Source organism: Psammomys obesus, unplaced genomic scaffold, assembly GCF_907164565.1.
Source record: "Psammomys obesus unplaced genomic scaffold, mPsaObe1.curated_primary_1811, whole genome shotgun sequence".
NCBI classification, from domain to species: Eukaryota; Metazoa; Chordata; class Mammalia; order Rodentia; family Muridae; genus Psammomys; species Psammomys obesus.
In genome coordinates this window covers 12,300,936-12,371,233 of record NW_026596039.1, presented here as the reverse complement: position 1 = coordinate 12,371,233, position 70,298 = coordinate 12,300,936, and the positions used below count along the sequence as shown (strand labels likewise).

Here is a 70,298-nt window from a genome sequence, read left to right as displayed (position 1 = left end):
TTTGCAACATGTACCAGTATGTCAGGTGGCAGAATCAGTGGTCAATAATACCTGGAATTGGAAAACTAAAGAGAGGCTGGAGATGGCTCAGTGGGTAAAGGCACTAGCTTTATCACTACCTGATAGCCTGAGTATGATGTAGAGGAATTTTAATTCAGAACATGTCTGCCCTGGCTAGAGATCATATCCGAAGACCTTGTAGGTCTGTGTGATCCACCTGGAATACAAACACCCCTTTAATCCAGGAGACAGAGGCAAACAGATCTGAGTTCAAGGCCAGCCTGGTATAGAGCAAGTCTTAGGAAAGTTTAGACCCAGGTGTGGTAGTACATACCTTTAATCCCAAACAATGAAGGTAGAGTTAGTTTGTAGAAGGAAGTACCCATGTTTGAAAGTGATGTCTAACTGAGTGGCAGAAACAGTGATGAATCAGAGAAAGACTTAATAGGATAGGCCCAACTCTCATGATGAGAGAGAGGAAAGGAAAGCTACTTAAGGGGCAATGAGAGGAAGGAGAGGAGGAGGGAGGGGGAGAAGTTTTACCAGGACAGTGTAGAAAGACAGGTTGCAGAGAGTGTTAAAGTCTCCTAGGGTCCAATTGCCGATGTCTGTCTGCTTTGGCAAGTTCCGGGGTCCAGGTTAGGATCTGGCACAAGATAAAGAATCCCCCGTTTGCTTTATCTCTTAGGTCACCAAGCTGATGGCTCAGGCAGCTGATCAGCAACTGATCATGAAAGATGATTGAAAGAAAAAGAAATAGGAGAGGGAGCTCAGGATTTCTTCTGTAGGTCTAGGAACTGGCTACACTGCTACTAAGGAGGAAATTTTTAAACTGATCACATTTTTCCCTGCAGCCAGGACTGTAAAAAGTGGCTTCTAGCCAAAATTACAAAGTGTTGTAAAAGGGGGCTTTTTGATCTGAGATTAGCTTTTTGCAGGGGCAGGCCACTGTAGAGGCTAAAGTAAACTTTTTACTGCTTATCTTAGGCTGGTAGAGCCTGAATCTGCTAACTTGTTTGTAGATCGCTAAGAAAAAGGAAAGAGGGAAATAAGCAAAGACCATTCATTCACACATGCTCAAGGGAAAAGGTGGATGAAATTAAGAAGTTTAACTTCAACGAATCCCCACAAGCTTACATATGACAATGATGTTGATTTCTGCTACCGTCCCGTCTGCAGAAACTGCAGCAAGTTTGGGCTGCCAGTTCCAAAGTATCAGCCCATACGTACACATAGACAAACAGACATATAGACCTGTACATATTTATACATACATTCAATGGATGATACAAAAGGAGCGCCTTACACACAGTTGACATACACTCATGTAACGTATAAAAACCAGACAGATATATATATTTACATGTAAACATATCTGTATACATATTTACAACTCAGCAGATTCCATTGGGCTTCTATTCAATGGGCTTCCACCACTGGGCTTCTGCCAACGGGGTGTATATGTCCTGCTGTCTTTTTTTGTATAGACTTTAAACCTCTGAGACAAAGCTCCCAGAAAAGGAGTTACTTCATAGTCAAAAAGGCAATTAAGCATAAAAACAGATGAATTCTAAAATACAACAGGTTACATGTTTTAAAATTAAACATGTCTTATCTATGTATCCATTATGTAAGTTCATAGTTCTGAGTGACAAAGGTTGACAAGGCCTAAAGGTTAACAGGGTCTAAAAGTTATAAGAATATATGTCTTTTCAATTAGGACTGACTTGGCTACACATTTTTCAGCTATCTTTGGGGCGATAATCTTATTTGTCTTTCATTCCAAGAAACAAAGCAAATTTAAAATAACAGTATATAACACAAGGTAACAAGGTATAAGGACAGAACAGTTTTTATATAATGACATCAAGGTTTGTACTTAATTAGACATTACTTGGTAGCCCCATTATAATTTGGGTTCATGGGAAGTTTAAACCAACTTGCTTATATATATGTGGTTTACCAGGATTTGTAATGAAGGCTTATCTTCACAAATCTATCTCAAGCCTGTGTCCTAATGAGGCAAGGTCCACAAAGGTATTTATTGCAGCCATAAACTTTCTAAAGTTGTTTTAGAAATTCTGAAACAATTTAACTTTTCAAATTGTTTGATCAAATCAGAAATTCCATAATTGGGAATTAATTCATCTGAACAGCAGTACATCTTCGTTAAGATCCCATAGGAAGTTTGTCCTATCAGGGTGTGTAAATATCCAGAAAGTGGTGATTCACACCATCCCAGATTATAGAAAGATGAAGCAGTGCACAAAGAATGAGTGTCAGAGACTGGAAGCGATTCTGGGCTGTATCATGGTGCAGACTTTGCAAAATACAGGATCCCCTTCCAGAAGGTCCACCTGCCTAATGAGCTCCTTTAACAGAATGGCTCCTGACAAAAGAGAGAACTCAAGAACTCACTATATGTCCATTGGTGGGCAGAATTTCTTCAAATTACATACTTATCTTCAGAATTTATTTGTTGAGGAAAAGGTTTGAGAAGAGTTAGGTTCAACTAGTCATAAGTCTGAGTTCCATATCCCACTGAGTATGGCTGCCAGCTCACATGATTCTCAGTGACTGAACAGTCCATGAGCTCACGTTTCTTGAGGGGAGTCGGCTTATTCCTCTCAGGATAAGAGTAGACTTCCCTGTTCAGACTGGGAGGGAGGACTGCTCATTCACAAGTCAGATTTGGCATGAAACGGGCAAGTATTTCGTTTGGCACCTTCCACTGTTCAGCTGACACCAGCTGCTCATGGCTCTGTGTGTAGGGAACCTCAGATCAGAAGATGCCATGTCTCAGATTACTGAATTGTTAAGTCTTAGGAGGGAAAGCTGGATTTAGAGAAGTTCAATTTAGGGAGTTCTCCTTTGTGGATGGGTTAAAATATGATAGATTCCAAACAGATTTACTCTTCAACTGCATTTCACTTGTGCAGAAATGAGTTGTCCAAATATAAGACTAAAGTAATAAAGTGATTTCCCACCATGGGAATTGTTAATGAGAGAGTATACCCCAAAGAAGCAAAATTTGCCAAAGAATGAGGAGTCAGGAGATTAGAGCAGATTGCTTGAGTTAGTTTGAGGCCAAGCAGAGCAATCCAGAGGCCAAGAAAAAAGCCAGATTGCCTAAGTTAGCTGGGAGAGGAGTTTGAGCCAGAACAGCTGAGTTGAGCCAGCCAGCTCAGAGCTCAGAACAAGAAAGGGTAAGCTTAGTAAGCAGTAAATCTTAGAGGCTGAAAACATTCTAGGCCTGGGTTAGATTGTACAGAGGTTAGAAGCTCCCAGGACTAGGCCTAGGTTAGCAGAAGTACGCAGTAAGCCTCAGAGACGACAATTGTAACAGGTGAATAAAAGTTCATTTTACAGTTTGATCCCAGGGATTCATTTGGTGGAAAGATGACTCCCATTGTCCTATGACCTCCGCAGCTGTGCTGTGACGCCCCCCGCCCCCCAAAAAAAATTAATTAAAAAGACAGAGGTGGATGAGAAAGCTCTGCAGTTGAGGGTATTTAACTGCCAAGCATGACAAGCTGAACTGAGCTCTAGGACCCACAGGATGGAGGAAGAAATGACTCACTATATGCAATAATAATAACGAGCTAAGAAGGCAGAGTTCAAGCACTGTGGTAGAGAGCCTGCCAGCTGCCTGTGTCATGTTAAGTGGTGGCCTTCTGTGGCCAGATTCAAAGTGAGCCAGCACTGGCCTCATGGTTTGTAAGTCTTCATACTTGGTGGTGACCAATTGGAAGACCCAATGGCAGAGTCTTCAAAATTGTAACTACAAAGCTAAAAGCAAACTGGTAACAGTAAGTGTAAGGAGTGATGCCTTCCTGGTGCAAAGGTGAAAGGGGAACTGGCAGCAGAGATGCTTCAGTGATCCCTTCCTAGCCACAGAGCTAAAGGGTAAGTGAAATGGTAAGCAGTAATGATGCTGTAGGCACATCCGGAGTTCTAGCTACCCGGAGTGACTGACCCTTAACTGACTGCAAGGTGAACCAAAGAAAGAATCTTAAACACCTGTTCTGTATGTGTTTGGATACTAGGACGACACACTCCTGTGACAGTCAGAAGGCATCCTGCAGGAGTCAGCTTTTTTCACAATGTGAGTTTTGAGGACCCAACTGAGGTCATCAGCTCAGCACTGAGCACCTTACCTGCTGGGCCATCTTGCTGTCCCTAAACTTTGTTTTTGTTTTTGCAAATGTTTTTTTTTTTTAATTGAAAATAGATTCTTCACTCATACAATACATCCCAACCACAATTTCCCCTCGTTTTACTCCTCCTAGCTTCCTTCCACCTCCTCTCTTCTCCAGATCCACTCCTCCTCCCTTTCCTCTTAGAAAAGAGCAGGCCTCCAAGAGAGGTCAGCTAGAAAGGAGAAAACAAGATACAGTAAGACAAGACGAAAGCCCATGGAAACTGAGACAAGGCAACCCAGTAGGAAAAGTCTGAGGCGCACCTGCTCTGACATTAGGAGACTCACAAAAACACCAAGCTAACAGCTATAACATATATGCAGAGGACCTGGTGCAGTTATTTCTTGTTATTTTGTGTATGTGAGTTTTCCCTGCATGTGTACACACACACACACACACACACACACACACACACACACACACACACGGCTGCAATCCCTGCACTCAAGAGACAGAGGCAGGAGGACCAAAAAAAGAGTTTGAGGTCAACCTGGGCTGCACAGTTGAGTTCAAAGCCAGCCTGAACTGTGTAGCAAGACCCACCTCAAAACAGAAATCTCAAAAAGCAAAATTAGGGGATAGAAATGTGGTTCAGTGGGTAAGACCACTTGCTGTTAAAGTAAGAGGACCTGAGTTCAAATCCCCAGCCTCCATGCAAATGCTAGGCATGGCAGTACATACCAGTAACCACAGCACTGAGGGCAGGGATCCTATGAGCTCACTGGGCAGCTAGCCTAGCCAAAATGTAAGTCTAATTTAGTGAGAGACCCTGTCTCAAAAACTGTGGAGAGAAACAAAGAAAAAGATCCAGCATCCTCCCCTGGTCTCTCCATGTGCACAACCATACTCCCCCTCACCCCCAGACACAGAACAGAAGATAAACCTGAGCAAATTCCACAAGTATAGAGGTTAAGGACAAAGATGAAAAACTATGTTCACCACAAGACAAAGGTACATATCCAAGACCTTTCATCACCTCATTATTTATGATAGAAAATAGATCCAAGCTCGAGATACGCAAAAGGACCAGGTGAATGAATAACGAAACATCCACACACACTAGGTAGTTGCCTTTGGCTGCCAAGTAGGCCCACTCGCCTACTCTGCAAGAATAGCACTAGTGCAGAAAAGTGCATGTAAGGGCTGTCTGGAGGCAGACAGATGCAGATGGGAGCAACCATACAGGGATATCATCTAAGACTCGGGCTCTTCGGTGCTTGCCCTCTTCAGCACCTTAACTTGTGCTCATGGTAGTAATGGGGGCACAGTGAGAGAAACAGTGCTCTGAGAGTTGGTAGAGATGTCCGAGAAAATGGAAGAGGAGGCAGAAAGTCACACTTTTAATAGAGTAAAAAGTACAAGCTATATTTTGTAGATTATATCTACCCTGATGAACACACCACAAAAAGAGAACTGGCACCCAAGGGCCTTTGTTCCTTGTAATTGTTGCTGAAGGACACAACACATGTCCCAGAGTGACATGTGTCTCCAGCATGAAAGCAACATTCCACCCATCCAAGCCAACCATGGAAGAAATCCATCCTAATATTACTTGGGAGGCTGGATGGCCCATTGTTTAAGAACATTTGCTCCTCTTCCAGAGGACCACTAACAGCACTTACAATAAATTTGTGTGTGTGTGTGTGTGTGTGTGTGTGTGTGTGTGTGAGAGAGAGAGAGAGAGAGAGAGAGAGAGAGAGAGAGAGAGAAATCTGGTGCCCTCTTCTGGCCCCCATCGGCACTGCAGTTAAGGTGCTGAAGAGTGTGCCTACTTGGCAGCCAAAGGCAACTACCTAGTGTGTGTGGATGTTTCGTTATTCATTCACCTGGTCCTTTTGCATATCTCGAGCTTGGATCTGTTTTCTATCATAAATAATGAGGTGATGAAAGGTCTTGGATATGTACCTTTGTCTTGTGGTGAACATAGTTTTTCATCTTTGTCCTTAACCTCTATACTTGTGGAATTTGCTCAGGTTTATCTTCTGTTCTGTGTCTGGGGGTGAGGGGGAGTATGGTTGTGCACATGGAGAGACCAGGGGAGGATGCTGGATCTTTTTCTTTGTTTCTCTCCACAGTTTTTGAGACAGGGTCTCTCACTAAATTAGACTTACATTTTGGCTAGGCTAGCTGCCCAGTGAGCTCATAGGATCCCTGCCCTCAGTGCTGTGGTTACTGGTATGTACTGCCATGCCTAGCATTTGCATGGAGGCTGGGGATTTGAACTCAGGTCCTCTTACTTTAACAGCAAGTGGTCTTACCCACTGAACCACATTTCTATCCCCTAATTTTGCTTTTTGAGATTTCTGTTTTGAGGTGGGTCTTGCTACACAGTTCAGGCTGGCTTTTAACTCAACTGTGCAGCCCAGGCTGACCTCAAACTCTTTTTTTGGTCCTCCTGCCTCTGTCTCTTGAGTGCAGGGATTGCAGCTGTGTGCCAGCATACTCACTTTTGGACCTTATTGTGTGCTTTTCTTCCTCTCCTTGTGTCACAGCTACTTTACCTTTTATCTTAGCTTATTTTTTTCTGTTTGTGACTGAGTTCATGTCTTCAGATGTGCTTTACACACACACACACACACACACACACACACACACACACACACACACCGCTTAAGAGGCAGCATTAGCAGGGTGTGGTGGCACATGCCTGTAATCCCAGCAGTTGGGAGACAGAGACAAGAATCTCTGAGTTTGAGACCAACCTGAGCTACTGAGCTACATAGTGAGATACTCCCCCCCCCCCTCCTATCTCAACAAAACACGAAAAAGATGAAACAGAGGAGGAGAAAGCTTTTCCCTGGATGTCTTTGTAATTTTAGCACCATTCAAAGTGAAAATGGATTCTTCTGGCATTAGGTGTTATACTGTGTCTCAGGAAATAAACATCTTAAGTAGAGAAGAGAGTCAGTAGAGCCTGTGAAGCTTAAGAAAACATGAGCCACAGGCAGAGTGAGAGCTGCCTAATGTGAACACAGCTTCAACTTTGGGCCATTTCCACTGACACTGGGAATCCCCACATGTGTTGCTCAATTTGGCAGCTGCAGATGATGAGCACAGGCAAAGCTGGCACTGAGCAAGCTGCAGCTAGGGTGCCCAGGAGCTGCTGCATTCTGTTGGAACTTTACTCTTTGTGCTGAAAAGCAGTATGAATGGCTGGGAATGTTGTAATAGCCAACTCTAAAGCAAAATGGTAAAAGGCTCTTTGGTGCTTGTCCTCTTTAGCATCTTAACGTGTTCATGGTAGTAATGGGAGTACAGAACGAATTCACTCCAAGTCACCTCCAAGTCAGAATTAAATCCATTTCAAAACCTCTTCCCAAAAGAATGTAAAGGGGAATTATTAGAATGACTTACAGGCTCTATGGTATAGCTCATCAAACAATGACTGTCTATGAACATAAAGTTCAAGAATCCAGAAGTTGTATAGTCCACAAGGCTAGGTGTCTCTGCTGGTCTTCAGTAGACTCTGGAATCCTGAAAAAGTAGGCTATAATGCTAAAGAAGGCATGTGAGGGCAAGCAGGCAAAGAGCAAAAGTGTCCCTCTTCCATGTCCTCATATAGGCTTCCAGCAGAAGGTGTGGCCCAGATTAAAGGTCCAATTTAAAGATACATGTCTTCCCGCCTCAAGATCCATATCCCACCTCAAAGGTAGGAGGAAGTGGATTCACCCACTTCAAACTAAGCAAAAAATTTCTCACAGCTGTGCCCTCCATTTCTGGATTGCAGGTTTATTCCGTATGTAATCAAGTCGACAACGAAGGTTATCATCAGAGAGTTTGAGGTCAGCCTGGGATTATAGGAGACCCTGCCTCAACACACACACACACACACACACACACACACACACACACACACACACAAACACACACACACACAGAGAGAGAGAGAGAGAGAGAGAGAGAGAGAGAGAGAACAGTTCTTACCTGGAGTTCCTGCTCCGACTTCCCTAATTAAGCTTATGAGCTGTAATTGTGAACAAGTACCAGCCCCACCCCCATTGTTTTTGTTGGAGTGTTGCATCACAGCAAGAGAATAAAACTAGAACACAGTAAAATTAGGATGAGCTATGGATAATACATAATCAAGAACTCTTTGGGGGATTACTTATGATTCATCTTAGGAATGTGTGTAATGGGTTATGTATTCTTGGACAACGAAATGAGCCACTTCAAGCCAAATTAAAATATATAAAGGCTAGGGCTGGAGAGGTGGCTCAGTGATTAAGAGCACTGGCTGCTCTTCCAGAGATTCTGAGTTCAATTCTCAGAACGCACATGGTGGCTCACAAGCATCTAAGGGATTCAATGCCATCTTCTGGTCTGTAGATGTGCATGCAAACAAACCACTGATAATACATAAAATAAATAAATATTAAGAAACAATTTGAGCCGGGCACAGTGGTACACACCTGTAATCCCAGCACTCTGGGAGGCAGAGGCAGGTGGCTCTTTGTGAGTTTGAGGCCAGCCTAAGTCTACAAAGTGAGTCCAAGACAGCCAAGGCTACACAGAGAAACCCTGTCTCAAAAAACATATATGCAGGTTTAATGGGGGCACCTCTTAGGTGGGTTCACTGATCTCACAGGAGGGGAAACAGAAAAGTAGGGGCAGAGAAACAAAAAGAGGGAGAAAGAGAGAGAGAGAGTCAGGGGAGCCAAAATGCCTATATAATATAGTGAAGAAGAGCCTCTAGGGGAGAGGAAGCCCAGGCCCTGGGATGAAGTTTAGAGGATGGAGTATACCAGCCGTGCCCTGCAATAGGTAGGGACTGAGATGCTGGGAGAACCTGGAGGCCAGGTCTGCTTTGGTTAAATAGGCATCTTGGCTGTTTGTGTGAATCCCAACACTGAATATGTTTTTCATTTATTTCTATTTGAGTGACTGGAGGGCCCATATTTGTGTGGTAGTCAGAGGACAACTTGCGGGACTCCGTTCTCTCCTTCCATAATGTGGTTCCTGGGGATGGGGCTCAGCCTGTTAGGCCTGGTAGCAAGTGCTTTTACCTGCTGAGGCCTCGCTCATGACCAAAGTTTTTTTGCCTTTAACTTTTTTCCTTTATTTTTATTTTATGTGTATGGGTGTTTTGGCTGTATATCTGTGCACCACATGTATGCAGGGTCCAGGGAGACTAGAATAGGATGTCAGATCCCCTGGAACTGGAGCTGCCATGTGGGTGCTGGGTATTGACCCCAGGTCCTGTGGAAGAGCAGCCAGGGTTCTTAACTGCTGAGCCATCTCTCCAGCCCCAAGATTTTGTTTTTAATTGTATTTCCCCAACACACATGCAGGCTATAAGCCAAAAGAACAACAGCTGTGAAAAAAAAAGAACAATTGATATGTTTGAGTCTTTCAGGGGCCCTGACTTGTGATTCATTCCCTTGTTTTTACCAGAGAACTTCGTCTTTTTCATGCCCTCACTTTATCCCACTTTCTTAAATCACCCCTTTCTTTCATGCAGTTAAATGGTGGCTTCCTAAATAATATAAAATTATGACCTTCATGCAGACATAAAATGAATACATAATTGAGCTGGGCATGGTGGGCACTTGGCTGTCATGCTAGAATTTGGGAAGACTGAGGTAGGAGGATCAGAGGTTCAAAATTTGGTAAACGAGATGGCTCAGCAGCTAGAAGTGCTTGCTGCCAAGCCTGATGACCTGAGTTCACCTCCAGGATCTACATGGTGGAAAGAGAGAAAACTTACTCTTCAAAGCTGTCCTCTGACCTCCACATATACGAGTCATGGTGAGCATGCAATCCTAATCACATGTGTATGAACACACATACACACACATACAAACATACTACTACTACTAAAAGGCTTAGTGACTACTTAGAAGAGTGCGGAAACTCCACTGTGTCTTACACTTAACCTTCAGGCTGTTTTTGCTTCCTTAAGCAACTTGTGCACACCTCCCTGAGATTAGACTGCCCTTGGAGACCGACTTGGGGACTTGGTTTGTGGCCATCTGTGCAGTAAATGACACGTTGCCTGGCATATAACAAGGCATTTAATATGGGCATGCTTAATCCCTTACCTAGGTTCACCTTTCTGTGTCAAGGTACCAAGAGAGAAGGGTGGCGCCTTTGCAGTTACTTACTGGAAGTCTTGGGGTGTGTAGTGTTATCAAGGTGGAAGAGGCATGCCGACCAGGCAGGGCCAGCGTGTCGGCTTCGCACAGCACATTCAGCCTGCCCCGGTGACCTCACCACTCTTGGGTCAGAAGGTATTCATAGTCTGTTTTCCATAGTAAATCTTTAACCACACAAGATTCTGAGGCTACCAGCCACTGATAAACGACAAGGCAAAGCCTAAGTGACAGATACTGCCCTCTGCCCCTCAGCACAGACGGTCTAGGCTATTGACTAGGGTCCTCAAGACTTCAGAGCTTTGCAGGGTTGCAGAGTTTTATGTTATGTTGATTGATTGTGTGGGTGTGTTTGCACACATGCTCATTTACAAGGCATAACAAGTAAGTGGAGGTCAGAGCATGACTTGCAGGAGTTTGTGGTGGAGGTTTTGGAGTCTTTAAAAACTCAGTTATGTTATGCACACAAGTTTTTGTTTTAATCCCGGGGGTGGGATATGGGACTGCTTTAGACTGTCCACAGCAGCAGACTATTTGCTTCTCTTGGGCTGGGAGAGGAGCATGACCTTTGCTAGCTACAGATAGTTTAATTCTGAGGACTCTGAGAGGAAATAAATGTCAAAACTAGGAGAGAAAGGGGGTGGGGTCTGCTCTGAGAAAGAAGGCGGCGCTGCTTCCTCCCTGCTGCTCCTGGTTGCTGTTGTTGCCATTTGATGAGAAGTTGGAGATACCCTGAAACGAAGAGTGGAGCCTGACACCCCTAACCAGCAGGAAGTAACTAGGAGACCTACATTTCTTTACCCCACTAACCTTTTTCTCCTACCTAGCATTGGGGGGTTGGAAGGTATTAGGGTGGACAAGGGTTGGAAGGGAGGTAGAGGTATAAGAACCCCATTGAAATAGTTAAAATAAAGATGCCTAAGCAGGGCGCAGTGGCACACACCTGTAATCCCAGCACTCGGGGAGGCAGAGGCAGGCAGATCTCTGTGAGTTCGAGGCCAGGATGGTCTACAAAGCAAGTCCAGGACAGCCAAGGCTACACAGAGAAACCCTGTCGGGGTGGGGGAATGCCTACAGGAGTTGGTTCTTTGCCTCCCACACCTGGGTTCTGGGGATCAAACTCAGGTCACCAGGTCCTATAGCAAACTGTCATGTTGCCAGCTCCCTGGTTTTTCTTTTCTCTTCAGAAAAAGGTCTCACCTATCCCAGGTTAGATCTGTACTTGTTGAGTGGTGAAGGATGAATGTAAACCTCTGATCATCCCTCACCTCTCCTGTCCCATTTCGCTTCATACTGTCTCAACAGTCCAGCCATAGAACATTAAAGGACCTAAATGATGTGTAATTTGCAACCGGTGATGGGGAGTTACAGGTTTCACAGACTCGGCCGCCTCCTGAAAAAGCAAGTCTGGGGCAGAGGTGGGAAAGGATCCAATGAAAGCTTTCCTGTTGAGTTCTAGGGATGAGAGACTGGGACTCTGCCAGCGAAGCTGGGAGGGACCAGGGTGCCTCTCTCAATCACCGCTAATGGCCTCAGCAACCTGCACAAATAAGGAGGGAGGCAAAATGGATACTGGAGCCGTGATCAAGAATGTCAGCCGTGCAGGTAGAGACAGCCAAACTGAAAGGACTGTAGGGACAGGAGTGAGAGTCTCCTAAGTAACCAGCCAGAGACCAAAAGAGAGTTGTAGAGGGCTCAGCAGATGTCACTGAGTGGTGGTAACAACAGAGGGCTGAGCTCCCTACCCATCCCATCCCTGATTCCTTGGTATTACCCCATGGAACTCAGATATGACTCTAGACAAAGAGGGGCACCCTGAAAAATCTAAAATCTAGTTCCTACTACTTTCAGAATGCTGAGAATATGGAGAAGAAATTGAAATGTAGAAAATGTGTTGTTCCTTCCGCCCCCAGTGCATGAGTTACTAATCTGCTGTGTCATTTAGCTCTCTGGCCTACACAGAACACCTTTCAAAGAGTCGCGTGTTTACAAGCTGTGAAGAAAGAGGCCCTCCACATGCATCTCTTAAAATCTTTGTTTTCGAGACTTTACATGACATGTTTGCAGTGAAAAGTCCCCCAGCAGTGGGCCTTCTCTCCTGTCCTTTTTTTATTTTTAGTTTTGTTTTTTTGAGACAGGGTTTCTCTGTATAGCCCTGGCTGTCCTGGACTTGCTCTGTAGATCAGGATGACCTTGAACTCACAGAGATCTGCCCGCCTCTGCCTCCCTGGGATTACAGGTGTTTGCCACCACACCTGGCCTATACTTTGTTTTTATTGTGTGAATTTTTAGAAGACTTAAGATTTTTTTCCCCTGATATATATTTTAAATTTAAATTAATTTTAATTTAATTTTGTAGCCCTGACTGTCCTGGAACTCTCTCTGTGTAGACCAGACTGGCCTTGAACTCACAGAGAATATTGTTTAACTTTTAATTTATTATTATTTTTTAGCCAGACTTGCCTCAAACTTGCTACAATAGTCAAGGATGACCTTGAATTTCCAGTCCTCTTGCTTTTACTCCTGGGATTACAGGAGCATAAAATGGTTCATTTTATGAAGTGCTGGGCATTCAGCGCGGCAGTGTGTGCATATTTCCGGCACTCCACCAATGCAGTTACAGCCTAATAATGTAGTCATGCTTCAATTTTTCACAGTGAAACAAAATTAAAATGGCTAAAATAGCATAATGTGGTCAGAGAGATGGCCACATTCAACAGGTAAAGGGGCTTGCCATGCAAGCCTATAATCTGAATTTGATTCCTGGAACCTGGAACCTGGAACCTAAAACCCACACAAAGATGGAAGCGTAGAACTGTCTCCACACACTCACTGTGATATGTGCCTGCCACCATCATATGCACAATAGTAGTAGTTTTTAACTTGAGTCCTCTGGGAGAATAGCAAGTGCTCTTCATCACTGAGCTATCTCTCCACCCCTCAAGTGCTATCTTAAAAATTATAATGTAATTATTATCAGACTTCAATAACATGTTGAGGCTATTATTGCTATTTGTTTCAATGCCACAAATGTAGGTTTGTTTTGGTTCATGTGTTGAAAACTTGGTCCACAGGACAACTGTGTTGAGGTGGTGAGATGTTTAAGAGATGGGAGAGGGTTAGGCCATGAGACGCCCTGGCACCCAAAAGATCTATTGTCTCTCTCAAGAATGAGCTGCTACAAGGTGAGGCTCATCCACGTGAAATTCACATGTGGCCAGTTTCTTTCCTTTTGTTTTCTATGTTGTGATACATTCAGGGCCGTTCTCCAGGGAGTAAAAAATTGGGCTAAACACACGAGACAAATAAACTTGCTTGCTTTATAAATTATGCACCCCCACTAAGGCTCATGCCTTCTAATCATCTTTCTGGAACACAAAAACCTTAATGCCTAACATTGATGTAAGGGTGTAACAGTGAACATTACAGATTTATCCCCATTTTCATCCTTTTTTTTCAAGATGAGTTTGAAAGCATCTTTCTCCTTTTGGCAAGCTAGAAAGTGCCCTTTGTACAGTGAAGATTCAAATTGCATCTTATTGTGTCCTGGAACACGTTTTTGAAAGAATATGAGATCACTTTCTGTATCATCAATATTTTCAGGTGGATTTATTTCCTGTGGAGAAAACACACAAAACACAATTCTTAGGAATATAAACAATTGGAACCTGGCTCAGTGGTTAGTGTGCTAGCTGCTCTGGTCTCTCAGAGATCTAGAACTTAGCTCCTAGTGGCAGCTCATAATGCCTCAACTCCAGCACCAGGGGATCCGACTCCCCCTCCTGGCCTCCAAAGAAACACACATACACACAGAACCATGCACAGGAAATGAAATATATTTTTTAAAAAGGATATTACCAATTTGAATATGTGCAGTTTATTTAGAAGTATATTACTAAGCAGACCTAAGGTAGTTTTACTTTTTTCAAAAGTTAAGGAAAAAAAAAAACAACAAAACCCTTTGTATGACTGACTGCCTCCCTTTAATCCCTAACTTGTTTTCCTATCCATTCTGATGTTTTCTGCCATGAGATGCTCCTCACTATGGAGGCCTCCTGGTTCCCTTATGCCCCGAGAGCTTCCTTCTGTTCTCTTCCACCACCATGTGGAGTCTGTGTCCTACTATTGATGAAGTAAAGTTCTAGCAAACCCAGCCATTTCGCTGGACTAATTTCAGTTCTCGTCTTGTCAGTCATCCATAGCTAAACACACAGACGACCTCCTCCCTTGCGCTCAGTAGCCCTAGTTTCTGAATCAGCCATGTGAGATGCAGGAGGGGTCGAGAATCTCAGCTTCCTCCTTCCGTGGATCCTGAAACTAAGCTGTAGTGTGATTAGACCCAACACTTCTCTGCTGAGACCTGTGTTTCCTGATAGCTAGCCCGGCTGTACTGACTCAGCCCGTGGCCTCTGAATGCTGCCTTGCAGCCAAGTGTGACGCTGCTCAGTAGTCTCGCCTTTCTGTCCTGAGTTTACTCTTTGGCTGGGTCGTGCCCAGAAAGGCCAAGTACTCATTCCTGTATCTTGTGGAGATGCCAGGGTGCTATCAGGATTAGGTGTCTGGAAGCTGCAGTTCCTCCCACTGAGCATGGATCTGCTAGGAGTGCCTGGCTTTTCCTGTTCTCCAATTCTGTCTACCTTTCAGGGTGGGTTAGGAAATATAGGTGCTGCCTAAGATTCTTCCAAGGCCATGAGAGAGCTGATGTTTTGGAGTTAGTTTTGACCCAATGGTAGGAAAGGGCCTCATCAAAATTAAAAGTGAAAAAAGCATCCTACCCTCCTAAGACGCACAGAAGACTCTGAGGGGCTTTCCACCGAACCAGTTACAGAGCTGACAGCCACTGTCTTTCAGCCACAAGTACAGCCATGAGTTGACAGTGATGTGAATTACTCTCTCATTAGCATCTGCTTCCGAAGCTGTGCCTAGTAAACACAGCTTAGGGAGAGACTTTAAGGAGATGATCTAGGATCAAGTTGAAGCTGAAAGTCTAACTGAGAGGTAGTTCTTAGCTACAAAGCCCTAGCGATATGGCAGGGAGATGAAGTTGGGTCTTATCCAAATCCGGTCTCCACAGTGGCTGAGATCTGTATTAGTGGGAGACCCAGACTGTGAGACTGGGCACAGTGACAGACACCTATAATCCTAGCACCTGGGAGTGGGGATGGTTTAAAGTTCAAGGTCACCCTCAACTGAGTTTGAGGTCAGTCTAGAATAGAGGAAACCCTGTCTGAAAGAAATCATTCAGCTGCCCCTTCCTCTCCGACAGGCTCAGAGACAAAATTAGACAAATGAGTATCATCACACTAGGCCAAAGGGCTTGACAATCCCCACAAACCGTCCATTTCAGTGCTTGTCTCCGCTCTCTGGGCTCCAGATAAAATGTTGGTATGAGGATATCTGGCTTTTGTAAATTTGTCCATTAATATGACTAGAACCAAAATGAAGCTGAATCTTACCTCAAAGGAAATGATTTTGTTCTTACAGGACAGGGTAGCCATTGTTGTATCCTTCACAGAGAGGGTCACAGCCAGCCCCCTTGCTTCAGTATCCTTATACATATATATTATTAGTCTGGTCTGGGGTCCATTAGCTGAAATTAATATTAATAATGAGATCATTAATTAGAGTATTTTTCTCCAGATCAGATCCCCTTTAGTATATTAGTCACTACCCTGCCCTCAGGTTGGCCAGACAGTTGACAGACATGATGCCGACCTAGCCAGACACCCCTTGAAACACACTTAAGGCGTGTTAATAAAACACAGGTGGGCAACATGAGTGTGTTAAAAAAATATTCTGAGTGGGGCTGAGGAGATGGCTCAGTGGTTAAGAGCACTGACTGCTCTTCCAGAAGACCTGAGTTCAATTCTCAGCACCCACATGGGGGTTCATAAGCATCTATAACTCCAAGATATGACCCCCTCACACAGGCATGCATGCAGGCAAAACACCAATGCACATTAAAAAGTGTTCCGAGTGTGTTAAAGATATTCTGATAGGTATATTTTTTGAGCATGTTAAAAATGACACGAACCTCGCCGGGCATGGATGTGCATATCTCGGGAGGTAGAGGCAGGTGATTTGGGGCCAGTCTGGTCTACACAGTGAGTTCCAAGCCTGCAAGGGCTGCACAGTGAGACACTGTCTCGAAACAAAAACCCAAACTAACCCCAAACAACATTATTCTGAATCTAGAGACCATGTTTAACCGTTGAATGTTCAACAGAATATTAAAAACGTTTGTTGAGGTAAAAATCTTAGGATAGGATTCTTTTTTCAAGAATATGCATTCAGCCAGGCCCCAAACTGTGCTATTTGGAACTTTAATCTCGAGAGGCAACAGTGAGCTTGCTCATCAGAGATGCTCTCTCGTGTTCTGGTGGAAGATGGGTTCATTTGAAATGCTTCTGTTTTACTTTTCATTTTGAGTGTTGATGATGTCAGCAGTATGTTGAGCTCTAACAGTGGGGAGGAAGGACCCAACATGACATGGCTCTTCTACAGAGGGTACCATTGAAATAAGGAAGCTGATAGTACGCATGCAGGCTCAGAGCGCCATGGCCTCTATCAGTGTCTTTTATTGGATTTGGATCCAACTCCTCACTCCATCTAAAAATATGCCCTCTAAGGTGAAATTATATTTGCTGCTGTGAATTCCCGTCTGAGGAAAGGGTCTGACATTTGAAAATGTAAGCAGTAAAATGGAGAGGGAAGAAGTGGGTGGCCATCTCCGTGTTTGTAAAAAAAGTAGGAAAAATGTACCCTCTTGTTCCGCATCAGTCATGTCCTCAAACACTGGCTGTTTTCCTCTGTCAACGAAGAGAACTTGCTCATTTATGTTTTGTATCACCGTGGCTGTAGAGCTAAGTCTGCCAAAGCTGTCTGATTCCAGGTCTCCTATAACACACATTGAATCATCAGCGGTAAGCTGTTTTTTCAGATCAACAAGTGAGTCAGTCCAACCCTCCGGTTCTGGAAGCAGCAGTGAGCAGCGAGCTGAGTATATTTCATCTGCTTCTAAGAGCACACCAAGTTTACTGTTTGTGCTCAGAGCTACTTTTCCTCCAATGATTCGTATATGTTACCTTCTGATCAGTGTCCTGCCCTTTTTGTTTTCTCACACTTTTGTTCATGCTGTCTATGTCTGAGACCTCACGATGCCCTCCCATGTCCTGCCTCTGGAAACTCTTCCCTATCCAATCTCCTTCCTACCCTTCCCTTCTTAGCTGCACCATGTACTTCATTATAGCATCTTGTTAGTACTTAGATCCTTAACCCATTTATGCAGACGTGAGAACTGTGCACCGCAGGCTCAGTGCTGGTCAGCGTTTTGCTTTCCAGTTGGGCCTGTTTCTCATAGGCCACAACTGTAGTTTCAAGTCTTGTTCCTTTCAGGATCTTTATCCCATCATCTCATATCTACCTTCCCTCTCCTCTCTCTCTCTCTCTCTCTCTCTCTCTGTCTTTCCTTTCCTCTCCTCTCCTCCTCTCTCCATTCCCCCCCCCCTCTTTTATTGAGACAGGTTTCTTTTCATAGTCTTGGCTGTCCTGGAACTTGTACTTTAGACTAAGCTGGCCTCAAACTCAGAGATCTGCCTGCCTCTGCCTCCCATGCTTGGCTAGGGAATTATCTCTTGCTAATACACTTATAAACTCAATGGTGAGACCAGTTATTTTTCTCTACCAAAGAAAAATACAGAAAAATTGTCCCAGTGTCTAAGACAGAGCCAAACTGTGCTCTGTGTGTAATGGATTGAAGCTTTGATTTGCCAACTGTTCCTTTTCTTCTGTCAACCTGGCATTTCCACTTCCTAGATTTTATCTTGAACACTCTAACACATTCTGCTAACACTATTGTATAAGAATGCTTCTGGGTATGCTGCCACACACTTGTGATCCTAGCACTTGGGATGCTAAGGCAGGAGGATCACAAGTTTGAGGCCAGTCCAGGTTATATAGTGAGTTCTGCGTCAGTCTAGGCTGTATAGTAAGAACCAGTGTCAAACCAGACAAACAACAGAGATCTCCAAGAATCCTGTCAGGGTGCTGTAAACAAGAGTAGTAAGATAGACACAACTTCTAAGTCTACCAGCTGAGGAATTAAGCTTTTATCATGATTTCACCAAATGATTTTAATCTAATTGTAATTAGTAACTGCCAGGGAAACAGCCCTATGGTTAGAATCTCCCAGATGACAATGATGTGTCTCAAGTACCATCTAATTTGAAGAAAAATAAAAGATAAATTTATACTTTACCATTATCTTCAGCTAAAGGGAGGAAAAGAGAAACAGGACATGTTAGATTGTATACTTCAGCTCAACATGCCCCCTCCTCTGCCCTTTTGCAACTCTGTTCTTCCTTCCACTCCCTTCCCCCAACTCTCTCGAGACCAAGTCTTACTATATAGCTCTGGCTGTCCTGAAACTCACTTTATACACTAGACTGGCCTCAAACTCACAGAGATCCACCTGTCTCTGCCTCCTAAAGTGCTGGGATTGAAGGCATGTGCCACCATGCCTGGCCCCACTCCTCACTCCTTAACCTCTGTATAATGGTGATGGGTTCTGTGGGCCTCCATTAGGAATATCACGTGACAAGCATTCAGGAGCCCAGGCATTAAGCTTATTAGGGTTCATGTGTGCTAACATAGCTAAACATGTTAGGCATAAAACTTAAACCCAGAGCTGAAGAGATGGCTCAGTGGTGAAGGGCACTGTTTGCTGTTCCAGAGGACCCATGTTTGATGCTCAGCATGAATCTGGTGGCTCCCATCATCTGTGACTCCAGTGTTAGGGGCTCTAGCGTCCCCTTCTGGCCTCTGTGGGCATTACATGCATATGGTGCACAGACACACATGTAGGAGAAACACCCATATACATAAAACAATGATAATTAAAAGCGTTAAATCCAGGATTGGTAAATTTCAGTTCATAGCTAAAATATTTTTTAATAAACTGGCAAACATTTCTTTTAAATTTATTGTTTAGATGTGAAAACATCTAAGGACTTTTCAAGAAGCCTCCAAAGAAAGCTGAACTTTCAGTGAAGTCAAATCGCCCATGAAACTTAATCAGAAGAATCTCTCGTTTTCTCTCTCATCAAGTATATTCACCTGAATGGTGTGACTATTCACAGAACTCTAGGCCTAGAATATCATGACTTGCATTTCTTTTGGGAAGCATGTTTTCTCAATGGCACATTTTCATGATGGGTACCAGGTACCATCTTGCTGAACTACTGCCAGAGTGCCACCCCCTGAGGTGGGGAAGGGCACTGGGGCCTTGGTGATCTTACAGTTATTTTTAGAAAGGGGAGTCATTAACATTATAGTAGAATTTGATGACAAACAGGAGCCTAAGCTCACTTCATGATTTCTAGTTGAATATGCGTATCTGAGCCCTGCATTTTTTAAAGCTGGTTTAGACTTACGTATAAAGTAAAGTGTGTTGTCAATAAACATTATTTCCTTGAAGTTGATGCAAGAGCCTTCTTCTGGTATGGCAGCCATCATTATTCCTAATAAAATCAAAGAGTCACCAATGAAGAGGCAAAGACTGCAATTTCTACACATAATATGAACGGACCGCTTACCTTTTTTGAATTTATTTTTTTGTTTTATGTATTTGGTATTTTGCTTTTGTTTGTCTGTGTATCAGATGCAGTTCTTATAGAGGCCAGAAGAGGGTGCTGGATCCCCTTGAACTGGAGTTACAGATGGTTGTAAGCTACCATGTGGGTGCTGGAAACTAAATCCCAGACCTCTGGAAGAGGTCAGAGCTCCTAACTGCTGAGCCATCTCTCCAGATCCTTAATGCAGTCTTCTAAACCTCCAAATTTGAAAGTCAGTTATCATCCAGGATGCTGATGAATACTGCAGATGCTTAATAAATGTGAAGCATCAGTCTGTGACACTGGTGCCCATATTCTGTAAAAGATCATTACCTATTTGGAATCAGGAGAGTGCTGTTTCATTTAAAAAACACTTTAAAGGGCAACTGAATGGCTCACTATTGAGTTATTAGTTTTTTTGTTCACTGAGGATGCTAGAGATATACCCTCAACTGGGAACCAGTTCTATCTGAACTTGAAACCCAGTGGCCAGGTGCTGAGGGTTCATAACTTCACGGTCACAGTGGTAAAGGAGAGGAGGTGATAGGAAGTGGTATTTCCACCTGGTGTTTGGGGCAGGGTGGGAGAGCGCTGAGAGGCTCTGGCTTTTGGTGGATTTCCTCGCCAGGCAGCAGCACCTTTCGATCTGAAATCTGGGTTGTCCATGTCCATGAATGTGTAATACATAAATATGGTGTTTTTCCAAAAACTCAAAAACATAGGATTTCAAAATAAAAAATCTGAATTATTGTATTTGCTTTTTGCCCTTCCCTCATCCCACTGTCCACTTACACCTGTGTACCCTTTTAGAGTTTTGTCATAGCATAAGGCTTTGTCTTGAAGTTCTATGTATGCGAAATCTGTGATTTGGGGGTAGAAACAAATACATACTTATTCTCATCTACATCTAAGCTGAAATGTAGCACTCCTTCCTAGCGTTACGTAAGAAACAAATGACGGTGTTTGCAGTGGCACCCATGACCCAGCTACTAATAGAGAAGCTCATGTGTTACCATGTTATGGTCGCTACAGGAGTCTTGAAACATGGTTTAAGTTCTTTATCACTTTGAAATTACCCTGACAGATCTTTGTTGCTTCATGTCTTAATAATGAGCACAAAAACACTATATAAAATTTTAACAGTTCTTTTTGACAGCACTTGTGAAGGTAAAAGAGAAAGATCAGGAGTTCAAAGCTATATGATAGGTTTGCTGCAGAAGTCCCTGTCCTAATGTCCAGCTCCTCAGCTTTTAATAACTATTCTAGTTTAATGAGTTTCCTGCATTTAATTTAATGACATCAATGGGCTAGATGGAAGCAGCAGCCTCAGGTCTCTCTGATCCCTCCCCACTGTCACGGGCAGGTTCTCTTGATCCCTTTCTTTCCTAAAGTAGAAAAGAACCTCATGGGCCATTTTCTGTCTCCTGATTTTGGGTTCACTGAAGAGGGACAAAATTACCTTCAATATTTTTGTTTGTTTGTTTTCTGTTTTACTCTTTTGAGTCAGGGTTCTGTTATATACCCTCCGGTGGCCTGGGCAGCATAATCCTCCTGCCTCAGCCACATTCACATCTGACTTCGGGTCCACCCTTTCCCTCAAGTAATCCACTACCCTTCAATGCCCTGAAAGCCTTACTTCTACTTCCCCTCTGAGGAAAGCATTCAGACTTCTCCTTCTGCCTTCTGTAGTCCAGATGCCCATGGGTGTAAATAATGGCGAGTAGCCTTTGCTCCTGTTAATCTGTTGATTTAGTCTTATTTCAGCAGGCGCAAACACAGCCTCTTCGGGGAAAACTCCCGACTTCTCCTGCGCCACAAGTGTGTTCCAGAGGATGGCTGCTCTCTCTAATGGGTGGAGCTTCCAGGATGGTGACTGAGTCACAACTCCTAATTGTTTAAGGTGTGTAGTCACCAAGATTCCTGTTGAGACTTGGTCTCTGTGCATCAGTGCTGGAGGTGGGGCTTTGTGTAGAAGTTTGGATAATTAAAGTGGAGCCCACATTAGAGAGCACGTAAAAATTTACTACTTTGAAGTCTGTCTCTGTGTGTGTATGTGTGTGTGTGTGTGTGTATCCCCTAGAGCTCTAGTTACAGACCTGGGTGCTGGGAAATGCTATTTGCAAGCAAGCCCTTTGACTGTGGTTTTTCTAGGTGCCTGGTTGTTTTTCTTCTTTCAACCAGGAGTTGAAGCAGCACAGGCCCTCACTTAGACTTTCCAGCTCCTGAATTCTAAGACACAAATAAAACTCATTAAAAAAAATAAAAAAGAAGTTGGTTGGCTGTGGTGGCACATGCCTACGATCCCAGCACTCTGGGAGGCAGAGGCAGGTGGATCTGGACAGCCTGGTTTACAAAGCAAGTCCAGGACAAACAAGGCTACACAGAGAGACCGTGTCTCAAAACAAAAACAATCTCACTCAGAACGCTCAAATCTCACCCAGAAGGAAAAATGAAATAGACATCTGAAGTAGATGGACAGAAGGAACTGGATGGGGGAGAGGAGTGGAAATGGAGATCATGTGTGGGGAGGGGGGACTGGGAGGAAGAAAGGAAATATCTGAGTTGGGGAGGCTCTCGGAGGTCTATGGGGTGATCCTAGCTGAGACTCCTAGCAACAGGGGAATATGGAGCCTTAAGTCGCCACCTCCTGTAGCCAGGTGGGACTTCCAGTGAATGAAGGGGAACACCAACCCACCCATAAAACCTTCAACCCAAAATTTGTCCTGCCTACAAGAAGTGTAGGGATAAAGATGGAGCAAAGATTGAGGGAATGGCCAACCAATGACTAGCCCAACTTGAGACCCATCTTATGGGAGAGAACCAACCCCTATTACTATTAATGACACTCTGATGATATGCTTGCAGACAGGCGCCTAGCATAACTGTCTTCTGAGAGGCTTCATCCAGCACCTGATGGAAGCAGATGGAGAGACCCACAGCCAAACAAGAGGCAGAGTTCAGAGAGTCTTGTAGAAGAGTGGGAGGAAGAATAAAGGGAGCTGGGGGGGGGGGTCAAGGACACCACAAGAAGACCTATAGAGTAAATTAAGCTGGGCCCATTGGGGGCTCCCAGAGATTGAAACACCAACCAAAGTGCATACATGGGCTGGACGTAGGCCCACTATACATATGTAGCAGATATGCAGCTTGGTCATCATGTGGGTTCCCTAACAATTGGAGTGACTGTCTCTGACTCTGTTGCCTGCCTTTGTATCCCTTTCTTCTAGCTGGGCTGCTTAGTCTGGGAGAGGATTCACTTAGTCTTGCTGTGACTTGATGTGCCAGGGTGGGTTGGTGTTCATGGGGGGGGGTCCCCTTCTCTGAGGGAGTCAGGAAGGGGGTTATCATGGTAGGACTGGAAGGAGAGGGGCAAGGGGGCTGTGATCAGTCTGTAAAGTGATTAAATAAGTTCATGAAAACAAACAAACCCAGAACTAAAACAAAACAAAAGAGAAATTCCTAGCAAATGCTAGTGAGGATGTAGAGAAAAAGGAACCCTTCTAAATTCCTGGTAGAAATGTACCTTATTTTAACCTCTATGGAAATAAAGATGGAGGTCTCTCAAAAAACAAAAAATAGAGTTATCATATTAACCTGCTATCTGATTCCTGGGTATATACCTAAATAAAGCAAAGCCACACACAGTAGGGATACCTGCATATCTGTGTTACTTATGCTGCTCTTCAAAAGGGACAAATTATAGAATCAGCCTGGGTGCCATCAGCAGATGAATGAAAAAAAGATGTGGTATATTTACACAATGGAGTATTATTCAACTGTAAAGAAGGATGGATAGCATGACTAGAGGGAGACATGGCTGGAACTGGAAGTTACTATCTTAACTGAAATGAAACAGACTCAGGATGACATATTTTTTTCTCAAATGTAGAATCTAGACTTAAAAAAATATGAAAGTAGCTGGGCAGTGGAGGCTCATGCCTTTAATCCCAGCACTGGGGAGGCAGAGGCAGGTGGATCTCTGGGTTTGAGAAATCCTGTCTTTAAAAACTAAGAAAAAAGAAAAAAAAAAGAAAGAAAAGTAGAAGGGAGACTATTTGGAAGGAGGAAGGAGACTAGAGCAGTGAAAGGGTAGAACTCTATTTTGATTCGCTGTTAGTGAAATAATGGACTGTGTTGTCTTCTCTAATATTATATAGTATACATATTTTTCAAAGTGACTTGCCTGGAATACAGCAAACACAATGGACAAAAATGGGATTTTAAAATTACTAGCATTTACTATAGTGAGTATTTAATTAGTCTTTAGGTAAATGACCGTAGAGAAGGATTCAGTTACCCTAAAATACCACTCTTACAGGTGGAGAGATGGCTCAGTGGTTAAGAGCACTGGCTGCTCTTCAAGAGGACCCAGATCCATTCTCAGCACCCACATCCATCTATAATTCCAGTTCTGGGAGATTCAATGCCCTTTCCTGGACTCCACAGGCAGCAGGCATACATGCAGGCAAAGCATCCATAACACATAAAATGAATTAATTATTAATTAACTACTCCTAGATGGGGCTGGTGGTACATGCTTGTAATCCCAATGTTGAGAAGTCAAAGCTATAGGATTACGAATTAAAGAGCAGGCTCCCTGGGCTACATAGTGGGACCCTGTCTCAATAAAAAAAAAGTCAGGGATGTGGCTCAGTGTTTGAGAGCTTGCCCAGCATGCACAAGGCTCTGCCTGGCCCTTCGAAAAATTAGACCAGCAACAGTGAAACAAAACACCCTTTCCCACAATTCTTGTACTTGTTTATCATCCAGACACTAACTATCGACTATGAGGCAATCGCGAGGCTAAAAGCTGGTTGAAACTTGCTCCCATCTTCTAGTGACTCAGATGGCTGTGGGTGAGACAAAGAATGCCAGATGTAGTAGGAGCTGGTGGAGATGCAGGAGGCTTCTGTGGTGGTGATGAAGGTTTCACGGTGATGTCAGTGCAGCCTGGACAGAGGAGCAGCTTTGTCAAGAGCAGGGGAGGGTTTCTGTGAAGGAGGGCCAGGGAGCTGGGACGAGAAACCAAGGCTTGCTTGAGGTTTCATCATCTTACCATACAAACTGTAAATGCAGTCACAGCTTTCAGAAAGGATGTGTTTCTGAAGATCCCACATGCTTCCAAGATTATTTTATTTCTTGGTAATAAATGTAACAGTACTGGGGCACCATTCTTGGGGTGCACACGTGGATGGCCACCAATGTGGGCACATGCGTTTTCCCCACTCACTTCTCAGCATTATTAACAATGCTTTGTAGGGTGTGTTCTCCTCGCACCTTATCATGGTGGTACTTTGGCCCTCTTAATATTGTATACTTGCATCTTGCTAGAGATTGTTCGTGTCACAAAGAGTAACAATTCCCCTTAATACATTGATAATGTTGTTATCAGATCTGAAAATGTTTAAGCCTGGGCGTGTTGGTGTACACCAGTAATCACATTTGGTAGGAAAAGGTGAGGTAGGGGTTAAAGGTAGAGGCAGGAGGTTCAATGTTATCCTCAGCTACGCAGAGAATTAGAGTCCAGTATGTGTTTTGTGAGATCATGTCTCAAAAAAGGCAAAAATAAAATAGTTGTGATGGAAAATAATATATGGCTGGTGAGGTGGTTCTGGCATTGGCCACCCATATCTGAAAACCTGAGTTCAAGTCCCAGAACCTATATAACTGACTCAGCAGGAGTTGTCCTCTGACCCCCTCACTCCTGTTCATGCATATGCACACATTGTAATAAAATAATACTTTAATAACAGCATTATAATCCAGTCTGATGGAGCAGACCTGTAGCTCCAGTTACAAGGGCAGATGAGACAGGATACCTGCTTGGGTAATGCAGAGAGAGTTTCAAGGTCAGCTTAGGTGGCTTAGTTTCTGTCCCCAAATTTTAGAAAAATGTAAAAAAAAAGGAGGGGCAGAGTGGTTGGAGCTAGGGCTCAGTGGAAGAGCTTTTGAGATATGTAAGGATTGGCTTATGCATAGTGATGGAGGCAGATAGTTCCACAGTCTTCCACCTGGCAATAGTGCTAACAGTTGACAGTCCCCTTGGCCTAGCAGCACTGAAATTATGCCAATCTAGACCAAGTGTTTAACTTGGAAATATTCTTATTATTTCCATTTACTTATAAAGTTAAAACCATTATTTTCCTATCACATTATTTGAATTTTGCCCAATTTAATTCAGAGGAACTTGCAGTGTAGTTTGACAAAAACCAGGGAAGGAAAGCCAGGTAATAAGTCTTGTTTAGGTATGCCTGATCTCTTTGGGTAGGAGAAAGACAGGTTAAATTTGAGTTTTAATTTTACCTGGATCATAGTGCCACCATTACATTCTATTATTTGGGGACAGACCTTAAAACTTCCCTCTAACACCCAGTGAAAGAAAGAAAAGAAGGGAAGCCTAAAAGCTGGTGAATCAAAATGTAATACTTTCTTAAACATTCTTTGTTTTCTGATTTATTTTGTTTTGTGTATTTACTTTGGTTTTCACTTATTTGTCCCCTCTTATGTTAGCTCTCAGTGTGTCATGGTTGCAACTGTGACCTTCCTATTCTCCACTCCTCTTCCCATTTTTTCTCTAATTCCTTCTCACTCATATTTCTTTGCTTTCTCAATTCTAATCTATGAAATACAGTTCCCAGGGGATAAGAATGGCCTGAACATTTTATCTAATAGTTTCTTGCACGTGTATGTGTAAATGTCCATGTATGTTCTTACTCTGTGTGTGGTGTATGTGTGTGTGTGTGTGTGTGTGTGTGTGTGTGTGTGTTCAGAGGACCACTTGCAGAAGTCATTTCTGGGGCCAGGCCTCCCCACAGGCACTCTTATTCTCTGAGTCATCTTGCTGGCAACACCCCATGTTTTTGATACAGGACCTCTCAGTGTCCTGGAACTTGCCTGCTGGCTAGACTGGATCGTCAGCAAGAGCCACGAAGCCCCCTGTTTCTGTTAGATGAGCACTGGGATTATGAATTTACTTGCACCACACAGCTTGTTCTTTAAACTTGCGTTTTGGAGAGTGAACTCGGGTTTTTGTGTACTTTTGCAGCCTTCATCTAATCGTCTCATAAAGAGCCTCAAGAGGAGTACACAGAAGATTTGGGTCTTCAAACAAAAAAGATGTAGTATAAGTCTTTGAAAACTAGCCCACAGAGACTGAATGGCAGAGCTTCATGATGAAAATTAGGTCACATGAGTTCCAATTTTGTCTGGGGCGAGTTACTTGACTTGGTGTGTGTGTGTGTGGGTCGCCAGTTTCTGCATTTGGAAAACAAGGAAGCTTTAGAGTTTTTTCTGCAGCCCGAGCATTCTGCAATTCTAGGCTATAGTGGAAGCTGCCAGGAAAGAGCCATTTATATGAGGCCAATGTCATAGTAGCCATGTCCTCCGGTTCTGGTTCACAACTTGAGGTTCTTGACCCCTTTGAGAGTCCTCCGACCCTTTCAGAGGGGGGTCACAAATATAGATATGTACATTCTGATTCATAACAGTAGAAAAATTAAGTTATGAAGTAACAACAACAAAAATTTTATGGTTGGGAGTCAGCACAACGTGAGGAACTGTATTGTGTTGCAGCATGGGAAGGTTGAGAACCACTGGAAAGCAATACACAGCTATAGAATATTGCTCAGCCAGTATTTTTAAATACAAGTAAAATGCTTGAACTTGAAAAGCAACTCTGATCCCATATTTCCTGTCTGTGAAATTCCAGTTTTATGAAATAGATGTGGGTTGGACAGATGGGGCCAGTTACATGATTAAATTTCTACAATCAGATGGGAAGTCATCCTGACTTCAACAAGATCAACACTCAACATTAAAACAAACAAACAAACAAACAAACAAAAACAACGCCTATATTGTAGTCAAGTATAGCAGCACATGCCTTTAATCCCAGCACTTGAGAGACAGAGGCAGACAGATCTCTGTGAGTTTGAGGTGTCTGCTTTATGTAGTTGCAAGACAGCCAGAGCTGCATACAGAGTGAGGCCCTGTCTCAAAACCAAACAAAACTAGACAAACAGAAACAAAACACCTGTATTGTGTGTGTGTGTGTGTGTGTGTGTGTGTGTGTGTGTAGTTTATGATGGCACGTGAATGGAGGTCAGGGACTCCTTCCATCTTTATAAGGGTTTCATGGATCAGTGGTCAGCAGGCTTTGACACAGTGCTTTTGCCTGCTGAGCTATCTCACTGGCCACGTGGTACAGTTTAGTAAGATGTATGTGGGATGTAGAAGCAACAGGGGCAGAACCCAACAGGAAATTAGATCATTAATGACAGGTATATTTAATCAACTGTTAAATATAGACTTGAAAAAAAGGTCACACATAACTGACATACTTGGAATGCGTGTGTGTAAGGGGAGAAGAAATGCTTGGACAGAGGGAGAAGGGCACCCAGGAAGAGTCTGTGCATGAGGGGGGAACAGAGGCATGGTGGGGTGAGATGGCAGGTGGAGCTGCTTTATTGTGAACAGGAGGATATGGAGGGTGTCATGGGAGACTCAAACTCTGATCTTAACAGCAGTGGGAAGTCACCTCAGGTAAAAAAAAAAAGTAAGATATTCTGAAGGAGCATGGCATAGAATTTGGTCAGCTGAAAAGAGGCAGCACGTAAAGAGATTAAGGATATCTTAATTGGTTTTGTTATATGACTTGAAAAATAGAGATCATTTACTTATTCAGCCCTTCCTTGTGAAATAGTCTTGTCAGAGAATGCCACAATCTACCCAAGTACAGACCAACCCAGTTTTCTGCTGCAGAGCTTACTGATTATCAACCTTGCACATTGTCTTGTTTGCTTCAACAGAACTGGTTTGGATTTGAGACTTCCTTGAAAGAAAAGCTTGTTTCAACATTCCAAAGCAGAGGTTCTTAGGGTTCACAGAGTAGCTGACGCTGTTTCTAGTAATCCTGGATGCCATTTGCCTTTTAGATCTCATACTCTTAGAAGGGGACAGGAGAGTGTTAGAGGCGAATTCTGTGTATCACTGCAGCAGTCTGAAGACAAAGCGAGAAGAATCCCGCTTTCTTCCATTGGGCCAGTCATTAAAGAGATTTGTAAATATACGAAAGGCTGTTCAGGATAGATGGCTGTCTCTAAAAATGTCATTTAAGAATTCATGTGATAAGCCGGGTGCCGTGGTGCATGCATGTAATCCCAGGCAGATCTCTGTGAGTTTGAGGCCAGCCTGGTCTACAAAGTGAGTCCAGAACAGCCAAGGCTACACAGAGAAACCCTGTCTGAATGACCCCCAACCCCAATATAAGTGATACACTTTACAAAACAAAACAAAACTAAATAAAACACTAGGTAACGTAAAAAAAATTTCTCAGCTTTACTTTCTAGTACAGTGCATTATAGCAATATGGTAAATAGCCAAGAGAAACAAAAGCTCCCCAGGTCCTTAATAATTTTCAAGAGAGAAAAGAGAATCTCTGCCCTGAAGTGACATTCTCATGTCTAATAAAGATGTGCTTCTGTTCCTTCTGCTTCTGTTCCTTCTGAGATTACTGACTTCCTGTCTTGGTGATAGAGGAGACTTGTACTCTCAGTAGCATTTCAGCTTATTTACTTCTAATTCTCATGCTAGCGTGTCCGAAAAAAGAGGGACATGTCTTACCTGGGCCAAGAGGAAGTGCTCTGGAAGCTTGGCGGCCTCTTTCCTCTTCCTGACACTGGAGGTTGCAGAAGGTGGCAGTTCTCTCAGGGGCCAGAGCAGGCAGCCAGGAATGCAGAGGGCATGGAGGCACAGAGAATCTGCAGCCCGGGTGTGGATCCAGCTGCAGTCAGTGAGAAAAGGCCTCACTGAGAGGAATGAGGAAGGAGAGAGGCCAAGGGAGGAGACTGCCCCTGGCACGCCTCAGACCCGCCTTCAGATGGTGCCTCTTTTCCAGGGCACGAGAAAAATTCAAGCAATATGCTAGAAAATATGGACATTTCCTTTAATGTGAGTGTCACTATTTAGTGAACCAGCCCTTCTGTAAAAGTTGGGGCCTGGCCCTTCCAAAGTCCATGTCTCTTTCAGAAGGTTAGGAAAGCAATGTATGGAAGTGAACCTGCTTGGCTGAGCAGAGCATCCTTTTTTCACACCAGCCTCTGTGTTTGAGGCTCTTGTCACATTTCAGCATGAAACGTATTTATTTAATACCAGTGAATAATCAGTTATACTGGAGTAATTTCTAAAATATAGTCATTATACCTAAAATAGCCCTAAATTATATCTTTGGGGGAAATAAATACTTTTGTATAGTATTTTCTTTCTTTCCTTTTAAGACCTTATTCAGGATTTTACCTTCCCAAGCTCAGCATGGGAAGTATGACACTTGATAGAGGCTCTTCAGATTTACTTCTAACCTCTTTTGTTTGTTTGTTTTTTCCAGACAGGGCTTTTCTGTGTACTTCAGGCTTGTCCTGGAACTCCCTTGGTAGACCAGGCTGGCCTCAAACTCACAGACATACCTGCCTCTGCTTCCTGAGTGCCGTGATTAAAGTCCTGCACCACCGCCCCAGATTTACTTCTCAATGGTCTGGAATCAGCCCATTTTTGTAAAGCTTTTCCACTATCATATCAAATACCAGCCAAAACCTGTATCATTATAATTTTTTTTCTATATCGTTATAATTTTGCATGTGTGGATGTGGGGGATTTGTGCATTCATGTAGAGGCAGAGGCCATCTTCAAGTGTTGTTCTCAGAACTGTCCATAATGGTTTTTGAGACAGGGTTTCTCACTAGAATATGGGGGTCACATGACTTAGCTATCAAAGCTAGTGATACCCAGGAACCTGACTGTCTCCACTACCCAGTGCTGGGGTTACAAGTACATGCCAGCATGCTAATAATAATTATATATGTATGTTTTTGTTTTGTGTGCCTGTGTGAGAGTTGCATGTGCCGTGGTACATCTATGGATGTCAGACGACAGCTCGCAGGAGTGGGTTTACTCCTTACAGCACGTGGGCCCCATGGATTGAACTTAGGCTGTTAGGTTTGGCAGTAAGTGCCTTTACGTGCCGCGGTATCTCCCTGGCCCTATGCCAGCATTAGTAATAATAATAATAATAATGTTAATAATAATAACATTATTATTATTTAATGTGAATTAATTGGGGATTGAATGTAGGCCTTTGTGCTTCTGTGGTAGAACTGTACTGGCTGAGTTGTCTCCTTAGCCCCACTATTAAAACTTTTTTGAATAAAAAGCTTGAGTAAAAATTTGACTAAAAGCTGGACAGAGTAGCTTTAGTGTCTAACTCTAGTACACCTTTAGAAAATGAGAGGTGGAGACAGGAGGATTCCCCAGGAGCTCCAGGGCCAGGTATGCCATGGCAAAGACACCCTAGGCTGTCCTCTGACTGACACATGTATACTGTGCCATTAGAGCATCTGCAGGCAATGCTCTCCCAATACAAACACAAAACAGAACCATCTATTCCTAGGATGGTGGCAAATTTCTGCCTTAAAATATTTGAAATATGATTTAGGGAGGTTTTTGTTGTTGTTGTCTTGTTTTTCGAGACAGGGTTTCTCTGTGCAGACTTGGCTGTCCTGGACTCACCTTGTAGACCAGGCTGGCCTCAAACTCACAGAGATCCGCCTGCCTCTGTCTCCCAGAGTTCTGGGATTATAGGTGTGTGCTACTGCGCTCGGCTGGGAGATTATTTTTTAAGGCTTATCTTTAACTCATTGATACAGCCTTCAAACCAAATCATTGATATAGTTCAAAAATGTTACTTCTAAAAACTAGAGTATAAATGAAACGATAGCAGTATTTCTTAGGGACTTTTTACTTGGACACAGCTAAATTATTGCTTTGTTAGCAATGAAATTAGCAAAGTGGCTATTTTTTTTCCCAGTACAGAAATTGTAAGAGAGCTTCTAAAGTCAGGAAATAAAATGTTGTGTAAGCAGGTAGTTTTGAAGGTTTTTTTTTTTTTTAAACAGGGTAGTTTTCATTTCCTAAAATCATGAAAACATCATGTCCATAGCTATGATTACAGAAGGAGTTAGTGATGAGATGGTTGGAGGCGCAGTAATATTTTAAAGAATGTGATAGGAACAGGAGTGTGACTGAATTTGAAATAGCAAGTTTTCATTCTCCAAGTGACAGCAATGACGGAATGATTGCTAGTCATGCAGCAAGGGGAGCTGACTGTAGATCCTTCAGCCAGCGATCCCGAGCTTAATATCCAAAGTGTAGAAAGAGTTTAGCAGCGGATGCCAGTGAGCATCCTCCAGCTCTGGAGATGGAGAGGAACAATGTGCACACAAGGTTCTTTTTTTTTCCCTATGATATGGAGTAAATTGTGTTTCTCTATAGACTTGTTGGCAGTCCTTGGAAGAGTCTAAGACACTGGGTAACCATCACCCTCCACGCCCTCTCATGACCCATTTAATTCATACAATGAAGGTAATATTAAAACAAGAAAATAATGTTACAGTTTTCTTTTAATCTAATAAAAACATGCATTAGGATAGATTTTTTTTCTTTGAAATATTTTAAGAACCAAATGGATAATTATCTGTTTAGAGATATTATTACAATGTGAAGGTTGGGAGAGGAAATAGACCAATTATCACTAAAACTTTTTGATTTAATGGACTTTTAAAAATAACAATGCTGGGTAGAACACAGGGAGTCTTGTGGAAGAATGGGGGAAGAATAGAAAGACAAAGAGGAAGAAGACCACAAGAAGACCAACAAGAAGACCAACAGAGCCAATCAACCTGGGCCCAGGGGGCTTATGGGGCACCAAGCAAGGACCATGCATGGACTCAACTTAGGCCCCTTACACTTAGGTAAACGATGGGTATCTTAGTCTTCATGTGGATTTCCTAATAAGGGGAGCAGGAGCTGTCTCTGACATGGAATCTGTTGCCTGCTTTTCAATCACTTCCCCCTGGCAGGCTGCCTTACCAGGCCAGAGGGGAAGAATTGCTCAGTCTTGATGAAACTTGATGTCCTGGGATGGGTAGGTGGGGAGTGGGGATGGGAAATCCGCTTTTCTTAAGGGTAGGGGAGGGAGTATAGGGGAAAGAGGGAGGGTGGGACTGGAAGGAGAGGAGAAAGGAGGCTACGATTGGAATGTAAAGTGAATTTAAAAATAAATTATTTGTTTTTATTATTTATTTATTTATAGTTATTTATTAAATAAAATAACTATGCTAATGATAATACTATAGAATAGTTAAGACTGGAGCAGGAGGATTATAAATTCTGGTCTAGCGTGGACTAGAAAACATGACTGTCTCACAAACAAACAAACACAAACAAAAAACCAAAACAAAACCAAATAAATACTGAGTGGAGAGCTTTATATCTGGTAAATAGGAATGCTTAAAAATTTAAATCCATTTTAATTCATGTTTATACCAAAAAAATTTAGAAAAGCCAGTCTTCTAACAAGGGATAGTCTTTTACTTTGATAAGGTCTCATGTATCCCAGGGCAGCCTCAAAAGTAGGCAAGAATGACCTTAAACTTATGATCCTCTGGCCTCTACCTTCCTAGTAGTATTGGAATTCATGTGTGCACTGGTTTATGGGTGCTGGAGAATGAACTCAGGGCCATGAAAGTCCTACAAAATGAAGACAATCAAATTTATAAAAAATGTATTACTTTTTCTATCATTGTACTGCAGATGGTAAAAATTTCAACACAGATAACATACTTTCAAGTGCCCCTCAGCTCCCACATCAGGGAAGGAACATTCTAGTTAGTCAATAATGCTCCATATCGCTGGCCACTTCTCAGCCTTGATGCTAGCCTTTAAATAAACAAAAGGAAAAAAAAAAACAAAACCAAAAACCCACGTGTTAAATAACAGCCTTTTAAAATGTAAAATTTTATGCTCAGAATTCATGGAGGCATGTCATTGACCTTTGTTTTATGAGGCAATATACTTACTTCTGTACCAAGTCAACTAGCCGGAAAGATTTTAGGAAGTTTGTCTTGGAAACTGAAAGTCAAAGTCGGCATGTGACAGTACCCAATAAAGGTTAAGCTTCGAGTGTATGAACCATGTGAACTTTTTGAACACTAAGACAGCTAAACTTACTGACATATTTTTTTATTATTCATAACGTTATTAAAAGGATGCATTTCAGAGAGTTTGGTCTCACAGGGACGAAGAGGGACATGATGGAGACTGTGGGCTAAAGGAACCGGCTGACTCTCCTGTCTGCATACCGTAGGCTGAGCATGCACTTTCCTGAGAGGAGCAGGTGGGAACTATTTCATGCTCATCTGCTGAGAGTCCTGGCCTGGCTTTCCCAGGGCAACGCCTCTCTTCCCTCCTAGAATCCAGTTTTGAAGTTTACTCTTCCTTCTCCACAGTGTGGGAAGCAAGCTCCCAAGGTGAGAGAAAAGGGCGGGAAATGGACGGACGAGAGGCTGTCACGTGGGCGCGCGCTGCCTGCCGGGAGCCGTGCACTTGGCGCCTGCGCAGAGGGCCACGAAGCCTTCACCCTCGCTCCGCTTTGAGGAGGCAGGTCGTGGCCGAATCGCTGGTGGGGCCAGAGGGTGAGTGCGCGCGTGAAGTGTGAAGGGAAGCAGGGAGTGGGGTGGGCGCGGCCTGTCCGGGTCTGGGGCCTGGCGTGGGGTCGCAGCGCTGACCGGAAGGTGTGAGGGAGGCGAGGCAAAGAGGCGAGAAAGGACCGAGGAGACCGGAGCGTTGTAAAGGGAGAACAGCACGCTGAAGCGGCAGTAGTAGCACATGCCTGTAATCCCAGCACTCGGGGCGGGGGCACAGGAGGATTGCTGCGAGTTTGAGTCCAGCCTCGGCTACCCAGTGAGTTCCAGGCCAGTTCGGTTCATGGGGTGAGTCGCAGTCCCATAAAACCCGAAGCCAAACCCGCCGAAGAAAAACTAAACAAATAACAACAGACAGTTGCACAAGGCAAAGCCTCGGATGGCAAAGCGGCAGGTCATGATATTTTCCCAGGGTGAGGATGAGCCTCTTCACCCAGACTTGGATTATTCAGGAGTTTTAAATTATGACAGAAATCACTTTTACAAATACAGAATTATGTAATTATGGAAGTTTTCTTGGATGTGTGTATGTGTTCTGTTAGTTTGTAAAAGGAAAGAAGAAGCAGAAAAGGGAAAACTAGAAGGGGAAGAAGACTTTTTCCTAGTGTTCATTTCTCGGAAATACTTTCCAATACTTGAGGACGGTCAGTGTATCCATGCGTTCCTTTTTTTTTTTTCCACTTCAGCTTAGTACTGTGAAGGTGATAGTAAGCACATGGAAGTACTGTGCTGCATTTAGAAACGTCTTTATAATCTACTTTTTGCTCTTGTTTCCATCTTATGCATACTATATGTAAGTACTCAGATTCTTTACAGTTATCTAGCTCATGGTATTTAAAAGAAACAAATAGAACTGGGTATGTGGTGCCCATCTTTAATCTCTGAGTTAGAGGCCAGCCTGGTGTACAAAGTACCTTCTAGGTCAGCCAGGGCTACACAGGGAAGCCCTGTCCTGAAAAACCAACAAACCAACACACACGCACACACACACACACACACACACACACACACCCTGACTTGGAAAACCAATAAATAAATAAAAGATAATTTGAATGTAAATAGTTCTACAACTCTCAAGGTGTAGTTTTAGGTTCCAAAGTCTTTTCAAGTTTAAATCGTAGCAGTTTAAATCCTGGGGCTGGAGAGATGGCTCAGTGGTTAAGAGCACTGATGCTCTTTCTGAGGACCTGGGTTCAATTCTCAGCATCCACATGGCAGCTCATAATTGTCTATAACTCCACATACACACAGACATTCATTCAAGCAAAATACCAATGCACATAAAATAAAAATCAAAAAAATAAAAATGAATAAAGTGTTAAAAGCAGTTTAGATCCCTAGGGAAATAGCTTCAGAATTTATGGGAAAGCTATTTGATGGCATGTTAAGGTGAGGGTAGGGCAATGGAAACAATCTCAGACTGGAAGATCTTGTTTCAGTTTTATTTTTTAAATGTGGTCAACCATCTCTGCCCATTTCCTCATTTGGAAAGAGTGGAGGACAGAAAGAGGGGAGCTCTAATCTCTTAATTCTAACATTAAAATCTTATAAAGTTAGAAGAATCTTAAATGTTCTAGTGCTGAAACAAGATAGAACTGTAGTGGGTAGTTGAGGCTTGTAGCTGAAAATGGTACGATTTGTAAGTTGGTCTCAGATAATGGAGGATGTTAGATGCCATGTGATAAAACTTACTGACCCAGAGGGTTTTTGAATGAAAACTTTTGAGAGGTAGGATGAATTAGAGGGGAGAAAATAAATTTAAGAGGCAGATTAGGAAAGCAGAAATCAGTAACAGAATTGGGGAAAGGACATAGATGAAGAGAACTGTAGTGTGGAGTTCGTACTTAATTGACATTTCTCTAAACTTTATACTTTGTATATCCAGAGTATGATGGCAAACCACTTTGTAAAACCCGACTCTAGAAACTGCAAGAGGTTAAGAGATACGGAGGTAAGCTTTTATGCCCCCTGGAGCTGCTTATTGTATTTTTACCTATTTCTAATGTTTTCTTTAAGAAAGTGCCTAGAGGTAGAATTGTCCTGAGAGGAACTGTGTGGACACCACCTAGCTTTTCGATAAGAACAGATATATAAATGTCTGTTTGGGAGTTTCTTCTTGGTAGCTTATGGCTTTAAATATAACTGTAAAGTGAGTCCATGTCTTTTGGTACATGGGACTTTACATGCATAATTATTTGCTAAGATGGGAGTAAAATTCTTACAGACAGGTCTAGGGATTGTACTCAAATCATCAGATTTTAGTGGATGTGCTTTCTTTCACTGCTGAGCCATTTTGCCAGTCTCTCTATTGCAAAATTTTGCAGGCATTTGGCTGTTGTTTAAATTACAGTTATTGTAGTATTATAAAAATATACACCACTGCAAGATACAAGGCTGTTTTCCATTGAGTTAAAGGCCATTTTTAAAATCTAAAGAAAAAATTTAGTATTTTGAGTAACGTGTTTTCTTTTGTCTAACGGTTTCTTTGATGATAAAAATGTAAGTAACTGGTATATAATCTTTGGTATTTTTGGCAATTTTTCACTGATGAAACCTAGTCCAGTGCTTTGCCTCTGAACTAACCCTAATCCCAGGCATAGAGTTTCATTTTTAATTTTGGAATACTGGGTTTGAACCTTAAGTGTATGAGGCAAACAGTGTCCTACAGAACAGTCCCTGGCCCTTCTGAAAATGTTTGGTTTCCTTTTTTTTTTTTTTTTAATTTTTAAGATTTATTTATTATTTATACAATATTCTGCTTGCATGTGTGCCTTCATGCCAGAAGAGGGCAACATTATAGATGGTTGTGAGCCACCATGTGGTTGCTGGGAATGGAACTCAGGACCTTTAGGAAGAGCAGCCAGTGCTCTTAACCTCTGAGCCATCTCTCTAGTCCGTTTGGTTTCCTTTTTAAACAAGCAGAATATATATGTCTTAAAGACCTTACCATTGATCTGTTTTCTTTCTTTCTTTTTTTTTTCTTAGCCTCAGGTGTCTGATAGTCCACAGGTACCATCTCTTGGAAAATCAGATTCATCTTTCTCTGAAATTTCTGGACTCTTTTATAACGAGGAAGCCCTGGAGAAGGATCTGAGCGGTGATGTATAAACAGTGCTTGTATTTGTGTGTATTGACTGTATCATGCGGGTTGGTTATATTTATAACCTACTCAATTTTTTGAACAGATATGAGCAAGGAAATTAATCTGATGTTGTCTACATATGCAAAGATTTTAAGGCAAGTAATTATGGTTTTTTTGTGTATTTTTGTTAGAAATCTTTTTCTTTTAAAAACTCAGTAGTGACAAATTTAATTCCATGGCTTAAAAATCTATCTGGTAACTAAAAATTTGGAGTTCTACAATTCTGTGTCAATTCCTTACAATAGGTGAGTTGATTATTTTAAGGGAGTAATCCCCAATTTATCTAAACATTTCTCATATTTCTAGTGCTAATACCAGAGTGGATATATCTTGGTCTCTAGAAGATAATATCTTTTACATTTTATATAGTTATCTCTTTGAGAATAGTATTATTTAGTAAAATTAACGTTAATGGGGTTAGATTAAATATAAATATTCCATATATTTATATTTTATCACTATACATTTGAAGGATGAATCTAAATATTGGCCTGAGAAAATGAAATATTACAAGGTGCTTTATAAGCTACTGGATAGTCACTATATCCAAATAATAGTTTAATTTTAATAATTTATGTAATTTGTAGTGAAAGTTATATAAGATGCACTTTCTGTGTTTTAAGTAGTCAAAATATTTTCTGGGCTGTTTTAATATTTTCTTGAAGCATATTAGTTAATGAAGCTCTCTCATGGGCAAAGCCATGAAAATGAAATAGCTAACAAATAAAGTATAAAGAACATGACCACCAACCAAGAACCAGGCATGAACTAGAACTAGACCTTCTACACCTATATGCCCAATGGGCAGCTTAGCCTCCATATGGGTCCCCCAGACATGGTCTCTATTGCATGCTGTTTGATCAGTTCACCCTGGCCTGGCTGCCTTGCTAGGACACTGTGAAAGAGGAAGTATACAATCTTGATGAGACTGGATGTGCTAGGGTGGGTTTGTGGGGGAGGAATGGTCTCTTTTCTGAGGGGCAAGGGAGGGGGGGATGAGGGAGGAACAGAGAAGAGGGACCTGGAGGAGAGGAGGGAGTGGGCCACAATTGAGATGTAAAGTGATTAACTAACTAACTAACTAATAATAATAATAAAAATATTCTAAAAAAACATGACAATGATGATGTGTCTAGATTTTATAATTTGTTTTAATATCAACTTTTCCCCTATTAGTGAGAGAGCAGCAGTAGATGCATCTTACATCGATGAGCTAGAAGGACTCTTCAAAGAAGCCAATATTATTGAAAACTTCCTAGTACAAAAAAGGGAGTTCCTGAAGCAGAGGTTTACAGTGATTACCAACACTCTGCACAAGGAAAGTGCTTATACCAGCTGAAAATGTTCCTATTACTGCTGTGCTGTATTTGTTAAAGAAAATATATAATAAACTGTAACTTTTTCTAAATTTAAAAGGGGCTTTAAGGTGGACATTAGTATGAAGTGTGTAATATGTCTTTGAGGGTCAAATGTTTGGCACATTATATAAAAATGTAAATTAAAAATTATATACATGTTCTTTATCCTTTACTCCTAAATTGCTTAGCCCTTCTTAAACTGTGAAAGAGTTAACAAATTAACAAATTTGTTAACAAGTTAACAAATTAACTCTGTTAATTTGATTATGGCTAACAATATTTGTTTAAATAGCAGATAATTTTGGAGATAGTTTTAAAATGTTTTTTGGTCAATATTATAAAAGAACATCAAAACATTAAAGGTAATTTGTCCAGTTTCTCAACATATAATAAAAATATAACTTCAGGATGGATACAAAGTGAATAAACTGTAATTAATAAAAATAAAAACTATAAAAAATAATATAACAATGTGCTGCTCTCATTTAATATTACCATTTGATTATTTTTACTTTTAACCATTGTGTTTGACCAATACAATTTTGGATTAAAATATTTTCTTGTGATAAAAATAAAAACTGGAAGTGACTATAATCTGATTATTTCCTTATTACTTAAGTGTCATGCTGTATGGAACACAGGTGAATTCATGGTGCATCTGCCTCAACCTCCCTAGTATCAACACAACACTAAAGCTATGTACCACTAAGTCTGACTGTCTGAGTGGCTTTTTCCCTATTAACCACATTGATTTGTAAAGTTAGTAAATTATGTTTAGAAGCTTTGGCTATAAGGCAGATGAGATGGAAATTAGTAATACGCAACTCAGGAGGTCAGCTTAAACATGGCTTTGGCAGGCTTCTTCAATCATGATAATGTGAAGTTGAATTTGGTCTAGATAAGTGGTTCTTAATCTTCCTAATGTTGCAAACATTATAGTTTCTCATGTAACCCCCAACATAAATTATTTTTTGTTGTTACTTTATAACTGTAATTTTGCTACAGTTACGAATTGTAAGTATCTGTTTTCTAATCTTAGGAGACTTATGTGAAAGGGTCATTCTACCCACAAAGGGGTGTGACCCACAGGTCTAGAGAATCTTGTATCAAACTAAAAAATTCCTCCTTTGATAAGAATTAAGTACAGCTAACATTTTATTCAAAATGACCTATATAATAGGTAACTACATTACTTGGGTCCAAAAAAGTCGGTCTCCATTTTTAATCATATAGACAGTTTGGTCTTCCATATGTATATTTTCCAATATAAGCAATTAGAACTTGGGTACATTTGCATACGACACCACAAGGAATTTGTATTCTTAAATTAGGCAGTGTCCTTTTATGCTGCTGTTTGTAAACTTTAAATTTTCACTTCATCAAGTTACTTTTGGTTGTTTGAGGCAGGGTGTAGGTATTCCTGTATGGCCTAGAGCTCACTAGAACAGGCTGGCCTTGAAACCCCCAGAGTTCTAGCTGCCGCTGCTGCTGCCTCTAGGTTGTTGGGATTGAAAGAGAAATACAAAGAAGGGGGAAAAAAGGAATGGGGTGCAGAATCCTGTTTCTTGGTATTTTCGCATTCTAGCAGTATTTGCTGTTTAAGTTCTCAAAGATACTTGTTAAAGTAATGAAAATCATGTATTGTTACATATATTCATGGTGTCCTGTCTGTTTTATTGTGAGAGAATTCTTTTTTTTTTAAACTAATGAATGTAGAAGAAAAGGGATGAGATGAAAGGGAAAAGGGTGACCTGTTGCCTGACAGTCTAAATCTGGACTTTATTCTTTGTCTAAATCATTTCGAGAGACGTTGTGTACTGAACTCCTGACTCTAGTTCCATGGACTTAACTACAGGTGGGGCCAAATTCCAGAAAGGGATGGTTAAGGAGGAGGACTACTGGTCCGAATGTCAAAGATTATTTATAATTGGTTAGGCTACTTGCCATGGAACTGAGACTAAGTTTACTAGTGTTTAGAGGCCCCGCCCCTTGCTTTCCTTCCCCAACTAGTCTCATTTTTGTCACAGATCCAGGCACAACCCAGGCTCATTGTTTACTTAAGGCCAGTGGCTGCGGATTTGGAACTCGTGAGACCTGCTGCCTTGAACTGAGTTAAGTCATATTTTTCAACTCCGTTTCCTCAGCAGCCTTCCTGCCACTGCAGTGGAGGTCCTTTCTGTGGCAGTGCACGGCTTCCAGGTAGGGAACCACCCCCGTCCTCTTTCTTCCCTGGCCCACTTCTTACCAGTCTGCAGTTGGACTGCTTGCTGTGCCTGGCTCCTGAAGATTATGGCAGGCTTCTGAAGCTTCTCTCTCTGTGTGATGCAGGCAGCACTCCACAGGGGAGAAGTGAAAGAAGGCTTGGTTTACCAACCACAGCATTGTTTTCACTCAATGTGACGCACTGGGGCAGGATTCAGTCTAGAGATTTCTCTTGCATACCTCATAGGAAGGGTTTTTCTCTATTCTGACTTTTCCCAACCAAAACCACTGCTTTGCATTATGATGTAAAGGTTTGGTTTTCCTATTTGCATTCTGAGAAATGGTTTCAAACCCTATGGGTTTTATTTTGTAGCTCTCTATTATAGCTAGTACTTCAAGAATTTATTTTCAGTAATTGGTTGATACAGAACTGCCAGAAATTGCACCGATATGCACAGGAAATGATAAAGTTGTCTAATCACTTGGTGCTGCAGAGGGAGGGCTAGCTAGACTTTGTATTCAAGGAGTACTGCTAGGAGAGGTTGTGAAGTGCACTCATCACACCAGATAGCAAGAAGAGGAGCACAGGAAAGCTATCTGAAGCAGCAGTGGGGAAACGGGAATGTGGCGCTTAGGAAGCAGGTGACCCAGACACCGAGGCTGACAGGTTAAGTTATACATGCAAATTCCATCTGAAAGACATGGGGAATATTCTAGGTGAAGAATGGTCTTGAGAAGAGACTGAGGATATGTACAGTTAGGCTGGAGTGAACGGTAAGGTGGGCTGAGCCCATACAAGGCCTTCAAGTGCCTGGGCAGGTAGTTTCAACAAGGATAAGTAGTTTGTGCGTTATGGAGGAATAAATGATGCAGGCAGATTTTTATAAGTAGGAAATTTAATTTAGTAATGGTATTTCTCTTCCTTCTTAATATTATTGCACTGGTGGAAAATCATCTTCCCTGCTCATTCAGATAAATGAGAATCTGAATTCCTGATGAGCTATTTAGAGCTGGAGGCAATTATTTTAGGCCTTTAACCCTTAAGACAGCCAAGGGACTCAAGGAACTCACTAAGTAGGAAGTACTGGTGTGAAGAAGAAGCTTCATTCATCCCTGTTTTTCTTTCCATCTTCTCCAGTTGGGAGGCTGTAATCTAGTTAAAAGTCAAGGGCCTGAGTCAAGCAGTAAGAAGGAAGTGACATGTAGGAAAGAGAAGCTGAGGCCTCAGTGCTGAGGAAGATGGGCTTAGGATGGCAAAAAACTGTATACAAGGGAGGAAAGATTGGTGAAAATAAAGTTGCTCATGTAGAATTTTGAGCCTGGTTTTTTAAAAAGATGACTTCCATGGCTTATGCATAAATTTCCCAGGCTCAAAATTCTACATGAGCAACTTTATTTATGCATAAGCCATGGAAGTCATCTTTTTAAAAAATTTCCCCTACTGGCCTGTGCCACTGTGGTCAGAACTGTGTTATAAGGGGAGTGAACAAGATGAATTCTGTGCCCAAAGAGAGACTGAAGTGAGAAGTTTGCTGGTGGAAGAGCTGATGCAGAGAGAAGATAAAAGAGGTGAGAGCCACATCTAAGACATAACTGGAGAATTTAAGAGCCAAGATGAGATTACTAATGCAGAATGTTGAAATTAAAGAGTAAAGGTCCAAGGTTATACCTTGATATTTGTGGGCAATAAAAGGGAAAGGATCAGAGGAGGAGGTTAACATTTGCAAAGTATCATTATATTTAACTATGATGATAGATATAAGCAGGAATCATTAAGCTCTCTCAATCCTTATTTTATCTTGGAAAAACTTGAGGTTTCATGAAGTTAAGGTGTTTGCCTAAGGTTTCCAGCTAATGAATAAAGAAACTGATGGAAAGAAGCATAGTCAGAGGGCAGCAAAGGTAAAACAGCAATTAACTCTAGAGTAGCTTGTCTTCCAAGCCAAGAGTGGAAACAAGTGTAAGGAGATGGTGGCAGCCATATCAAGTACTACAAAAAGTTTGAAGAATATAAGATTTTCAGTATTGTGGAGTATAGAGCATACAGATATGTAAATATAATCTAAAATGAAGGGGCCAGAGAGATGGCTTAGTGGTTAAGAACACTGGCTGCTGCTCCAGATGATTTGGGTTTGATTCCCAGCATATACATGGTGGCTCACAACCATCTTTAACTTCAGTCCCAGGGAATCCAACACCCTCTTCTGAATTCTGAGGGTAACAGGCATGCGCACAGCAAAAAGACATACAACGTGAAACACTTCCCATTCATGGTATCTAGTTGGGTTGTTCAGTTTAACTCTATTTAAAATAGCTAACCCTACTTTTTATCAGGGAATTTTTTAAAAATATTTTTTTATTTTTAAATAATTTTATACATTCACTTATATCCCAGCTGTAGCCCTCTCCCTCTTTCCCTCCCAATCCTCCCCTCCCTCATCTCCTCCCTGTCCCCTTCTGAGTCCACGGGGAGGGGAGATCCTCCTCTCCTTCCATCTGACCCTAGCTTATCAGGTATCTTCATGATGGCTGCAATGTCCTTATCTGTGGCCTAGCAAGGCTGCTCCTCCCTTAGGGGTGGGGGTGGGGGAGGGAGGGGAAGCTCAATGAGCTAGTCTTTGTTCATGTCAGAAACAACTCCTGTCCCCCTTATTAGGGAACTCACTTGGATACTGAGCTACCATAGGCTATGTCTGAGCAGGGGTTATAGGTTATATCCAGGCATGGTCCTTAGTTGGAAAAACAGTCTCAGAGAAGACCCCTGTGCCCAGATATATTTGGACCTTGTGGGGCTCCTGTCCCCTCTAGGTCATACTAACTCCTCTTTCCTTCATATGATTCCCTGCACTCTGCTGAAGGCTTGGTTATGGGTCTCATCATCTGCTTTGATACACTGCTATGTAGAGCCTTTCAGGTGCCTTCTGTGGTAGCCTCCTGTCCTGTTACTTGTTTTCTCCTCCTTCCAATGTCCATCCCCTTTGTCTTTCTAGGTGAGGATTGATCATCTTATCCCTGGTCCTCTTTCTTGTTTATCTTCTTTAGGTGTACAGATTTTAGTATGTTTATCCTATCTTATGGTATCAGGGAATTTTAATGTAAGAGGAGAATCTGATAAATTCACCACTGGGGAGAGTAAGAAAAGTCTAGATTTCTTTTTACTTTTTTTTCAAAGCATTTTCTTAATACTTCTAAAACTCCTCATCTTTTAGTCTGCTTGCTGGCACCACCCCAGAGACTATGTAATATTAGGTACGGAGTGGAGTCTAGGCATTTCTATGTCAGCTCTTTTAACAGAGAGTAATGGGTCATACTTCTTTTGAAAATTGTCTTCAGACTGGACAGGGACACAATGCTGAAATGACTCATTTGACCCGCTATGCAACGAGTTCCTCTTGTTGCGTTTGGAGGCTTTTCAGTGTCTCATCAGTGTCTGGCTCTTTGTTGGAAAACCGAAATAATTCAAAGAAAGAAAATCCGTAGTGCATCTATGGTATTGATCAATAAAAGTTAAATAACACTAAACATTTTGGGGAAAAAGCACAGAGAGGTTGAAAACTGTTGGAAGAGACTTAAGATTTGAACCTAGGCACTCTAGCCATTCTCTTTAAAGGAAGACAAGGTCTAACATTTGAGTTAGACTTTGAACAATAGGTCGATTTTTTCCTCTCTCTCTCTCTCTCTCTCTCTCTCTGTGTACATATGTTGAGGTGAGAGGTTGATAGTAGTCTTTCTCAATTTCCTTCCGCCTTTGTTTTTTGAAGCTGATCACAGCTAGGCTAGATGGGCTGGCCAACAACCTGTGGAATCCTCCACTGACCCAGTGTTAGGATAACGAGGCTTGATGCTGCAACCAGAGTGAAGTAATGTTGTTGTTCTTTATGTGGGCGTTGGGGTTGCATAGCAAACAACTTCCTGACTGAACTACCTTCTGATCCTCCCACTTCTCTCTGCTCTCCTTTCCCTAAGAGACAGGATCTTACTTGGTAGCCCAGGCTGGCCCCTTATATTCTCCATTTTTACTTTTTGAGTGCTGGGATTACAGTTGTGTGCCACCGCAACTGTCCAACATTCTTCTTGTCTTGCTTTGTTTTATTTTTCGGTGTTGGAATATAACACAGAGCCTCGTGCATGTTGGGGAGGCACTTTACCACTGATCTACATTCCCAGCTATCATTTTCTTAGGGGGAGGCTTTGGGAAGGGCATTCAGAATGGAATGAATATTATTTGGAAAAACAAAGCTGGGCCCGACTGAATGGTTATAGTTAGGAAAGTAAAAGGTCACATGTGCTCAAAATTTAATATTTCAAAGAAATCGGATCATATACCATAACATAAATTGGGTAAGTTTATCTGTTAATTTTTCTAATCTAGATCCTGTACCATTGATAACTTCGGTGATGTAAAGAATTGTAGTCAAAGTTACAAGTAGCTTTGTTGTAACTAAAGTTGTATTTGACCACACCTCTCTGAATTAGTGCATCACTGTCTCCAAGCATGAAATAACAGGAATGTTGTTCTGCTCCTGATTATAGGATAGGATTGCTCTTGTGGCTAAAAATTGTTATGGTCCAGAATGGAGAATCCATGTTGGTACCTTGAGAATGAAAAAGAAAAGAGAGAAATTTGGGGAAATGAGCATATTAACAGGAGATCCTGTAACAATGTGTGTGTGTGTGTGTGTGTGTGTGTATGTGTGTGCATGCTTGTTTATGTGTGTATGTCTCTATGTGTGCATGCCTGTGTGTCTGCTTGTTTATGTGTGTGTGTGTGTGTGTGTGTGTGTGTGTGTGTGCTTTTTGCTTCTCTTTCCCAGTGCGTGTGGGGACTTGTAGCACCATGTTGGGACCACAGCAGAGCCTGCCGTGTATTGCCCCGCTGCTGACCACAGTGGAGGAGACTCTAAACACTGTCTGCGCGCAAGTCCGAGGACACATTCCTGAGTGGCTCAATGGCTACCTGCTTCGAGTAGGACCTGGGAAGTTCGAGTTTGGAAAGGATGAGTAAGCCTGGATTTTGGACAACAATTTGGGCTTTTGAGTCTCTAGAGCATACATTCAACTCTCCTCTCTGAGGTGTCTGCTGCCTTTGGCTTCAGACAGGGTAAATGTTGCCTAGAGAAGGACAACAAAGTATTTTTAAAACTATTTTGCCCCCTCACTCCCAGCACAAATTGTGAATTTGAAGTTCTCTTTGGGTTCTGCCCCAAGGGAACCATGCAAGATTTTCTGTGAGACTACTGAGGTATTTCACCACAAGGTCCTGAAAAAAGGGCATGGCTTCACCTCCTACCTCTTTCTCTACCACCCGAACCTCCCAGTCACAATGATCTCTTTCCCTTCCTCATATTTTTCTTTGTATCTTGGCATTGATGCTTTCTTACCTTTCCTCCCTAATTTCCCAGAACTGATTTTTGTTTTGTTCATCTATTTATTTATTTGCTTATTTATTTAGTTTTGTTTTATTTTCTTTTTTAATTTTAATTACACTTTATTTACTTTGTATCCCCCCTCTAGTTCCCTCTCTCCTCCCCTCCCAATCCCTCCTTTTCTCCCCCTTCTCCATGCATGCCCCTCCCCAAGCCCACTGGTAAGGGAGGGTTTCTTTTTCTTCCTTTGACTTGTCCTGTGAATTTTTATTTATTTTTATTTGTTCGCTTTACATCCCAATTGTAGGCCCCTTCCACCTCTCTCCCCTCCGCCTGCCGCACCTTCCCTCCTTCTTCCCTCTATTTCCCCTCTCCTATTCCTTAGAAAAGGAAAGGCCCACCCCACTACCAACTCATCCCAGCACACCAAGTCCCATCAGGACTGAGTGCATCCTCTTCTACTGTGGCTGGGCCAGGCAGCCCTGCCAGAGGGAAGTGATCAGAAAGCAGGCAGCAGAGTCCATGTAAGAGATGGCTCTTGCTTTCCTTACTAGGGAACCCACATGAAAACTAAGCTTCCTATCAGCTAGCGGCTACATATGTGCAGGGCCCAGGTGAAGTCCATGCATTGCCCTTGGTTGGTGCTTCAGTCTCCATAAGCACCCCTGGGCCCCGGTTAGTTGGCTCTGTTGGTCTTTGTCCCCTCTGGGTCCTTCTGTCCCTCACCCCCACCCTCTGCACTCTTCCAAGGCTCCCTGAGCACCACCCAATGTTTGCCTGTGAGTCTCAGCATCTGTTTAGTTCCACTGCTGGGTGGAGCCTCTCAGAGGACAGCTATGCCAGGCTCCTGTCTGCAAACATAACGGAGTATCATTAATAGTGTGAGGGGTGGCTCTCTCCCAGGGGGCGGTCTCAGATTGGGCCAGGCATTGGTTGGCCGTTCCCTCAATCTTTTCTGTGACTTCGCATTCTGAAAACACCAGGGTTGATTCCCTTGCCAGTTTCCTACATAGAAGTATTGTGACTAGTGCCCATTTCCTTTGTTTGTTTGTTTTAAAAAAATTACCTATTAATCATTTATTTTATTTGTATGAGGATTTTATATGTTTTATATTGCATGAGTGTAGGTATATGTATCATGTATATGCCTGGTGCCTGCAGAGATCATAAGAGGGCGTATGGATCCCCAGAAACTGGAGTTATGGATAATTGTGAGTCACCATGCGGGTTCAGGGAGCTGAACACTTGTCCTCTGTAAGAGCAACAAGAATAATTTTTTTCAATATATGTCTTTTATTGCTCCAAAAGACACCCCAAATCAAACTTATAATTCAAGATCTTGTTTCTGGAGCAGGGTAACTTAGGTCTTATTCATCAGCCTGCTGCACACTTCTCTTTTCAGACACATAGATACCATCCAAAAACTTTCCGATATCCTTGTTTTTAATGTTGTGGCTTGCTGAATCAGAGCCACTGAATTTGAGACAAGTTCAATATCATTTCCTTCAAGGATTAATTCATCCTTCTGGGCTTGAGAGATAGAACAAGGAACACCTGCCCTCATCCGAATCCTGCAGAATGTATTTTTCACTCCCAAAATTTCGGATTTAAACCAAAGACCCATTTTCCTGGATAACCACATTGATGGGGAAGTGAGCATACACAGACCTCATCTTGTAGCGGAAGCCCAGGGAACCACCCTTGATCATGTGACTGCAGATGGTTCTGACAGTGGCCAGTTCCTTTCTGTTACCCCACCATTTGTCAGCCCAGAGCCTCTTCTTTTTCTTCCCAGGATGACTCAGCTCTACACTGAGGTGATTGAAGTCCCTCCGCAGGGTTCCCTGGGGCCTCAATGACTGTGAGCCCCTTCACAGTGATGCTGACATTTTCTGGGGTGTTGGCAGTCTGATTGCTGAGAACGGTCTTTGTTCTTGCAGTAGATGGGGCCACAACCAGAACTATTAACTGCTGGGCCATCTCTCCAGCCTTGTTTGTTTTTCCTCGGTGATGTATGTCAGCTGTGTTCCTCCACTAGGCTGTAACTTCCACAAGGGCAGAGATGCTTCCTAATATATCCAGATGCTCCCAATATCTTGAATTGTACCTAGCTAGCACTCAATAAGTAGATACAATGGGTGAAAACTCAATGGGGTCTTTAGGATATCATTTCTTTGGGTGTATAAGAGGGGTATGGAATGATGAGAAGAAATGCCTATGGCTAGGATGTAACCTGCTTTTTAACTTTTTTTTAATGTTGGAAAATTATTGTATGAAAAAAGTTGAACTATAGCAAAGTTATTGGGGTGAGGTGGGGGTGGGCATGTACTACCCGACATGTCCTCTTTTATCAATTTCATGTTACTCTCTGCCAGTCTTCTCCAGTATTGCAACAGACTTCTTTTTTAAGAATTGCAGTCTGGAGAGATGGCTCAGTGGTTAGGGCACGTGTTGCTATTGCAGAGGACTTGTGTTCAAGTTCCAGCACCCACATGGTAACTTACAACCATCTGTAACTCCAGTTCCAGGGCATCTGATGCCCTGTTCTGACCTCCCTGGGCATTAGGCATGCATGTGCTGCACATACATTCATGAAAACAAAAGTTCTAATACACATAAAATAAAATAAATAAAAAACAAATTCAATAAGAATTGCAATCATCACTAGGAAATTTTTTTTTTGTTTTGCTTTTTAAAAATTTGTGCTATCACAGCAGCAAGACAGCTCAATGTGTAAAAGTGTTCACCAACGAGCCTGATGAGCTGAGCACAACCCACATGGCCAAAGGAGAGAACCAACTCCAGCAAGCTGTTCTTTGACCTCCAGACAGACACACATACACACTTAAAAATTCACATGACCGTAACTTTATGTTGCTACAAAATAGGGATGATCAGTATTTTTAATGACTTGATATTCCAGGGCTTATTACCTTTTAAAAATTGAGCAATGCATTTTTTTTTTTCCCGTAAGCTTGCTGTCTTAACTACTTACAAGGGTACAGTTCAGTAGCCTTGAGTTTGTCCAACCTGGGGTGCCGCCACCATTACACCCATCCACAGAACTCATTTCACTTTACAGAAGTGAACACTGTGCTGTAAGGGTTAATCCCTTCCTTTCTTCCCCGCCTCCTGCCCCTCCTTCCTTCCCATTGACTACCTTTCTGCTTTTCTGTCAGCTACACGAAGCCGCTTGCCTGGCTATCACACTCCATCACGCCTCTCCATCTGTTTTTGGAAATAGGCCAGGGACCAAGAGAAAGAGACATTCTCAGGATATTTTTAAGACATACTTGCGTTTATTGTAATTTGCAGAGCTTTGTCTTCACTGAATGGTATGCATGCACCAAGCTCAGCAGAGCACCCCAGCCAGCTGCTGCAAGAGGCTGATAAGGAGTTACTTTAGAGGTCAGGATGCAGTAGGTAGAGGGGAGGATGGAGGCCTACATAGAGATTGAAAGTTGAGAAAAATCAAAGTACACAAACCAATAGATAACAGAATGGAAAAAAAGTGAGAAAGCATAGATAAACAAAAATGAGAGAGAACAAAGAAATAGCTATTAAAACAGAAAAAAAATACTGTAAGGGATTTTGTAGGTCTCAATGCAAATACAATTGAAAACCCTGAATAACTTTCTAGAGAATATGAATTACTAGATAGAGGTAGAATGTTTAGGTAGATTGACTTTTTGGCAGCTGAAATAGAGACAATTATTAAAAATATATTCTTTTTTTAAGGCACAAGTCTCAGATTATTTCAAAGATGATTCTACCAAAAAAATCACATAGGAGGTATCCTGATATTGATTTATAAATTATTTTATGGCCCTAGAAATAGAAGGAAATGTACCAACTGATTTTATGAAGGAAGCATTATTTCAGTATATAAAGACAGGGCAAGAAAGGAAATCTCAGACTAATTATATTTAGAAACACATATACAAAAGAACAATTTGACACTGATAAATTGTTTATTAACAAGTACAGTTTAACATCACTTTACAAAAAAAATTCATGAAGTTTAGGTGGAATTAAGTCCAAGAAAGCAAAGCTGGCTCATCATTAGGAAATGTACCTGTGTCATATTATTAATTGGTCTCAGGAAAAATAGAACTTTCTTATAGGGGCTGGGAAGCCTTTTTGTTGAAATTTACCATCTGTTTCTTGTAAAGTGTTACAGGAAAATCTGACTTAACAGATAGTTTCTTAACACGATTTCATATACATATGAATATGTAATATCTCATCTCTCTCTTCATGCCTGTATCTTTAAGCTCAGGTAGTAAGGCTAAAGTGGAAATTGCTAAAATGTTTTTTTTTTTCTATACCAAGGGAAGATGTTCAGGGTTTCCACTGCTATGCAATAACTAGATGTTCAATGTAAGAAATGCAGTTAGAATAAAGGCATCGATTTAGGGGCCAGACCCTAAGTAAAGGAGTAAGTTTCCCCACCCCCACCGAGAAGAAAGGTTAGGAAACCCAACACACCAAAATAAATAAGACAACTAAACACAACAGGAAAATTGAAGGTGACAGGATGTAGAACCGTGCTGGTGACAAAAGCATTGCTCACGACAGCAGCAGATTAAATATTTAGGAAAGGGATTTGGCTCTGGCTGTTTTGTTTGCTGGAGATGTGGTCTTGCTATGTAGCCTGAACTAGCCTTGAATTCAAAACAAACTTCCTGCCTCAATGTCATGAGCATGTTATGCTGAAACATGGATTTCCACAATTCATATAAGAAAATTGAAGAGTCACCAAGTGCGGTGCAGGCCTATAACTGAGTATTTGGGAGGCTGGAGCAGGGAGATCACAAGTTTGAAGTTAGCTTTCTCTACATAGCAAGTTCAAGGCCAGCCTGGGTTATGTAGTGAGACCCTGTTACAAACAAGCAAACAATGCACACACAGAGACATACTAATAATTATTATTTTCAGTGTGTTCTTGATAATTCTTGTATATATATTTATCCAGGTGAGGGAGGAGAAAGAGTGAGAGTGAGAGAGAGAGAGAGATCCTCAAAAAATCTCTTAGTACTAATGCCTGGGTAGTAGCTGGACCAAGAGTAGTAAATTGTGAGAATGTGACAAGGGTTGGAACTAGGGCAGTTAATCATGGGAAGGTCACTGTCAAAGGGAGTTTGTTTAGCAAGGTTTTCTTTTTGCCTCAACTCCCTGTCTCCAGGCAAAGAGATGCCTGCCTTCCTCGTGATACAGGGAGGGAGGCCATCTTTCATGAGAGGGTTTTATCTCCCACTTTTGGAAAGATAATGGGTCACAGTGCTCCTCTTGAAGCTGCTGACTTTCAAGTGTTTCAGGCTCACAATGGTGTGTTGGAGTGGCAGATTTTGGGGTAACGAGCACTGACCTCTACAGCTGGTAGAGGTTTCTGTTGGCTCTTGTGAATGAGGCCGACTTGAGCCCAAGTGAACAGAGAGCAGCTGATTTCAGGAGCGGCTCTCAGACAATGATATAAGCCTTCCTTGACTGTGCTGACTACATCAAGCATTTGAGGCAGGGCCTTAGCTCAGGGCAGCCTCAGACTCCTAGTCCTCCTGTATCCAGCTCTCCAGAAAGCACTGGGATCGTCGTATGTATCGCCACACTGGCTAGGACAACTTTTATTTTGAAACAAGGCTACAATTTTTTTTTTTCTTACAGGTTTTTAGTGTTCCATAGTTTAGTTTTTATTTTCACATGTGCCACCGCATATATGTAGAGATCAGAGGACAACATTCAGGAGTCTGTTCTCTCCTTTCATCCTGTGGTTTTTGGGGATTGTATTCAGGTCAATAGGTGCTTGCTTGTTTGTTGGCAAGCACCTTACCCATTGAACCATCTTGCTAACCCTGCTCCATCTCTTTAATAGTCAATTTCTAGTATAGTCATAAGACAAACCATTATGCAAAGAATAAAACTGAAAAAAATTATAGTAAACAGATGCACTTAAGATATGAGGACAAAGGCTTCTTTTTAAGAACTTGTTCTGATTTGGAAAATGCCACGCTTTCTCTGTCTTCTTACCTATAGGAAAATCAGCATAATTACCTCAGGGATCACCACTGTAGGGTTTTACTTCAGCCCATTGGAAAGTGAGATTTTTGACAGGGGTTAAGGGTCATAGGGTAGAGGTCAGGAGGATGCAAGTTGCTCTTCCCTTTTATAGCCCAGAGAACTGAGAACACTGTTGTTCCTTAATTTCAAGTTCTCTGCATGATTGGGGAGTTCTGGGGAAACATGCCTCTACTATCTTTCTATTTCGATGGCAGAAATATCCCTCTGCCCCCTCATTATGACCCATGCTTTCCTTACTCATAAGTGAATTTCTATTCTTTCCTCCCGTTTGCAGATACAATCATTGGTTTGATGGAATGGCTTTGCTTCACCAGTTCAGAATGGAGAAGGGCACAGTGAAATACAAGAGCAAGTTTCTACAGAGCGACACATACAAGGCCAACAGTGCTGGGGACAGAATTGTGATCTCAGAATTTGGCACACTGGCCCTGCCTGACCCATGCAAGAATATTTTTGAACGTTTCATGTCAAGGTTTGAGCAACCCAGTAAGTAGCCCTTAAAATACAGTGATCTCTAATTAAATTAGTATCTGTACAAATAGAAATCTTGAAAAATATAGATTTTAAAAAGATATTTTTATTTATGTATATGTATCTGTGATGGTGGGTGTTTGTGGAGGCCAGAAGACGGTGTCAAATCTCCTGGAGCTGGGGTTACAGATGGCTGTGAGCTGCCCTATGTGGGTGCTAGGAACAGAATTGAGGTCTTCTGGAAGAGCAATATACGCTCTTAAGTTGTGAGACATTTCTCCAGTCCTTGAAAAATCCACACTGTGTGTGTGTGTGTGGGGGGGCATTTTTTCCCTCAGTGTCTGTGCTCAGTGTCTGCTCCCTGATTTCAGCCATGACTGACAACACCAGCGTCAACTTCGTACAGTACAAGGGTGATTACTTCCTGAGCACAGAGACCAATTTTATGAATAAAGTGGACATTGAAGCTCTGGAAAGGACGGAAAAGGTAATGTGTAGGCCCAAAATGAATAAAATAGCTCCTAATTTTCTTTCTAGTTAGAGTACCTTGTAGAATCTCCGCAGCTAAAGAAGAAATCAGAGGCTCATCCTCACACATACAAAGGCATCCATTAATTTAGGCTACCAGCACCCCCTGGCAGGATTAGAATGGGTCCTGGGGTTGATTTATTTATTTATTTCAGTTTATTCACTTTGTATCCCTGCTGTAGTCCCCTCCCTTGTCTTTTCCCAGTCCCACCCATCCTCCCTCTTCTCCGCCTATGCCCATTCTCTACTCCCCTGATAGGGGAGGACCTCCTCCCCTTTTATCTGACCCTAGCCTATCAGGTCTCATCAAGGCTAGCTGCATCTTCTTCCTCTGTGGCCTGGCAAGGCTGCACCCCTCAGGGGGAGATGATCAAAGAGCCAGCCACTGAGTTCATGTCAGAGACAGTCTCTGTTCCCCTTACTAGGGAACCCACTTGGAAACTGAGCTGCCTATGGGCTTTCTTTGAACAGGGATTCTAGGTCCTCCTCTCCATGCATGGTCCTTGGTTGGAGTATTGGTCTCTGCAAGTCCTCCCCCCAACCCGGGCCCAGGTATTTTGGCTCTGTTGTTCTCCTTGTGGAGTTCCTATCCCTTCCAGGTCTCATAGCCAAACGTTGGGCAAAGTGCCAGAATCCTTATGGAAGAAGAGGGTTAGTTTTTCTTAAAGATAATCCCAAACTCCTTCCTTAGTTTTAACATCACAAAGCACAATGACTCTCAGAGTAGAGACTGAGTAGACCCATATTGCCCTGGCACATTAATTAGTAAAATTTCAGAACAATTTTGTTTTTGATGCCATGTCTTGCTCTGTAGCTCACCTTGGCCTGGAACTCTCTGTGTACCTTAGGTTGGCTTTGTACTTGTGATCCTCCTACCTCTGTCTCCCAAGTGCTGGGATTATAGGTGTGTTCCACCACCTCAGACTAAAATTTTAATTTTATTTTTGATTATAATTGCTATGCTTATTTTGAACTTTGTTGTGATATTAGACAAATCCACACAGATATTTTTTTTGCTGGTGGCCGCAGTGCTGCTGGTTTTAATTGTTTTGTTTCTCATCTGTTTCTTTCTCCTGAGCAGGAAAAATAATGTAGATTTCTCAGAGCTTTCTTATATCATACTTTCAACATAGATGACACGTGTCTATGTTATGATAAAGATATATTGGCATCGTTATAATTCTCAAACCTGCAGGTGGACTGGAGCAAGTTCGTTGCTGTGAATGGGGCGACTGCACACCCTCATTACGACCCAGATGGAACTGCATACAATATGGGGAACACCTACGGACCAAGAGGTGAAGTGAAGATTAAAGTATTCTTAGACATAATTAAGGGTAAACTGTTTCCCAAAGTTCCATTACGTTTAAAACATAAACAGGAAACATCATTTGAGGGGTTCAGGAAGCAGCCTCCAAAGAGGCACATATAAATATGTGTTCTGTGGTTCTTTTGTGCCCTTGCTTAACGATTGATTTCCTTTGTCTTTTTATGTTCCATTGTGATTTTGGTAGTATAGACATTGTAGGCATTTTTAGCACGTACCTCTTGAATGTGAACTTTAAATATATGAACATACTATATTGTAAAAGCAAGAGATGTGAAATGCTACAGAGAAGGCAATTAGGGAGGGCCCAATGTCTACCACACAGGCGTAACTAACTACAAAGTAAGTTAGGGTCATAGCGGGTGGCATTCACAGCTCTACCCCATGCTACTTTGCTGGTCATCTACGTACTTCCAAAGCTGCTACCGATATGCTCCAGAACATTCCAATATCTAATGATTACAGCGAATGTTTGTTAAATACCTAGGGTGGGCTAGGGATAAACATATTTCTTTGTGCATTTCTGCTTTAATCTGTACATACAAACTCTCGAAGGCTGTATTATCACCTCTACAGATGAGGCCAGTGAACTCCCAGGATGTTTAAGTCATTTGCTTGAGCCTTTTTCCAGGTCTCTGTAGCCAGACCCGAAACTGGGCCTGACTTTACACGCAAAGGCTTGCCGTGAGTCACTCTGTTGGGCTATCTTATTAATTTTACATCACTGAGTCCAGAAGGCTATGTTGATATTACTTAACATTCTGCCTCCACCCAGTCACCATTTCTTCCTCCACTTCCTCTGAGCATATAACCCCACTCTGTACTTGAGAACACATGTTTCTGAGCAAGAGTGTCCTAGTTGAGAGTATTCGATATTTATGACTATGTGTCTTGAGTCAGCCTGTTGTCTACAGTCAAGGAGGCCGTGTTATGGTTGTGGTATATGCCTTTGTGAATAGCTGGCTTCATGGATTGCTCCCTTGTAGGCTTACGTCTGTACACATGAGTGTACGGGAAGGTGAATGCTCCAGGTCTATTTTTTACCGGCTTGGGTTCAGATAGGGTTTCTCGAGTAATCTCCCACCCAGCTTGTTTTCTTTGCTCTCAGATAGGGGTTGATTCTTAAAAAGCGTTATAGGAAACAGTAGAGAGCCTTCTTGGCAAAACAGTTCAATGGATATAGTGACTCAGCAGGGTTTTTGTTTGTTTCTTTTGTTCCACTCATCACTTTTTTGATCATAAAATCCACTTATTAACTCTATTAAGCAAGTACTTTATTTTGAAACATATTTGTAATGTGGAAAATATCATTTTTAGTTATATATTCTAAAAGAGTCACTAGATCATCAATTTCGACCTAATGCATCTAAGAATCAGCTAGAATGCTTGCTATCAGAGTAGATCATGGCTCCACCCATCTATAGGAATTCTGGTTTAGCAGAACTGAAAAGAGGTGGAGAATCTGCACCCTTACTATGGACCCAGGGGAGCTTGGTACAAGCAGCCTTTGAATCTCACTTGTTACTTCACCTCAACTTCCTGGAGACTCTGCCAGAATCCGATTCAAGGTGCTGAGCAAGGCAGGTCCTCTTCGCATTCCTCAGAGTATTAGATGCCTCTCCTTCGGAATGCCTTCAAGATGCCTTCAGAGTCCTCTAGCTAGAATAGTTCAGTGAGTAAGTGTTTAAATTCAGTGAACTGAATAATCCAATTGCCAACACTGGGAATCCTTTTATACTCTAATCCTAACCAACACTAAACATGCTTCTGTTTTCTCATTTGATTATCTGGTTCAGTGAGTTGGTTTTGAACTGGAACTAAGTGTGTATGTAGGTGCAGGGAGCCTGAATTCCTAGGATACATTTGGGGAGTATGTTAATTCGGAATGTAATTTTAAATGTCTGCAATTAATGTCTACTTTCAAGAACTAAAAAGTGTAGAAAGGGGATTTAGAAATTAAAGTGAGAATCATAATGATGTTTTAGCCTTTTCAGATATTTTTTTAACTTTTATTAATTACACTTTATTCATTTTGTATCCCCCCATAAGCCCCTCCCTCCTCTTCTCCAGTCCCACCCTCTCCCCCCTTTCTGCATGCTTTTCAGATATTTTAAGATCCTCTTTATAAATTGCAAAAATTCTTTGGATGTTTTATCAACCCAGTTAGTTTTTAATATTTAAACTGTTTTCTTCATATTAATCCATCACCGTTCTTGTCTGTATTTTTGTCACTGTTCGGAACATGATGTTTCCTGTGCAGGTAGTGGGGTCTCTCAAAACCTGCCTCTCCATTCTGGACACCTGCAGTAATTTGTATCTATTGCTCATTCAGCGTTTTTATCAGGATGTCAGCAGGCACCACAAAACCAACCTTTTGATCTTTTCTCAAAATCTTTTCTCTAAACTTTCTCAAAATGGTGACTCCAGCCTTCTAATTGCTAATGGCAGCTTTGGAATCATTATTCTTCATGTTTCTCTCTCACACCTACACCCAGTTAATCAAAATATGCATCTCAGCAATGCCCTCAAAATACCTTTAAAATCCAGCACCTCATGTCATTACTTCCATGGCCACCACATTCCCCCTCCCCCTCATGTCATTACTTCCATGGCCACCACATTCTCACAATCAAGATTGTTGAACTAACCTTTTACTTGGTTTCTTTGATAATTCCTTTATCTTACTTTCTTGTGTTCTCAACATAGTGGCCACAGTTGGCTTCTTAACCCCACCCACCTCTCCAGTCTTAGCTTTTAGATTCTCCTCCTTGGTTATTAGACAGGACTACACTGGCCTCTCTTCATTATTATTTGAACACTACAAACGGTTCCTGGCTGCATATGCACTTTCTCTGCCAGGATGTATTTCCTCCAGATATTCAGAATGGCAAAGAGCGAAGCACACCTATACACAACCACTATAGTTCCTCTTCCTAGCTTGTTTTATTTACAGCTCATATTGCCATCAGATGCATTTTTGCTCAGATATTTTATTAGAATTTGAGTTTTAGAGGTGAACAGATCTTATCTGTTCTGTGTGCTGCTATATAGGAGAGTTTGGGATATAGTGTTTAGAATACTTAGAACATGCCCTGACCAGCGGGGCTTCAACGTGGATTCCTAAGGGAGGAGAGTGGAAGGAATGGGGAAAAGGGACGAGAAGCGCAAGGAAGGAAGCCAAGTCTGTTTGTCTGATCAAAGCTTCCATTTATTAGAAATTTTTACCCAACTTATATAGGGAGAAGGCAGGAAAGGGAGAAGGTAATTAGTTGCTGCAGGAGCCAGGAAGAGTGCTTTCATGGGTTAAATAGGGTACCTGCAAGATACCATAGGGATGTTTTCTCAAGGATGCTCTAACAAACGGCTGTCCTCACAGTCTCTCACCCATGAGTTAGGGTCCTAGATAACTTACATTAAATAGCTTTAGGTCTCCACTAAATGACCTTTGCACACTATTTGGCTTTGGCCTAGTAAACACCTTTTGTCTCCACTAGATAGCTTTGACTCACTAATTGATTTAGGCTTCAGTAGATAGCTTTGGTTCCACTAGATAGCTTTGACTTTGGCTTCAGTAGATAGCTTTGGCTCCCAGCAAGAACAGTGTTTGGAATATAATTGGCCACAGAATAAACGAACCAAGAAAAAAAAAAAATGGTGGTTATTTTGTTCCTAAAGAACAATAGTGATTGTGAAATTCCATTTCACAATTGTACAAGTTCATCATGTCTTATACTGCAAAATATAATACCAGGAAGATAATCCAGTGCTATCTAAGTATTTATTCATTCACCGAGTAGCTACATAAACATGTGCTATCAGTTAATCCATCAACAACTATTTATGGCACACTCACTAAGTACTCGCAAGGGCAAGGGTTATATTTCATTCTAGAGTGCAAGTAAAAATGGTAAAGGGAGAAATTTTTGTTTTCCAGGTTCTTGCTATAATGTTATTCGGGTTCCCCCGGAGAAGAGAGAGCCTGGGGAGACGATTCACGGAGCACAGGTGCTGTGTTCTATCGCTTCCAGGGAGGCGATGAAGCCCTCTTATTACCACAGCTTTGGTGAGTCTATAGCTGAGGCGGGCGGCACTGGGCTCCGCCTTAATGTTGTTGTATCAGGAAGATCAGTTTCGGCAAATACCACGATGATCATTTCTAATAGTATCATTGTTAGGAAACGTGCGAATGTGAAGGTTACACTCGGGTTCACAAATCACACCACGAGATCGGTTCCACGTGGGAGGTTTATTAGGGGAAGGGGGAGAGAGGAGGAGAGAGAGTAAGAGAGTAAGGAAGAGAAAAAGGAAGGAAGAGAGAGGAAGAGAGAGAGGAAGGGGAGGGCTCCAGTTCTCTTATAGGGTGACCCAGGACATGCGCAGGTAGTTCCAGGTGGTCAGGGTGTCTTCACAAATGCCTGATAACCGGTTAGGTCCCTTGGAGCTGGCCATAGAAGTGCCTGCTTACTGATCCCAACAATCATGATAATGAGATCAGGATTATATCAATGCCAGTTAAGTTACTCTGTTTAGTCTTGTACTCCTTATGCTAGCCTGCAGATTGCTTGAAGAGACATGTCTGCTTAATGTAAGTAGTTACTAGAAATGTTAATTGGTGATTAAAAATTTTAGTCGATATTAAAGTCCTAAAATAATAGTCACACATGAAAAGGTCTTGACTTTCGTGCGTGTGTGTGTGTGTGTGTGTGTGTATGTTTATATTTTGCATATTGTTTCAGCCTTTAAAAATAATGTTTTGTGCCAGATGTGGTGGCTCACACCTTTAATCCCAGCACTTGGGAGGCAGAGGCAGGCAGATTCCTGTGAGTTTGAGGCCAGCCTGGTCTACAAAGTAAGTCCAAGACAGCCAAGGCTACACAGAGAAACCCTGTCTTTAAAAACCACCACCACTACCACCACCATCACCAATAATAATAATAATGATGATGATGTTTTGCTAACTTTTGAGATGCTTTAGCCTTTCTTCAGAACACTTATTTTATGTATTATATATCGTGATAGCCAAAATATTCCTAGGTCCTCACCTCCAGCGTGTACAGGAAGAGGACCAAGGACCAAATGCACTGAGCATAAGTGGCACTTAAGTATTGTTTTGCTTTCTGTTATCCTTAAAGCAAAATGATTTAAAATGGGGGAAAAACCAACTAAGGCATTAACCCAAGTGTTCTTAGCAGTTCTCTTTTCTGTGTAGAAACAGGAAATATGTTCAGCTGAGCTGTCAAACAGCTAGGTATTTCTGGATGGTGCTTGCTCAGGCCAGCAGGCCCCCTTACGAACACACTTCAGCTCACTCCTAGTTTGCCAAGTAACATTTTATTGTTTCGTGGAACCTTTTAGGAATGACAGAAAACTACGTAATCTTCATCGAACAGCCCCTAAAGATGAAGCTGTGGAGATTTGTCACTTCTAAGATCCGGGGAAAGGCCTTTTCTGACGGGATAAGCTGGGAGCCCCAGTATAACACACGATTCCATGTGGTGGATAAGCACACCGGACAGGCTGAGTATCTGAGCCTATGTGTAACGAAAGTGTCTGTGCCCGAAGGCGAATTTCCGCAGGGCTGATTTTTCACCCTCGCTGGGCATTATTTTGAAAGGCGTTCCTAATTAAGGCTGTTACATTCTTCTGCTGGTTGGGCTGGCTGTTTATTAATGAGCACGGTGGACGCTGTATGTTGGGAAACTGTAGGGGATGTTTTTCAAGGGCTTGAACTGAAAGGGCACAGGAGGCTCTGTCATCACGAGTTCTCTCGTGCCACAATAGTGCAGAGGGGTGCAGTTTATCAGGGCTCTTTGCCACTTCTGCAATGACACTTCTCGGCTTAACGTAGCTGCTTCTGGGACTTCTTGGTGTGCTGTCCCCACTGAAGTCCATGCATGTTGGCCGAATATCGCCTCAGGGTCCCCATCAGTAATAGCACCATTGTATTTGTCTATGTTTCTCTCTAAGAAGACAACATCCTAAATTTAAGGTACCCCCATTTCATTACAAAATTATTGGAATGAGTGTATTTTTCAATTACTCAATTTATAATAAGCATCGTAAGTGGCAGTGTTTTCTATTAATCTTGCAATTAGAGCCTAGGATCTATTTATCCTGTAGAACATTTAGGCCACATTTCAGGAGGACCTTTAAATTAGTCACAACAACAGATGGGTTTGTGTCAAACAGCCTCGGTTCACTGATTAGAATGAAGTGAGACGACTTAAGCAAGCAAGGCTTAGATCAAAGTATATTTGCTTTTATATTCTAATTTTTTTTATACCTACTGACCAGAGCATGTAAATGGGGTGCATATCTCTGGCCATGGCATGTAAATGAGGTGCGTGTCCCCAACCATAGCATATGAGTGGGGGTGCGTATCCTGATATTTCTTTCTTTATCCCTACTGACCATGGCTTGCCTCCTAATTTGAGCTTTGTAGACGTTCTTCTGAAAGGAGGCAGAAAGGAGGGGAAGGGAAAGAAAGGAGAGAACTGAGTGTCGGTCTCCGTTGTCTGTGCGTCCCACAGCCTCTTGCAGGAGTGTATTCCAGTAAGCCATTTGTTACCTTTCATCAAATCAATGCCTTTGAGGACCAGGGCTGTATTGTGATTGATCTGTGCTGTCAGGATGATGGGAGCAGCCTAGAAGTTTACCAGCTACAGAATCTCAGGAAAGCTGGGGAAGGGCTTGATCAGGTAAACATTTGACCTCCTCTGCCTTCTGAGTGCTGGGATTACAGGGGAGCGGCACCATGCCAGGTGTTAATGATGATTTTTAATTCTGTTGCTTGTTCTGTGTTAATTAATGGTCTGTGTAGAGCAATATAAGTTTAGGTTTAAATAACAACAACAACAACAACAACAAAAAACCAAGCAGAAAGCATGGAGCGTTTCCCCATGTATTTCTTTTCCCTACTTTCCTCAACATTACTATTTTAAATGTTTTTATTTATTGTTATTGTATGTATGTATATGTATGGTGTGTGTGCATGAGCTGGAAACTGAACTCAGGCTGTTGGGCTTGTGCAGCAAACTGTTTTTGCCCCATCATCATCTCACCAGCCCAACATTAACATCTTGCATTGTTGTGAAACATCTGCCACATCTGATGATCCATTATTACCACAGGCTCACCCATTGTATTAAATGATCTGCTGTCTCTATGGTCTGTCTGTTTCACAAAGTCTGTAGTCCAGGCTGGCCTTGAACATGCAGCATCTTCCTTCCTTGCCCTCTTGAATGATTATAGCTGTGCCCCACCATGCTCAGTTCAGGCTTTCTCCCTCTTTTCCTTTTATTTTAAGTAGTATGCAATTATGGTTCCTCCATGTCTTATTGAGTCTTGATAGTTTTATTATTGTTATTATTATTATTATTATTATTGAACAACAGTGTCTTGTGTGGTTAAACTAACTGACTATCCATTCAACTATTTTAAGAACATTTTGGTAGCTTACAGTTTTGGTGAATATGACAAAGTTGTTGTGCACTGATTGCATGTGAACATAAATTATCAGTAGATGTCTTTTTGAGACAAAGCCTCACGAAGCACAGGTTAGCCTTGGAATCATTGTATAGCCAAGACTGCCCTCGAACTCTGGCCCTATTGCCCTTGTCTTCCAAGTTCTTAGATTACAGCCATATGCAAATACATTCAGCCTTAGATTTTTTTTAAATGTATATTTTGTTAGATTAGAAGACTTCTCTTTTTATTTCTATATTACTAAGAATTTTTTATAATGGATAGATGTAGCATTTCATATTTTCCCCTCACTATTGAGAGTATCCCATGGCTTTTATCCCTTATTTTATTAGTGTAATGAAGTACACTGATTCCTTCTTTTAAACAAAAAACTGTTTAAACTAGATATGGCTACTGATGCCTTTAATTTCAGCACTTGGCAGGCAGAGACTGCTGGGTCTCTATGGGTTCTGGGCCAGTCTGTTCATATAGTGGGTTCCAGGGCAGCTGAGGATACGTAGTGAGACTCTGTCTCAAAAGAAAAAGGTTTAAGGTAGGCCTGATGGTACAGGCCTGTAATCCTAGCTACCTGGTAGAAAAGCCACAGTTTCTGGGAACCCGCCTGTCTCTGCCCCTCATTTCCCAGTAGATGCTGGGGCATAATAGATGTTTGTGCCATGCAAACTTCTAACCCTGGCTTTATATGGACTCTGGTAGTACAAACCCTGGCAGAGCAAGTGCCTTTGCCCACTGAACCACTGACCTAGCCTCAGTAATGTTTTTATTAAAAATAATAACCATCCCACTGGGTGTGGCATGGTGTTTGTGGTTTTGATTTACGTTTCTCAGTGACTAATGTTTTTGTGCTTCTTGCCCAGGGGAAGAGTTGCCTCTAACACCTGACTCATTTGTGGGTTTCCTTTCCCTCCTAAATCTCAGCCTCATTGTCTTCTGTGGCCTCTCTAGCTCATAATTGCCACCAAACACCTATTTTAAGCATTTTTATCCAGATTTTTCTTTCTGTAGTTCTTCTCAAAAGAATAATTGAGTCCCATCACCAGACCCAACCTTAAATATCTTTTTGTTTAGCTAAGGTTTTACAAAAGGAAACAATGTTGATAAATTTTAAAGCGCTAATCCTCTGGGAATTTCAGAAAAATTGAAATAAAGAACAGCATTGTGTTTTCCCCAGTGAAAACATTTCTGTGCGAGACGGAAGTGACATAGGGTCAAAAGCATACTTAAAGCATGCGGTTGCATGAACCGTGCATGTTCTCTTTACATCTTCTGCTGAAATACCATCTTAGCATTCAGACCATTTCGAAGTTCCTGGGATCACCCGAAGCATCAGAGTTTACAAGGAAGACCCACAAGGCTTAGTTTAACAGCAAAGTGAACCCAAACAACCAAACAACCAAGAAGGTTCTGGATGAAGCCAGCCTCAAGCTTGCAGCAAGTCTCTGCTAGTATGCTTACACAGGACACATGTAAAGAAGGAGTCATGACACCATGTGTGAGCTGTTAGATTCCTGGGAAGTTCACAACACGGCTGTTCAGTGTCTTACTGGGATCATGCACATAGGCATTCAGGCCTACACAGCCAACTGCAGGTCCTGAAGTTCTTGACCCCTAGATATTAATGTTTTTCCTCTTTCACTGAAGATTAAGCCCTAGGTCTTCTACATTCTAGGCAGGCACTGTACCTTTGAGCTACATCTTTAGCCTCCAGGTGCTCTTTTTAAACCACAGCGTTGTCATGAACTCTTTATTGCTACACGGTGTCGTTCAAGATCTCACACATCTTATCAGATACAGCAGTCTAAGAAGAACTCAGTTTCCAGGAGCCAGTCTGGGAAGTTGGTCTTGCTCAAGAATCTGTGGGGTTTGAGCAAACCCTAGGCTGCTAAGCTGGCCCTTTCCTGAATCAGCAAACATGAAAAGGGGGCTTCTCTTGGTACTGTCTAGTCCTTGGGGCCGTTGACTACTAATCACTTGCTTAGTTGATGCTAATTAATAAATTCTTAATTTTATAGTTACTATTCCACCCCTAGAATCTAAATTTTATGTTCAGCATCTAAGCAATATTTAGTACAGTAGGTACTCAATAAATATTTATTAAATGAATGAATTGGAATTATTTGTACAAGTCTAGTAATGATTGAATTTAAGTTACTAGTTAATTATCCTAGAGATGACTTCTCCACCCCCCCCATCTGTTGATTTCTCTGTTTTGAACAGGTCTATAAGTCAATGGCAAAATCTTTCCCCCGAAGATTTGTCTTGCCCTTAGATGTCAGTGTGGATACCCCTGAGGGAGAGAACCTCAGCCCACTGTCCTATTCTTCAGCCAGTGCCGTGAAACAGGGTGATGGGGAGGTAAGCTCCCGGCCGACATTGGGCCGAGGATTTGGTGACATTACTTTACTCTTTGGCCGCTCTCCAAATGTTTGGTGCCCTGCAGGTTTCGTAACCGTTGGCTGAGCTTGGGTGAGGTCATGGAAACTTGTTTGCACAAGAGTCACAGAAACTGGAGGCGGGGTGGACATGGTGTTTAGCTACACTTTCTGTGTCTTGAGCCGGATCTATGCAACTTGCCAGTGGTTGCAGAATGTGTGAGATTTTCAGACTGACCCCGTCTGCCTCATCTTTCAATGACACTGCTTTTCCCATGGGGATTTTACTGAAATTCAGCTACACATGCCTTACTTTTAGCAGAATAAGGAAGCACCCCACCTCCTGTGCCACGTGACATCTTAGTCACAACACCTGACCACATCATCTGCATGGACACTCACTAGGAAAAGGGGAATAGTGTGCTAGATGACGCAAAACTTTAGTTCTCAACTCCTGTCACAACTTGCGGAGTAGAGTACCTGTGCACTAAAAAAAGGAAAGAGAATTAAGAGAAGATGATAAAGAGAATGAAGCGGCCACTTTACACCCTTGGGGGATCTCTCTTAGATCTGGTGCTCTCCTGAAAATCTACACCACCAGGACCTGGAAGAGGAAGGAGGGATTGAATTTCCTCAGATCAACTATGGCCGAGTCAATGGCAAAAAGTATAATTTCTTCTACGGCTGTGGTTTTCGGCATTTGGTGGGGGACTCTCTGATTAAGGTGGACGTGGTGAACAAGACACTGACGGTAAGGAAAATCTCTTGTCTTTTCAAAGACCTGTTTTACCCTTTGAATTAATTTCTGCTTTGTTTAAGGTAGTTTTCAGATGTATTACCTTTCTCAAAAAATTTTGAATATCTGTCTTGTGTATGCATGCAAGCTCAGTGTATTCTATGCATCACATGTATGTAGGAGCTCTGGAGGTCAGAAGAGGGCATTGGATCCCGTGGAGCTGGGGTTACAGGAAATTGTGAGCTGCTGCATGGCTGTTGGGAATCACACACAGGCCCTCTGTAAGACCAGCCAGTGTTCTTATTGCTGAGCTGTCTCCGAGCCGTCTCTGCAGTCCAGGTCTCTGGATTCTTTAATATTACAATGGCTTAGCTGTTTTCCTAAGTTTGAGAGTCATGGATCTCCTAAACAAAGGAAATCTAAAGGAAAGCCAAAGCTTGGGGAAATAATGGTAAATTGATGTCATCTTTGGAGAAACTGCAGGGCGAAGGTTGTAGTGACCCCTATATTTCAGGTTGATGGGAAAATGTTTTAGACGGTGAGCTAGAGACAGTAGAGGTTTCTTCTGCCTGTATTCAATGCAGTAAGCCAGGGCTTGTGTTCACGGTTGGAGCATTCTGTTGACAGCCTCATTTACGCCATGGGCGACAAATGCTCTAGAATGCCTCCCAGCTACCCCTCCCCTTTCATCAGATGTCTTTTGTGTGTGTACTGGGGAACTCACAGGTTTGGAGAGAAGATGGCTTTTATCCCTCAGAGCCCATTTTTGTTCCGGTGCCAGGAGCTGATGAGGAAGATAGTGGGGTTATACTCTCTGTGGTGATCACCCCCAACCAGGTAAGTTTCTTTACCTGTCACTGGTCAGAGAAGGGCAGCACTAATTTGTTGGAGTGTGATTTGTAATGCTGAAGCTTATAATTTATTTTGATGCCTTATGGCACCTTCTCTGTCCTCTTCCCCTTTTTACTGTGTAACATTCCCCATTGTAACAAATCACAGACCACACTTTATCACATTTTAAAGTTCTATGTGCAAAGTCATAACAACATGATGTTTCCTTAGGTACTTGTTATATATGATGCACTTTCTTAGATATTATGATATTTATTAAAAACTATGGGATAGCATTTCACTCATGTGGAATTTGTCACTTTCAAGAAGTCGCAGGTGACTTGTGTCTGATCTCACAGTGGTAAAGCCAGTGTTCAAATCATCTGGCTTCTGGCCTGATGCTCATACACTCATCTGTGAACCGACCTAAAAATGTCCAGTATCATGAGCTCTGGCAATTGTCTCAATAATACTACTTATTGACTTGTCTGGGCAATCTTACAGCAAGACCAGCTTTGATCAATTATTAGTGGCACCTGTGTGTGGGGTGCTGCGCCTTTTAATGGTTTAGTTTAAAAAAAAAAAAAAAAAAAAGAAAAGAAATGCCATAGTGCTGTGATCAATTAGTAATGTCTGCTAGGAGCTTATTTCAGACACTCAGCACTCTAACAACTAGCTCCACACAAATCTCAGTCTGACTTACAATGCTGATCTTTGTACAGCTCCTAATTTGGGAGAAAGAATTCCTATGTGCTTTACAAGACTGGAAAGAGCCAACTAAAGATATTGTTGGACTCAAAGCCATCTTACGAGGAGGATTGGCATGAACAGCTTTATTTCTTTGCGTTAGGGTATGAACTTCTTCAGTCTTGCTGTTTCCATCCAGTGCAGCAAATATACATTTAGTGGGTGGCTAGGTGAGGCTTTGCAGTAGGTGCCAGGAACAGATATGAACATGAGTACGACACGCTTTCTTCCTTGGCCAGTGGAGATGGATTCTCAGATGAAGAGTGACTCTCACTGTTGTTTTCCTTTTCTAGAGTGAAAGTAACTTTCTCCTTGTCTTGGATGCCAAGAACTTTGCAGAACTGGGGCGAGCGGAAGTACCTGTGCGGATGCCTTATGGGTTCCACGGCACATTTGTCCCCATCTGATGCCATAACCACAGGGTCTGGGATCAGGTTCCAAGGGGAGCACAGAAGAGAGAAAATGGTGGGTCTCACCCCAAACCTATTGTGGTTTGGACCCCACCCTGACCACCAAGGACTCATATTTTGAATGCTTGTTCCCAGCTGGGGGCACTATTTTGGGAGGCTGTGGAAACCTTAGTGGGTGAGGCCTCCCAGACACCAGGGACCAGCCTTGGAAGGCCCAGGTTCTCTCTCTGCTTCCTGGTCCACTTCACTGTGAATGGCCTTCACCCCATGTCACTGATGGGGTGCACCACCATGCCAACCTGCTAGGGCAGGCTGAATCTCCTGAAACTGTGGGCCAAGAAAACATTTCCTCCTTAAATTGTTCTGTCTGTTGAGGTTTGGCTTGGTTTTGTAGCAGTGGTAAAATAACTAATAATGATAATAAACCCTGGATGTATGGCTTTTCACTTCTATTAAAACATAATTTTGAGGTAATTATGAACATATATGTTTTGAGTTACAATTAAAAGATTTAGTTTATGTGTATGAATGTTATACGTGCATGTATGTATGTGTACCACATGTATGTCTGGTGCCCGAGGAGGTGAGAATGGAGCATCAGATCCCCTGGAACTGGAGTTACAGATGGTTCTACCTACCACTGTGTAGGTGCTGGGAACTGAACCCAGGACCTCTGTAAGAGAAACAAGCGCTATTAATCACTGAGCCTCATCTCCAGCCCCTTCATATAATTAAAATTTTGTATGTGTTTTCTGTGTGACTGTATGTGTGGGCAAGTGTGTGTGAGTACAGGTACCCATGGAGATCGATATAGTGCTGGGAATCAAACTCAGGTCCTCTGCAAAAGCAGTATGCATGCCCTCAACTGCTGTGTGATCTCTTCAGCCCTGGTTTTATATTGCCTCAGGGCTCTTGCTTGCAACTACCAAGCAAGCATTGGTATAATATGTAAAATTTTTACTGAACCAGGTGTGGTGGCTCACACCTTTAATCCCAGCACTTCTAAGGCAGAGGCAGGCAGCTCTCCATGAGTTCAAGGTCAGCCCGGTCTAGGTAGTGAGCTCCTGTCTTCTAAACAAACAAATAAATGGAAGTTTAAAATATTTAAAGTTTCTTTTATTATTCATTATTACTGTGTACCTATGGACAATGTGCATATATATGCAGACATGGGGTGCTTGGGAAGTCAGAGGACAACTTTCTACAGTAGGTTTTCTCCTTCCGAACTTCTGGGCAATTCAAAATTCTCTATTTACCATCTCCACATTGGAGTGCTGAGATTATAGATACAAGGCATTGCATCTGGCCTTTGTGGGTTGTGGATCAAACTCAGGCTATCAGGGTTGTGCAACAAGTATGTTTACTGACTGAGCAATCTTGAAAGCCCTGGAGGATATTTTGAAGGTAGTTGAACATTCATTGATTATGCTTTTCTCTAGCTAAAAGAATACACAAAAAAGGCCTCAGCAGGTAAAGGTGCTTGCAGCGCAAGCCTGATGTCATGAGTTTGGTTCCAGGACCCACATAAAGATGGAGGAAGATAACTGACTCCATAAAGTTATCTTTTGCTCCTCTGCATGTGCTGTGGCACTTGTGTTACCACCCCACCCGGTATGCACAATTTTTGAAAAAAGAACACACACAAAAAGGCTAAAAGTAGGTCATTTCCACTGCCACAGGTGATCAAAGGCCCTGGGGGAAAGAAATACAAACGGCCAAGGACAGTGATAGACTTAGAACAGCGGTTCTCAACCTTCCCAGTGCTGTGATCCTTTAATACAGTTCCTCAGGTTGTGCTGACCCCCAACCATGAAGTTATTTTTGTTGCTCCTTTATAACTGTAAATTTGCTACTGTTACGAATCATAAATATCCGTGTTTTCTGATGGTCCCAGGCAACCCTGTGAAAGGGTCGTTTGACCTCCAATGGGTGGAGACACACATGTTGAGAACCACTAACTTGGAATCTAGAGAAGCACCTTGCTCTCTCCAAGCCTGTAACAGGTCACAGTCCGTCAGCCACCCTTAACACTAAGGTGTTTGGGACAATAAGCCAGGGCTGCTATCATGTTTGGTGTACTCTGAACGGGGTGTTTCTCTGATGTCTGCAGCAGGTGCTATGTCAATTCATGTTAGTTTTCCTCTGACAGATCACCCACTTCCTTCTCCATCTCTCCCTCAGCTCAGTCTTCAGGAGTGGTTATTCTGAGGGACATTGCTAAAAGCAGGCATTTATTCAAATCCCCAGACATGATTTTCCAGGGATTGTTGAAAGTGAAGAGGTTCTTTTTTCAGTTGGGCAGCAGGCGGCAGTAGAGACCATGTAATTTTCACATTTCTAAGTCCTTAGTTTTTATTTAACAGCATTCAAGTAAACCGCAGGCCCCCAAAATGCCTTGTTTTCTTTCCTTCCCATTACCTCTTGGCTGTGCTTTAATCTTGGGCCAGCTAAACTACCCAGGGTCCTCCTGCCTTTTCACTGTTCCTGAAGAAGTTCTTCAAGATGTGATTTGGGACACTGGTTAACCTACAGTTATATTCTCCGCAGGGTCCTGGAATGTCAGTTTCTTACATTCTGTAGGGGTTATTCCAAACCCCACTAACCCTTTCCTCTTTAGTGAAGTGTACCTTATACATAAACGCCTTGTGTGGATATTTGCACCATGACAGTAACCTATAGGGCTAAGTCCCATGTGCAGTTTTGTGAGAGGCTGAACATGATGTATAGACAGAGCTAAGGCAGCAGAAGTGGGTGCACAGAAGCCACGAACCTTGAGAAGGTAAGTCTCCTGGTGTTCACAGAAGTCTATGGGGGAAAA

General features: G+C 42.2%; 3 protein-coding genes across 6 annotated transcripts; 2 read left to right on the top strand and 1 right to left on the bottom strand.

Moving 5' to 3' along the window:
• Nucleotides 1-13,594: 13,594 nt before the first annotated feature.
• Il18 (interleukin 18) lies at nucleotides 13,595-29,846 on the bottom strand. Of its 2 annotated transcripts, XM_055621770.1 has the most exons (6): nucleotides 29,521-29,846; nucleotides 19,720-19,806; nucleotides 18,546-18,557; nucleotides 17,051-17,185; nucleotides 15,745-15,878; nucleotides 13,595-13,904 (listed from the first exon to the last, which is right to left on the bottom strand). In XM_055621770.1, exons 2-6 carry the CDS (start codon nucleotides 19,799-19,801, stop codon nucleotides 13,680-13,682), a joined length of 588 nt encoding a protein of 195 aa, XP_055477745.1. In that variant the 5' UTR covers nucleotides 19,802-19,806; nucleotides 29,521-29,846; the 3' UTR covers nucleotides 13,595-13,679. The 2 variants fall into 2 exon arrangements, with proteins under 2 accessions (XP_055477745.1, XP_055477747.1); XM_055621772.1 differs by lacking the exon at nucleotides 18,546-18,557 and having other exon boundaries at nucleotides 29,521-29,845.
• A 4,513-nt stretch (nucleotides 29,847-34,359) lies between these two features.
• On the top strand, nucleotides 34,360-38,911 carry Tex12 (testis expressed 12). The gene is made up of 5 exons (XM_055622053.1): nucleotides 34,360-34,421; nucleotides 36,316-36,381; nucleotides 37,416-37,527; nucleotides 37,616-37,667; nucleotides 38,749-38,911. The coding sequence occupies exons 2-5, from the start codon at nucleotides 36,319-36,321 to the stop codon at nucleotides 38,909-38,911; spliced, it is 390 nt and encodes a 129-aa protein (XP_055478028.1). The 5' UTR covers nucleotides 34,360-34,421; nucleotides 36,316-36,318.
• A 2,032-nt stretch (nucleotides 38,912-40,943) lies between these two features.
• Nucleotides 40,944-67,954, top strand: Bco2 (beta-carotene oxygenase 2). 3 transcript variants are annotated; one of them, XM_055621769.1, is made up of 12 exons: nucleotides 40,944-41,129; nucleotides 45,947-46,133; nucleotides 52,848-53,059; nucleotides 53,416-53,531; nucleotides 54,768-54,870; nucleotides 58,834-58,962; nucleotides 60,255-60,415; nucleotides 61,430-61,597; nucleotides 64,602-64,739; nucleotides 65,325-65,507; nucleotides 66,219-66,329; nucleotides 67,364-67,954. In XM_055621769.1, the coding sequence occupies exons 2-12, from the start codon at nucleotides 45,970-45,972 to the stop codon at nucleotides 67,475-67,477; spliced, it is 1,599 nt and encodes a 532-aa protein (XP_055477744.1). In that variant the 5' UTR covers nucleotides 40,944-41,129; nucleotides 45,947-45,969; the 3' UTR covers nucleotides 67,478-67,954. The 3 variants fall into 3 exon arrangements, with proteins under 3 accessions (XP_055477744.1, XP_055477743.1, XP_055477742.1); XM_055621767.1 differs by lacking the exon at nucleotides 40,944-41,129 and adding an exon at nucleotides 42,548-42,701; XM_055621768.1 differs by lacking the exons at nucleotides 40,944-41,129; nucleotides 66,219-66,329; nucleotides 67,364-67,954 and adding exons at nucleotides 42,540-42,701; nucleotides 65,673-66,211.
• Nucleotides 67,955-70,298: the final 2,344 nt, after the last annotated feature.

Excerpts from the sequence above, each read along its gene's own strand:
- Il18 (XM_055621770.1), bottom strand. The coding sequence starts at position 19,801 with ATGATGGCTGCCATACCAGAAGAAGGCTCTTGCATCAACTTCAAGGAA. Across the intron at positions 15,879-17,050 it reads GACTGATGCGGAACAAGAGG|CTAATGGACCCCAGACCAGA; the intron begins GTACATTTTTCC and ends TATTAATTTCAG. Across the intron at positions 13,905-15,744 it reads ACAAAATCATTTCCTTTGAG|GAAATAAATCCACCTGAAAA; the intron begins GTAAGATTCAGC and ends TTTTCTCCACAG.
- Bco2 (XM_055621768.1), top strand. The coding sequence starts at position 42,542 with ATGGAAGTCATCTTTTTAAAAAATTTCCCCTACTGGCCTGTGCCACTG. Across the intron at positions 53,060-53,415 it reads GTCAAGGTTTGAGCAACCCA|CCATGACTGACAACACCAGC; the intron begins GTAAGTAGCCCT and ends CCCTGATTTCAG. Across the intron at positions 61,598-64,601 it reads CTGGGGAAGGGCTTGATCAG|GTCTATAAGTCAATGGCAAA; the intron begins GTAAACATTTGA and ends TGTTTTGAACAG.
- Tex12 (XM_055622053.1), top strand. The coding sequence starts at position 36,319 with ATGATGGCAAACCACTTTGTAAAACCCGACTCTAGAAACTGCAAGAGG. Across the intron at positions 37,528-37,615 it reads CCTGGAGAAGGATCTGAGCG|ATATGAGCAAGGAAATTAAT; the intron begins GTGATGTATAAA and ends TTTTTTGAACAG. Across the intron at positions 37,668-38,748 it reads ACATATGCAAAGATTTTAAG|TGAGAGAGCAGCAGTAGATG; the intron begins GCAAGTAATTAT and ends TTCCCCTATTAG.